We start from the raw sequence: 56,438 nt of genomic DNA on the forward strand, positions 1-56,438 counted from the left end.
TTCTCCACATAACTTATGGTAGTAGGCAAGTGAACACGACTTGGCAGGACAGGCTAGTCTAGCTAGTAACTTTTCTCTGAGATCCACCTCCATCTTCTGAGTTCTGGTATTACAGATGTAGTCCTATGGTCACAGTGCTGGTATTATAATGGGCCCCTATGTTGTCATTTATGTGACATTATATCATTATGTGGTCCATCACTTTTTCTGTTATGATCCAGAAGTCATGATTCATTCTTGCTCTGATAGCCACATCAGTGAGATGCAAACTTGTAAGCTTTGTTATCTGCCCTGCCCTCCTTGTTATTTTGGTATCACACATTTAGGAAAATTTAAGAGAATATGTGGTATTTATGAGAATTCCAACTTAGGTCTTCATGCTTGTATAACAAGTGCTTTATCCTCTTATCTGTATTCTAGGTCACACTGCTAGTATTCAATAAGATAAGTTAATATAGCTCATCAGAGTATTGGAGTATCAATTATGATTGTTTTTGTTTAGTTGCATAACTATTCTAAGTCCTTTAATGGATGCAGGTTCAAACACACATGTCCATATTCTTGGTGTATTTATTGAGGGATAGAAATCAAAGTATTTTATACAAAATTAGCTTTTAAAAAGGTATATTAAGTGAATTAATATTTCTTTCTTGATGAAACTAATGTATAGAAATTTATTTGTTATATTGTACATTTCTAAAGCAAAAATTATGCAGAGCATAGTGAAAGTGGAGTAAAAACAAAGAGATTTATTGCAGATGAACACCCTCATATGCACTGCTTTGAACATGCCCTGGGACATTCATGTTTTCCATGTTCACTCATCACTAATAAAGTTGTGTCATCTCTTGTCACTCACAGTCTGTCCCCTCACCCCATTCATACTGATCCCCTTGATGGTCTTCCCAGCTGCACCCACATCCCTACTTCAGAAAACTTGAGCTTGCAGCTCCCCTGCATGGACATTTCCTTCACTACATTCACTTCTCTGCTTAAACAAGGGCTAGCCATCTTGGGAGTCTTCCATGACTCCCATATAAGACAGTCACTTTCCTTCCTATTTACACTGTCCCTCCATTCTTCTTTGTGTTCACAATGCTCATGAGCACCTCAGCTGGAATCTAAATCTAAGTAAGAGCATTAGAGTAATCTATTTTAACTACATGTGCCTGCTTGTTACCCATTCCTGGCATTGCTAATGTAGCCAAGAACCTGAGACTAGATAGGTCATGGGTATAGGAGGAAAGGATTATTATTCTGCTAAAGGAACATAACTATAAAATGATTCCTGATGACATACATCAGGACCTTGATCAGCCCTCATCAAAACTGTTTCTTCTTGTAGTAAATGGCAATTTACAGAAACCTGCAATTGAACAATGCAGAGAGTGTGAAAGACTTTGAAGCACTTAGACCTAAATGGGATGTCATCATTACCTGCCTCTCCCCAGTGCTCAGAGATCTAAATAGAAGAGGAGGCAGAAAGATAACAAGAGCCAAAGGTGATGGATGACTTTCAGACACAACAGGACTGATGTACATATAAAGCAACAGTGACTATGGTAGCATGCGAAAGGACTGCATATGTTCAAGCCACATGACATCCCAGCATTCTGAAGGGAAGAGGACACTAGTTCCCACCCCTAACCCATAATCAGTCTGCAACTGATACCCACTGGAAAAGAAAATACCCATTTTCTTCAATGAAATCTGACTGGATATATTAACAATATATCAGAGCATTCCTGATACTCAGTACTAGCTACCCAACACAAAACAAATTATTTCTTTTCTTCATCTTGTCTCTTGTTAAAATTCTCAGTTGTTTCACAGGAAGACCAACAGAATCAACTAACCTGAACCCTTGGGGCTTTCAGAGTCTGAACCAAAAGAACAACATAGTCAACCAAAGAACACACATAGCTTGACCTAGGCCTTCCTGCACATAAGTAGTAGATGCGCAGCTTGGTCTTTATGTGGGTCTTGAACAACTGAAGTGGAGGGCAGGGGGTAGCTATCCCAAAAGCTGTTGCCTGCCTGTGGGATGTGTTCTTCTATCTGGGCTGGCCTTGTCTGACCTCAGTGGGAAAGGATGCACCTAACCTCACAGAGGCAGAACTGCCAGGGTGGGGGGGATATCCATTGCTCAGAGGAGAAATGGAGAAGGAGTGGGGAAAGATTGTGGGAGGTGTGACGAGGAGAGGGGCAGTGAGCAAGATGTAAAGTGGATAAGTAAAACAAATAAATATAATATAATATTTTTTAAAAAAAATTCTCAGTTGTGTTTTTAAAGTTTAATTTGCTGAGCTATTCATTTCTAAGATTTTTCTGTTTGGTTCTTTCTCACAATGACTATCCTTGCTGAGTTTTCCATTCCCATTATGGTTTTCTTGGAATTTCTTGTCTATGTTCTTTTTAAATATCATTGAGAATTCTTAAAATATTCATTTGAATTCTTCACCAAGCATTTCATTAATATCCTTTCCTTTGGAGCTTGTGCCAAGAGAGTTAGTGCATTCCTTTAAAGGTACCATCCTACCTTGCTTCTTCATATTTTTTGTGCTAATATTTTCACATATGGTTGATCAGTATCCTCTAACAACTTTGTAAAATAGGTTTAACAAACTTTTTTCTCAAAATATGATATAGGATATCAGTTTGGAAGACAAAATGAGTTTCAGTTCCAGTCTCCAAATACCTTTAAAGCTATATCCAATGGCTTTAGGATCAGTGTAATTGGTGGTAGACTCAGAGATCACAATGCTCAAGCAGAAAAACACTCTAGCAAGCCAGGTGGGATGATACACATAGCAATGTGGCTGGATATGGATCCAAGAGCAGTGGTCAATGAAGAAAGGCCACAGTGAGCATATGCATACCTATCTTCAGTCCCATGAATACTGTTTGTCAACAAGTGGCCAGCCATGGGAGATGCTAAGAACAAAGAGTTCACATCTTTCCTCAAACCTAGCAAGTGGCATAAGTTTAAATTTGGAGATGGGGCAGTCTAAAGACATAGAAAGAGATTTTACTAAGGCAACATCTCAGAATATAATATTTGCAAACACTTGAAAAGTTGTAAGGAGAAATATTAAATATATTTGTGTTTCCTGTAGAAATTGGTAATTTTATAATTGCCATTCTTGACTCTGGCTGAGGGAGGATCAAAGTTCATTTGACCATAAGTTTGGTTAAGTTACTAAACAGAAACTTGGTTTTTATGGCTCAGTGAAGTTGAACAGTACAGTTAATCATTTATAAGGAGCAGGATAGCAGGATGTCATTTTTATCAGAGGACTTTTTACTGTAAATTTAACCTGTTCTTGGCACCAAAGAGATGTTGTATGCTGAGAGGAAAAAGGGATGACAAGATTTGGTTAATAAGTATTTTTCTTCTCATTTGCAATTGGGGATTAGCATGTCACCTCATTCTTTATGAGACAGAGAGGGTTCATGTCCACTCTTATTCTTGATAAACATAGAAGCATCTGGGAGATCAGTCTATATTAAGTCAGGAGGGCTGGATATGTTCTCATAGTAAGTTATTTCCAGAGGACAGAGTGAAATGAAAGATTTTTTAACCACTATTATTTTGCTAAGTCACAGAGCCCAGGTAAAGGAGAGCACCATCGGCTTCTAACATTGACAGATCCTAGAATATATTTTGTTCCTCTTTAGGAATTAACTCAATTGATTTTCATACATATTTATTTAAAGGGTATTGCTAAATATCCCTGAAAATGAATGAGTAGAAAAAAATCATCTTACTTGTTTTGGGGGTAATTTGGTACTGACAGAACTCTGGTGCACTACTCTGAGAATGTAAAAACTAGACAGTGGCTTTGATAAAACATTAGCTTCTTACCAAGTTAAATTATAATCATATTGCTACATTTGCATATGGACTCCAAACAGACAGGGAAACATCCCCATTGAAAGATTTATACATCAGTACTGCTAATAGAAATTTGTTCAAATTAATCTAAAACTAGAAACAATTCAAGTGTCCTGAAACAGTAATAGATATAGGCACTCATATATATCCATTTTCATGACTGAAATACTTTTCAGTCATGAAAAGAGTTATTACTGAATTGCATAATAGTTTGTATTTGCTAAATATAATAAATGCTCTCAGTTAAACATGTTAGTACATGCTTAGAATCCTAGCATCTGCAGATTTAGGCAGATAGAGCACTATGAGTTGGAGGTCCATATAAGCTAAGTAATGAAACCTTAACAAAGAAAAAGGATGGGGTTTGAGAAGAGGAAAGGCGAGGGGGGGAGGAGTGGAGAGGAGAGGAGAGATGATATCCATTTCAAAAAGTCGTGTACTGATATTAGCCTAAAAGTTCTGAATACCCAAGATACAATTCACAGACCACATGAAACTCAAGAAGAAGGAATACCAAAGTCTGGGTGCCTCTGTCCTTCTTAGAAAGGGGAACAAAATACTCATGGGAGCAAATACAGAGACAAAGTATGGAGCAGAGACTGAAGGAAGTAATTGTTTTCTATAGGCTCCCTGACAAACCTGACCCTGATATTCCTGGGCCTACAATAGAGGACAATGACAGTATTTCTATTATAAAGAAAATATCAAAAGACCCAGAAATGAATATAAATAACACTGAGTCTATCTCTACAAAAACTTCAACGAGTTTTTTTAAATCAGAACATGTTGGTCAGAAGAAGTGTAGGGGACAGAGTTCGAAAACTTTTAGGAAGAAGTGAAGCTAATGTTTGTTCTCAGGAAGTGCCAGTACCTATTACCTCTGAAGGACAAACACCCATAAAGGTATATCCAGAGTTTGCTTTGGTGGGAGAACTGGACTCTCGTGCTGAATCTATCTCCAGACTTGGCAATAGAGATGTTTTATAGAGAACCTGTACCTTTGGGACTTCCTTCTGAGGACAATAGTGATGATATGTTGCTGGTGCAAAAGAATATTCAGAGTGACAGCCTCATCAAAAAAGAGACAACAAAGATGCCTCCATCTGAGGACTCAAATGAAGAAAAATGGGCCCAACTAGTTGCAACACAGTATTTATTTCTTAACGAGTACCTCAAGGAAAGATTAAAGGAGAGGATGAAAGAAGGTACTGACAACTCTGAATCTGAAGCTTCTGATGAAGAGCCAGTACCTAGTTCTACCTCTGCAGGAAGAACACACTCAACGAAAATGGCAGAGAAAAAGAAGAAACGTGAAAGAAAAGATGCATACATGCATTCAAGACGTTCTTCAGTTAAGAGGAATGATGACATAAAGAAGCAAGTTGACTGGCACCATGAGCAACTGAAGGAACTCCTCAAAAATGACATAAAGGAAATACTGAAGGAGCAATTGGCTACAGAGCATGCAAGGATGAGGAAACTCCTTAGAAAGGATGTGAAGAAAATGAGTGAACTAATCAGGAATGAATTAACGCATATATGCACTGAACAGGTGGCTCTTTTTTAAGCACAGGTGAAGGAGACACAGCAGGAGCAGGTGAATCTGCTGAAGGACCTCTTAAGAAGGGAGCTCTTGACTCTAGCTGCATATGTATCAAAAGATGGCCCAGTCGGCCATCACTGGAAAGAGAGGCCCATTGGACTTGCAAACTTTATATGCCCCAGTACAGAGGAATGCCAGGGCCAAAAAATGGGAATGGGTGGGTAGGGAAGTGGAGGGGAGGGTATGGGGGACTTTTGGGAAAGCATTCTAAATGTAATCGAGGAAAATACGTAATAATAAAAAAAATATTTAAAAAAAAAGAAAAAAAAGAGAGAGAGACAGCTCTCAAAATTATCCTAAGAGTTAAGTAATTATGGTGCCTGAGATGTAATAGATCCCATTAAACGTTAGTTCCAATTCTCAATAAATAAATAAATAAATAAATAAATAAATAAATAAATAAAATAAAAAAGAAGGGACTTAAAGGAGGTGGTTCATGAAAAGGTTAAAAAGCCTAGAATTACAATTTGTCCTAAAGAAGAGCTACTGCCTGGTACCTCTAAAGGAACTGCAGACTTACAGAGAACATCTCTACGACAAAAAGTAAAGAGAAAATACAAAAGTGACCATGACAGTTCCCCTTCACATTCAGAAGAGCCCTTGATGCAAACTGATGAGGGCAGGCAGAGTGAATCCCATTGTATGCCTCTAAAAGAATCCATCAAAGGAGAATTAAAAGAAGCATTTTGTGAAATATTTGAAAGAAATAAATATGATACCTGTTTGAAGAAAGAACTACCTCATATCTCTAAAGAAAGAAAACAGCTAAGGAAAATCCTTAAGGAACGAACACTAAAGAATCAATATGACAGCAAATCCCTACAGCCCCGGAAGCAGTCTGCTGCCAGGACAGCAAAGGAAGTAGAGCGTGTGCACCGTGAATCGCAGTATGTACATCTTAGAGAAGACATTTAAAAAGATTTCAAAGTGAAAATTTGTGAAGTGCTTGAACAACAGGAAAGTAATGTTTGTCCTAAGGAAGAAGGACTATATCATATTTTTAAAGGAAAAACAAGAATAATGAAAGTATCCCAAGAACAAGACATGGAGAAGGAATAAAGTGTTGAATATGCATCTTTCCGGTCACAGCCTTGTATGAGAACAAATGAGGCAACAGTAGGCGAGCAGAATGCACAGCAGTACAAACATCGGAAGGAATAGTTCCGAAAAGATTTAAAGGAGATGGCTCATGAACAATTTGAAAATTCTGAAGTTATTCTTTATTCTAAGGAAGAGTTGCCACCTGATGACTCTAGAAGAGTAAAGCACATAAAGGTTGAAGAAAAGAAGACAGGGTATTTGTATGCACCCAATTTTAGCTCTTTCGAGCATAGAATTGCTGCCTTGAGGGCTACTGCACACGTTGAGCCAGCTCCTGCTGCCTGCACTGGTGGTGCAGGTGACATGGGTGCCATGGACAAAGCTCAGAAGACTGACCTGGCTCTCCCACCTGCTTTAGCTCTTCAAACTGAGCACCCCAGGGGCCAACAACACTTTAACCCTGAGCCTGCTCCTGTGCACTGCTCTCATGAGACCACTGACCCTGATCACAATGCTGACTTTGCTCTTGACTCTTGTCTTCTTGCTCAAGGCAAGGGTGACAGGCTCAGTATTGATCCTGAATCTGCTCCTCTTTGTGGCCCCTGTGACATAGAGGACCCTTCAACTGACCACTCCAGCCAAGGCATAAACACCAACACCAGGCCTGCTCCTGTTCGTGGCAGAGGTGATACCACTGATCATGATAATGGCACAGATCTGGCTTCTACCCTTCCTGTTGTTGTTGATTAAGGAGATGGTTGATACACCAAATTCTACAAGGGTGGTCTGAGGAATCTAACCAAGAAGATTTTTACCAGTAAGAAAACTGATGATCAGGTTAAGTTACCAGACAAAGAATGGTTTAAAATAGAAGATAATTTCTGTCCTAGAAAACTAAATTTTCTTTTGGTGGTAATACTTATGGTTAATAAATTCCATGCTTCATATAGGGCTATTTAAACTTTGTCTGGTACCAGAAAAAAGTCTCTGTTCCCCAATAATATTGAAAATACACCATATAAAAATAAAAAGTCAATTATCCCCCAAAACATAATCAAGTAATGTTGGTTGGCTCATGATTGTCTCCTATTCTGGAATGAGGATATTGTTGTCTTTCCCCATGATTTCTGAGTTTTCAGAGTAGCTAAGCATATGCAGTGATTTATTACTGTTAAATATCAATCGATGTCTACTTTTTCTATGCTGATATACTAACTTGAGGGAATACCACTGTCTTGAAAACAAACATTCCAAAACAAACAGCATCTGAGAAAACAAAAACAAAAACAACAACAGCAACAAAAAGTCATGTACTAAAATTTTATTCACTTGATATTTATCACAGAAAAAGTACAGGGTGAGTAATCAGAACTGTCATTCCTTGGGACTTGGGGTCAGAGAAGACCGTGGGTGGGAAAGGAACACAGGCAACCTCTTTTTTTTTTTTTTTTTTTTTTTTTAGCATGACTCCAGCAAGTGCTGAAGCAAGTTTATTTTTTTCTCAAGCTGCTTTTATACCTAATTCCAAGTACATGAAAAGAATAGGAACAGTTTTAGATCAAGGAACAAAAAAAGGCATAAACAAAATAGTCAAGGAATGAAGAAGGCAATAAACAAAGTCCCTTGGTCACTTTTCTAGGCATGATCAAGATGATCAAGACACAAGGAACACATTACTCAGTTGTGTTTATCTTGAGCCTACTTCCTTGATCTAGTCCAACATAAATATTCTTGCCAATATCCTTGAAGTGTGAATGTGTGTGTGGGTGTGTGTGTATGTGTGAACATTACACTTAAAGACTAGAAATCCTTTAATGCGTTTTTTTTTGCATTTTAGTCATATGTACAAAACATATATTTCTAAAATTTGATTAATTTGAACATATGAAAAATTAATCTCAGTGAAAGTAGGGATGCAAAAGTCACTTTTTCTGTATTAGTTCCTAATAACGTGAGATTAAAAGGCATAAGAGCATATGTCAAATAGAGACTCTGACTTCTTTTTACATATAGTGGTTAATAACATTTTAATACATTGCTTACATTTAAGTCTCTAGAATGTAGAAACTGAATCCAAATTATTCCCTCTTGGAACAATCAGATTATTTTACAACACTTCATATTATATAAGAACCCAATGCATTGAAAAATGGGGTGAAATTAAACTATTTAGAAAACAACCTAATATATGGGGAATCATGAAAGCAAGGCAGAAGGCAATATCCAGAACCTGGATACACTGTCGAGATTAGTTTCTATAGATAAGTTCTGACACTCAACAAGAATAAAGGTTTTATACAAATGAGTGTAAATGCTTGTTACAAGAATCACAAAATTACATCCAAGTGCAATCCAGGGAACCGAATGCACTTGAGGTAAAAGGTCTTGTGCCTTTTTTCCTGGAACTTTTCTCACAGTTCCCCAAGGCATTTTTCACCATGGGTCATTTATTTGACCACCTTCTGACTAATAGGCAGAGCAGAAATTTAACAGAGTGGGGGTTAAATTAGAGATGTGAATTATTGGTCCAACAGGTTGTTAGATTGTTTTCTAAATAGTCTAATTTCACAGGCAACCTCTTGATGAGTGTTGGAAATGGTATAAACTATTATTATGATGTTGCTTATACAAATATTATATGTCCTCGAGTATCTTAAATTTGTCAATTTTCTGAATATGCACTGCTATGTGATGACTGAAAAATATCCTCTCTACCCTTCCATGCACTGTGTTGTATAAAATTGTATATTTCTTTTTGTTAATTACCATTCATCTTTTTTTATAGTCTAGCTGTTTTCACCCTCCCAGTCTGCACTCCAACAGTTCCTCATCTCATTCCTCCTCCCCTGTCTCCAAGAGGAAGTACCCACCCCTCAAACCAATCCATTCTCTGAGGCCTCAAGTTTCTCAAGGGTTAGGTGCATCTTCTCTCACTGAGGCCAGACCAGGCAGTCCTCTGCTGTATATGTGTCCAGGGCCTCGTACCAGCTAATGTATGCTGCCTGGTTTAGTGGCTCAGTGTCTGAGAAATCTTGGGGGCCAGGTTAGTTGAGACTGCTGATCTTTCTATAGGGCCAACTTCCTCGGCTTCTTATAGGGAAAAAGCTTTCCCTAATTCAACCACAGGGGTTCCCAACTTCAGTTCATTGGTTGTGTGTAAATATCTGTATCTGTCTCAGTCAACTGCTTGTTGGGTCTCTCAGAAGACAGCCATGCTAGGCTCCTGTCTGTAAGCACACCATAGTATCAGTAATAGTGTCAGGCCTTGGAGCCTTCCATTGAGATGGATCCCAAGTTGGGCTGGACACTAGACCTCCTTTCCCTCAGCCTCCTCTCTATTTTTGTTCTTACAGTTCTTTTAGACAGGAAGAATTCTGGGTCAGAGTTTTTGACTGTGGGATGGCAACTCCATCCCTCCACTTGATGCTCTGCCTGTCTATTGGAGGAAGACTCTACACGTTTCCTCTCCCCACTGATGGGCATTTTACCTAAGGTCCCTCCCTTTGAGTACTGAGAGTCTCTCACCTCCCAGGTCTCTGGTAAATTCTAAAGAGTCCCTCTACCTCCCACCTCCTGAGGTTGCATCTTTCCATTCATTCTGCTGGCCCTCAAAGCTTTACTCCTGTTTCCCCCTCCCAATAAGTGATCATGTTCCCCTTTCCCCCTCCCACTCCCCTTTCCCACCCAGGTCTCTCCCTCCCTCTGCCCACTCTAATTGCTTTCTTCTACATCCTAAGTGGTATTGAAGCATCCTCACTTGGGCCCATCAGCTTGTTAACCTTCTTGAGTTGTGTGGATTGTATCCTGGGTATTCTGAACTTTTTTTTTTTTTTTTTGCTAATATCCACTTATTACTGAGTATATATCATGCACATCCTTTTGGGTCTGAGTTACCTCAATCAGGGTGGTATTTTCTAGTTCCATCCATTTGCCTGCAAAACTCATGATGTTCCCCCCAAGAAACTCCCTATCCCATCCTCCCTCCTCCTGTTTCTATGAGGGTGTGCCCCCACCCACCCACTCACTCCTGACTCCCTGCCCTTGCATTCTCCTACACTGGGGCATCAAGCCTTCATGGGATCAAGGGCCTCTTCTCCCATTGATGCACAACAAGGCCATACTCTGCTACATATGTGGCTGGAAACATGGATCCCTCCATGTATACTCCTTGGTTGGTGGATTAGACCTGAGGAGCTCTGGTTGATTGATATTATTGTTCTTCCTTTGGGGTTGCAAACCCCTTCAGCTCCTTCAGTCCTTTCTCTAACTCCTCCATTGGGGACTCCATGATCAGTTCAATGGTTGGCTGAGAAACATCTGCCTCTGTATATGTCAGGTTCATAGCACCCTATTATTATTTAAAATAGCCAGAAGCTAGAAAAAACCCAGATATCCCTAAATAGAGGAATGGATAACATAAAATGTGGTACATTTACACAATGGAGTACTACTCATCTATTAAAAACAATGAATTCATGAAATTCTTAGACAAATGGATGGAACTAGAAAATATCATCCTGAGTGAGGTAACTCAATCACAAAAGAACACACATGGTATGCATTCACTGATAAGTGGATATTAGCCCAAAAGCTTGGAATACCCAAGATACAATTCACAAACCACAAGAAGATCAAGAAGAAAGAAGACCAAAGTGTGGGTGCTTTGGTCTTTCTTAGAAGTGGGAACAAAATAGTCATGGGAGGAAATATGGAGACAAAGTGTGGAGCAGAGACTGAAGAAAAGACTATCCAGAGACTGCCCTACCTGGGGATCCATCCTATATACAGTCACCAAACCCAGAAACTATTGTGGGTGCCAAGAAGTGCATGCTGACAGGAGCCTGATCTAGCTGTCCTCATTATTAATAGCTGAATAGTATTCAGTTGTGTAAATGAACCACATTTTCTGTATCCATTCTTACATTATAGGACATCTGGGTTATTTCCAGCTTCTGGCTATCACAAAATGCCAATAAGACAAATCAACAACCTACAGATTAGAAAAACATTTTTACTAACCCCACATCTGATAGAAAGCTAATATCCAAAATATATAAAGATCTCAAGAAGCTAAACTCCAAAAAACAAACAAACAAACAAACAAACAGCCCAATCAAAAAATGGGTTATAGAACTAAACAGAATTCACAACAGAGGAATCTCGAATGGCTAAGAAGCAATTAAAGAAATGTTCAAAGTCCTTAGTGATCAGGGAAATACAAATCAAAACGACCCTCAGGTGACAACACATGTTGGAGAGGATGTGGAGAAAGAGGAACATTCCTCCATTGCTGGTGGGATTGCAAACTGGTACAACCACTCTGGAAATCAATCTGGAGAGTCCTCAGAATCTTTGAAATAGATCTACCTGAAAACACAGCTATACTACTCTGGGGCACATACCCAAAAAGATGCCCCATCTTGCCACAGGAGCATGTGCTCCACGATGTCTATTTCTTCCCAGGAGCCCTTTACAACGTCTGAGAGAGGAGAATCAGTCTTCTCCAGGGATGAGTCCTTTAATTTGTTATTCAATACCAAGTTGCAAGCTCTAAAAGCGTAGAGTATGAGCAACAGTAAATAGACTCAGCAGTTTGCATTTATATATTTATGTATGTAACGAGAGAGAGTGAGGTGAGGCAGGGAGAACCTGGAGGATTTGGAGTAAGGAAGGACTAAGTGATGTAAATACAGAATTCATATATAATCAAAATGTTTTTTTAAAAAAAATGTCTTTATTTTGTGCATGTGAGTTCACTGGTTCTCTCTTCAGACACACCAGAAGAGGGATCCCATTACAGATGGTTGTGAGTCACCATGTGGTTGCTGGGAATTAAATTCTGGACATCTGGAAGAGAAGTCAGTACTCTTAATCACTGAAGCATCTCTCCAGCCCCGCAAAATGATTTTTAGTATATATAATTAAAAATAGTTTTTCATACAGTATATTCTGATTATGATTTTCCCTCCCCCAGTTCCTCCCAGATCACTACCTCCTCAACTCCTGATCTATCCATTTCTCTACCTCTATACCTCTCTACATACCCACCCACTCAAATCTCCCTCTCTCTCTCTCTCTCTCCCTCCCTCCTTCCCTCCCTCTCTCCTTCTCTTCTCTCTCTCTCTAACAAAATAAATAAATATTCCAGAATAATAACAAAAGAAAAACACACGCACACAAACACACACATGTACTCACCACATGAACTCACGCACACACATGCAAACACATGCATGCAGATACACACACGCACAAAATAAAACCTATAAGAACACCAAAATTGAAACCATAATATACAAGTAAATGAAAAGACAAACTAACGTAACACAAACAAACAAACGAACGAACTATACGTTTTCTACAGTTACAAAGTTGACTGAAGCTAACATATTAATATTTATCTGGTTTCTGTGGTGGCTTAGTAAAAATGGCCCTCATTGGCCCATAGGAAGTGGCACTAGTAGGAGGTGTAGCCATTTGGAGGAAATGTGTCTCTCGGGGTGGGCTTTGAGGTTTCAAAAGCTGGGTAACACAATTGTGGGGCACAGCAACTAGCATCCTAGTTTAGAAGCTATTCTAAGCTATTCCCAGCAGATCTGCCACCTAAACCGGGGCTTCTGCTACCTACGTTGTGTCCTCCATCATCTCTCCTGTCCAAAAGGAAGTCTTCTTTTTCCTGCCTCCCTCTTCCTCTCCCCAACCCGTAAGTCCTGCCTACTCCTCACTCAGTGATTGACGGTCCCCTGAAATCTTTATTCATTAGGGGGAGGTTTTGTCACAGGGGTCCCCAGATAGTGGGCCCTGCAATGAAATTATGTCTTCCTATCTCATAGTTTATACAACCAACAGGGGGATCTTCAGTCTGTCTGTGCTAAAATCCCCTTTGCTATCAAGAGTGTTACTGGGGCTACAAGGATGTGTCAGTGGTTAGGAGTACTGTCTGCTCTTCCAGAAGACCCAAATTCAGTTCGCAGCATTCACACAGCATTTCATAACCATCCGTAACTTCAATTAGAGAGATCCAACACCTCTTGTGGCTTCCTCAGGTGCCAGCCCCTCACGTGGCTCACCAAAATACACAAGGTGCTCATGTGTTTTTATATAACATGCATACACATAAAATAAAATGTCTGTCAAAAGAGTGTTACTGCTGACTGCTTGTTCAGCATCACTATGAGATGATTGAAGCACACACAGGCATGGGACACAAGTTCGGAGGAAACTTTTAGCTGCTGTATATATGAGGTTGCCTGCTCTGTATGTGTATAGATAAGGAACTCTAATTTTTACAGAGCTAATTTCATCCAAGTCTTCCATCTTGCTAGTGCAGCAGGCAGTTAGAAAGTGGGGGGAGCGGTGAGAAAATTTATATTTTGTAGACAATTACATATCCTTTCTAGACATAGTCTGTTGATTTCCTATGAGCCGAAAAAAAAAATAATGCAAGCAAAACTGAGAGGGCACACACAATCTGTGTCTCAAATTTGCATTGTCATTTTTCTGTGAAACACATTTGTGGGGATACTACTGACTCTCAAAGTAGCCAGCATTCTGTTTTCCCATTTTCTAGGAAAAAAAAAAAAGCAAGGTCCACAGTACATCCTAAGTCTAAAGATTTCTGTAAAACATTTACCAAAATCACTACAAATACTGGCATTTTAAGGAAGAGGCACTGCTTGTTCTTTGTTCTGAGGAAGCTCTCTGTGTGGATACGGAGTTATAGGTAAGGGCTTACCACAGAAGAACGCTGATTCCCTGTTCTTTCCCTCATACTAGGTGGGAAAAGTCAAACATTGTTGGTCTTAGATAAGAAGCAATGAGCTTTTTGCGGGTGACTATACAATGCACAGGGGGAGTTTAATCAACTCAAGAAGTATATATACCTACTAATGTGCACCATGGAAAAATCTTTTTTTTTTCATTTTGAGATTATAGTTTGTTTACAAGATTTCTCACTTTCTTCCCTCTAAAGCTGCCCTATACTCCTCTATGCTTTTTCAAATTCATAGCCTCTTCTTAAACTAATTGATATTGTCTGTATCTATTTATATACAGACATATTTCTAAATATAACCTGTTCCATCTGTAAAATGCTACCTATATTTATGTTTTTAGGCCTGACTCTTTTGACACTGAACAACCTCAGTGTTTCCTCTCAGAGAAAGCCAAACTCTCTCCTTCCTAGCTGTCCTCCATTGCCTGTAATTCTCTGTGCAATTTTGAGGCCTTGTGGGCTTTTCTCCCTCCAGTCTTGTGTGTTTGTTGATGTCAAAATTTTTGAAAGAACTATGGCAAGTTTCCATTTCAAACAGATAAGTGCTATGGAGAGAATGTGAAAGCTGGCTAGTACATTTGGTTAGCAATATTTGCAAAGAAACTTGCTATTCTAGCTAACATTTATTTATTCAGCACCTGTGGTACAGGGATGCTGGGCAGATGATAAATTCTTTAGCTTGCTAGCAGATAGTTCTTTCATTAGATAAATACTTAACAGGGGAGTAAAGTGCTTCATACATGTCTGAGATAGAATATGCTGAGAAATATGAAGACGGATATAAAGTGGTTTCACTGTTAACTGAAATGATCTTTAAGAAAGGTAACTTAGAGATTTGATCTGTACTGCTCACATGATGGAGTATTCTAAAATATTGATTCCATTTTAACTCATCTTTCTATATTCTTCCATATTCTTATGCATATTTCATATTAGATGTGCATAAAATCATAGTTATCAATTTCAGTCAAAGTCTGTGTACTACTTCATTTTATATGTTTTATCCTTTTAATTTAGTACTTTTCTACTTGTACATATGCATCATGGTACGTATGCATTTTGTGTTAATAGTTCCTTAGATCACTAACAGATTGTGAGCTTATACTTAGATAATGTCATCATAGTTTAGACACAATCATAATGTTTCCATAACAACTGTTTTTTAGATTCACTTTCTCTGAATTGTTTTCCCTGGATATATTTTCAATAATGTGAAAACTCAATGTGACGATCCTAAAAACCACAATGGACTTTGTCTATGACAATGCTAAGACTTCCCATTCATTCAGTCTCTTTGGGTTTCAATTTGCACCATTAACTGGACATTGTGCTTTTGTAGTTGTTGCCATTGCCATTGCTCATTTAGTGTGTGTGTGTGTGTGTGTGTGTGTGTGTGTGTGTGTGTGTGTGTGTGTTTACATTTGTCAAGCACTCTTATGTTATTCAATTTGCAGGCATTATAGCAGTGTATATGATTTTGTATCAAAATTTACTTCAAGTTTTGTGACAGAATCTCAAAAAGTGCTTCTAAAGAAAAAGTCGGACTGCCTATAGGAATATAAGATTCCCACTATTTTGATATTCTCCTAGCCGGGCATGGTGGCGCACACCTTTAATCCCAGCACTCGGGAGGCAGAGGCAGGCAGATTTCTGAGTTCGAAGCCAGCCTGGTCTACAAAGTGAGTTCCAGGACAGCCAGGGCTATACAGAGAAACCTTGTCTCGAAAAACGAAAAAAGAAAAAAAAAAAGATATTCTTGAGGACATTAGAGTAAATATCAGGAAACATTTTGTTTCTCATACTGAGAGAAAAAAATGTTGCTATTGTCATCTATTAGAGACACAGAATCTTCTATATGGTCAGTGGTATGCAAGATTGACTCTAAAAACCAAATAATTGTCTTAGACAAAATGTAAGGGAATTCAACTGTGTATCTCTGCTCTAGACTTACCAAGAAATAGAAAGAAAAGGCACATATTAACAATACCAGGAAGGAGGTAGGGAATACTACACAGAGAATACAGACAACAGGGGAATGATAAGAAAATAGCTTTAAAAAATTTATGCCATAACTTCAAGAACTTGGATAGCATTATGCATTCTCCTTGAGACTCAGTAACTACAATTTATCAAATAAAAGAACTATCTGTGAACTTAAAAATTTAAGATTTAGGGCTGGTGAGATGGCTCAGCAGGTAAGAGCACCCGACTGCTCTTCTGAAATCCGTAATGAGATCTGACTCCCTCTTCTGGAGTGTCTGAAGACAGCTACAGTGTACTTACATATAATAAATAATAAATTTTAAAAATTTAAGATTTAAAATTAGACTCTTAAGGGAACACAAAGAAAATGGAACAGAGAGATTTCACAATGATTGCAAGGCAAAGTGTGGTAGTACACCCCTTACCTCAGAGTCACAAGTACACAAGAACAGTTTAAGAAGGGAGTTTTGAATCTCATAATAAACTCCCCAGCACAGCAGAGAAAACATCACTTAAGTGATGACACCATCTACTTAATGAGAAAAAACTTTCCCACCTACACATCAGGCAGGGATTGATATCTAGTATAAAGAACTGCAAAAATTAAACACCCAAAACTCAAATCATCCAAGTCAGTAGGGAGCTAATGAGCCACATAGGCAGATCTGAGAAGTACAAATGGCCTATATATATTTTTAAAAGTAGTCAGTACCTAAGGAAAGGCAAAGTAAAACTGCTTTGACAGTCTATTTTACCCAGTCAGAATGGGCCATCATCAAGAAAATAAATGGTAGCAAATGTTGGAGAGGCTGTGGGGAAAGCAGGAACCTATGCACTGCTGTTGGAGATGTAAACTGGTGAAATTACTGTAGCAGTCAGGGTGAAGGTGCCTCAAAAAATAAATAATAAATAAATAAATAAATAAATAAATAAATAAATAAATAAATAAAACTATTGTATTGAGTAGTTACATCATTCTTGCTTAGGTAAGAAAAAGAATTCACATCAACAGACCACAGAGATACTTGCATATCCATGTTATTTTTTTATTGGTTATTTTACTTATTTACATTTCAAATGTTATCCACCTTCCTGGTTTCCCCTCCACAAACCTTCTATGCAATCCTCCTCCCCCCTGATTCTATGAGGGTGCTCCCCCATCCATCTACCTGCTCCTGCCTGACTGCCCTAGCGTTCCCCTACACTAGGGCATTGAGCCTTTACAAGACCAAGGGCCTCCCCTCCCACTGATACCAGATAAGGCTATCCTCTGCTAATGACACAGCTGGAGCCATGGGCACCCCCATGTGTACTCTTTGGTTGGTGGTTTATTCCCTGTGAGCTCTGGGGAGGGTGGAAGGAGGTTGGTTGATATTGTTGTTCTTCCTGTGGGGTTGCAAACTCCTTCAGCTACTTCAGTCTCCTGTCAGCAAGTACTTCTTAGCATCAGCAATAGTGTCTGTGTTTGGTGTCTGCAGATGTGATGAATCTCTAGATAGGGTAGTCTCTGGGTGGCCTTTCCTTCAGTCTCTGCTCCACTCTTTGTCCCTGCATTTCCTTTAGACAGGAGCAATTCTGGGTTAATATTTTTGAGATGAGTAAGTAGCCCCATCCCTCAACCAGGGGCCATGCCTAACCTCTGTTTATGCTCTCTGCAAGTTCTATCTCCCCTTTGTTGAATATTGCAGCTAATGTCATCTCCATTGGGTCCTGGGAGCCTCTTGCTTTCCTGGCATCTGGGACTTTCTAGAGGCTATCCACAGTTTGCCATCTCCAACTGCTCTATACCTCCTTTCAATTTCCTGACCCTCTGTACTTCTCCTCCCTCCATTTCCCCCCACAGCTAATTCTGCCCCCCTTTTTCACTCCCTCTCCTCTCTCCCTCCCAGGCACCTCTCTCCCTCTACCTTCCATAATTGTTTTGTTCTTTTTCCTAAGTAGGCCTGAAGCATACACACTTTGGTCTTTCTTCTTCTTGAGCTTCATATGGTCTGTGAGTTGTATCATAGGTATTCTGAGCTTTTAGCCTAATATCCACTTATCAGTGAGTACATACCATGTGTGTTCTTCTGTGACTGGGCTACCTCGCTCAGAATGATATTTTCAAGTTCCTTCCATTTGTCTATAAATTTCATGAAGTCATTGTTTTTAATAGCCCAGTAGTACTCCATTGTGTAAATGTACCACATTTTCTCTATCCATTCCTCTGTTGAGGGACATCTGGGTTGTTTTCAGCTTCTGGCTATTGTAAATAAGACTGCTTTTCACAACATACCCAAACTTATGGGACATAATGAAAGCAGTGCTAAAAGGGAAACTCATAGTTCTGAGTGCCTCCATAAATAAACTGGAGAGAGCATAAACTAGAAGCTTAACAACACAACTGAAAGTTCTATAACAAAAAGAAGAAAATACACCCAAGAGTAGATGGCAGGAAATAATCAAACTCAAGGCTGAAATCAACCAAGTAGAAACAAAGAGAACTATACAAAAAATCAACAAAATAAGGAGCTGGTACTTTGAGAAAATCAACAAGATAGATAAATCCTTAGCCAGACTAACTAGAGGCCACAGAGACAGTATCCAAGTTAACAAAATCAGAAATGAAAACAGAGACATAACAAGAGAAACTGAAGAAATTAAAAAAAAAATCATACAAAGCCTATACTCAACAAAACTGGAAAATCTAGATAAAATGGATGATTTTTCTAGACAGATACCAGATACTAAAGTTAAATTAGGATCAGATAAACCATCTAAACATTCCCATAACCCATAAAGAAATAGAAGCAGTCACAAAATCTCCCAACCAAAAGAAGCCGAGAACCAGATGGTTTTAGTGCGGAATTCTATCAGACCTTCAAAAAAGACCTAATACCAATACTCTTTAAACTATTTCACAAAATAGAAACAGAAGGAACACTACATAATTCCTTCTATGAAGCTATAGTTATGCTGATACAAAACCACACAAAGACCCAACAAAGAAAGAGAACTTCAGAACAATTTCCCTTATGAATATCGATGCAAAAATGCTCAATAAAATTCTTACAAACTGAATCCAAGAACACATCAAAACAATCACTTATCATGATTAAGTAGGCACATCCTTGTTTATTCCTACATTATTTACAATAGATAAGGATTAGAGTCAGTATAGATGTCCTTTTTACTTTCTTCCCCTCCCTTAAGACCTCTTCCTCACTTATTGTAGTTCTCCTTCTGTGGTCATGTTCACAACACACACACACACACACACACACACACACACACACACACACACACACACACTGTGTGTGTAGCCCATTAACATAGAAGAGGACTATGAAAGAGAGACAAATGCTATAAAGGAAATGATGATGCATAGATAATGGCATCTCTGTGCTGTAAAACAGAGATGGGAACATTAATAGAGGTCGGAGATAAATAAGACCAAAGTCTAATTACACACACATACACACACACAAAATATGGAGAGATATATATGAAAGAATGCCATTGTAAAACCCATTGCTTGTGTAGTAACAGTAATGAATGTTATATTGATAAATTGCCATGTGTTCTTTTTTCCTTTCCATAATATTTTATTCATTTTACATCTCAATCGAACCTCTTCCTCCCTCTCCTCCCAGTCCCACCCTTATAAATTCCTTCCCCCATTATGCACCCCCTTCTCAGAAAAGTGGAAGCCTGCCTTGGTTACCGACCCACCCTGGAACCTCTAGTCCCAGTAGGACTAAGCACAGCCTCTCTCACTGAGGCCCAGCAGGTAGTCCAGGTAGGGGAAGGAAATCCAACAGAAGGCAACAGAGTCAGAAATAGTCCCCACTCCACTTGTTAGGGGAACCATCTGACGACCAAGTTGCACATTTACTACAAGTGTACAGGAATCTAGGTCCAGCCCCTGTATATTCTTTGGTTGGCTCTGTGAGCCCCAGTGAGCCCAGGTTAGTCTACCATGTAGATCTTCTTGTGATGTCATTGACCCCTTCAGCTTGCTCAATTATATTCTCTACTCTTACCCAAGACTCCCCCAGCCTAATGTTTGGTTATGGGTCTCTGCAGCTGTTTCCATCTGCTGCAGGATGAAGCCTCTCAGGAGACAGTTATGCTAGGTTCCTGTCTGCAAGCATAGCAGAGTATCAGTAGTAGTGTCAGGGTTGTCTTTCTCCCATGCATGGGTCTCAAGTAGGGACAGTCATTTGTTAGCCATTCTGTTGGTCTCTGCTCCATCTTAAGCCCTACATATCTTGTAGGTAGGACAAATTTTGGGTTGAAGAGTTTTGGGTGGGTTGAAGTCCCCTTCCTTTCACTGGAAGCCCTGCCTGACTGCAGCCTGTGGCCACTTCAGTCTATATAACCCCTGCTGGTAGGCTTCTGAGTTAAGGTCACTCCCATAGGCTCACTATAATCTCCCATATCCCAAGTCTTCAGCTAGTCCCAAGGATGTCCCCCACTGATTTCCATTCTCTCTCACAGACCTCCCCCCAACACACACTTGATTGTCATCCTCATTCAAATCCTTTACCCCACCTTTCCCATTCAATCCCCTTATTCCATCCACCTCCAATGATACTTGCTCAACTATGTTCATAACAACTTTATTCATAATAGCCAGAAACTAGAAACAACATAGGTGTCTCTCAACTGAAGAATGTATAAAGAAAATGTGGTACATCTACACAATGGAATACTATTCAGCTATTAAACGAAAAAAAGACATTATTAAATCTGCCTGTAAATGGATAGAAATTGAGGATATCATCTTGAGTGAGGTAACCCAGACCCAAAAGGAAATGCATGGTGCATAATCACTTATAAGTAGACATTAGTAATGAAGTACAGGCTAACCATACTATAATCCACAGGCCCAGAGGAACTGGGTAATAAGGAGGGTCAAGGGATGACATGTGAATTAAGCTCAAAGTAGCCATGTGCTTTTGAACTTACTGAAAAGATGGCTATGAAATCAGGCTTAGTATCCTCTCTTCACACTCAGGCATGTCTGTCTTTAATTGTCTCCTAAGACTCATTATTCAGGGGTAGGATGGCCTCACTAATTTTGTGATGAGGAAGGAGGCAAACAATAAAAGAGCCCTGGAGTAAGAACACTGTGTTCTTGAGGATAGATGAACATATAGAAGGTAAAAGTTATTTCCAACAGAGGTTACTATTTGTTTTCCCATAACACAAAAATGTCTACAATGGTATTGGAAAACCAGGAACTCATCCATAGGGAGAGAGAAATGGATCTTCTCCCTAGGGTGCTAGTAACTGGGAACTCCAGCTGACTATGCCAGCTTCCCCAGTTACTTTCTGCTGGACGATGCTAGCAGATGATTGGGTGGGATTTTGCCATTTCTCTGATGCTTCTCTCTATCTGCAATCTGGTATTTAGTCTTTAATTTTCCTTGTTTATACTTAATAAAATCACTGTTTTCATTAAATCTATATATCCCCCACTGGTAGGATATACCATGGGTATCACAGGTAATTTAGGTTGTAAAAAACAATAGCTTAAAAAATTAATTGAAAAAAAAATTAAGAGAGAAACACACACAAAGACAGAGAGACAGGACAGACAGGGAGAGACAGAGAAGAGGGGGGAGAGATACAACCACACACAGAGAGATGGGGCACGGGGAGAGTATCAGGTCCCAAGCTAGCAAAAGGAAAAATAGAACAGAAATTAATAATATAAACAGCAAAAAAGAAGTTGAAACTGCTCTGAATACCTTAATAAATCTCTAAATTGAAAAAAATACACTAAAATATATTAATCTGTACAATCATATATCCTCAGCATTAAAAAATTTATTTTTATTTTATGCATGTGAATGTTTTGCTTACATACACATAAGTGAACCACATGTGTATAGTGATCACAGGAGTCATTGTGTACCTTAAAGCTCTAGGGAAACCCTAAAAAGTATATACAAGAAGAAATAAACTCAGCAGTAAAATCAATAAAATATAAAGAGCAACAAAATACAAAGAATCAATGAAATAAAGACTTGCTTCTTAGCAAACACCAACAATATTGACAAAGCCTTAACAAAATTAACTAAAATGTTGAGATATAAGATCAAAATTAATAAAGTTAGAAATGAAAGGGAGGACTTTACAAGACTCTGAAGAAATTCTGAGAATCAAAAGATTTTAAATATCCATATTCTATTAAACTGAAAAATCTAAAAGAAATGGAAGGATGTCTTGATATATATGCTCTAACAAAGTTAAATCAAGATTAAATAAGCAATTTAAACAGACCTTTAACTCCTAATGAAATAGATCCACTAATTTAAAATACGCTCTGCAATAGAAAGCCTAGGGCCAGATGGATTCAGTGCAGAACTCTACCAGAATACAAAACATAACTAAGGCCAATATTCCTTTAATTCATTTGAAAATTAGAAACAGAATGAACATTTGCTAATTATTCTTATGAGGCAACTATGCTCTGATACTAAAATCCATAAAGACTCAACACAAAATGAAATTATGGACCAATATCACTTATGAACTTAGATATAAAGTTCTCAGTAAAATACTTGCAAACTGAATCCAAGAACACAACAAAAAGATTATCAACAATGATGAGGTAGGCTTCATCCCAGAAATGCAGAGATGGTTCAACCTACATAAACTGATGAATCAATCCACCATGTAAACAAACTGAAAAAAGAAAACCACATGATCATCTAATTACATGTAGAAATGTGATTTGACAAAATCCAACACACTTTCATGATAAAAGTCCTGGAGATGTCAGGATTATAAGGGACATGCTGCAGCATAATAAAGGAAATTTACAGCATGCCCAGAGTCAACATCAACCTAAACAGAGAGACACTCAAAGCATTCCCACTAAAATCGGAAACAAACAAGGTTGTCTACTCTCTCCATATCTATTATAGCACTTGAAATTTAAGCTAGAGCAACAAGACAACTGAAGGAGATGAAGGGGATACAAGTTAGAAAGGAAGACGTGAAAGCACATTTGCAGATGATATGATTGTATATCATAGACGGTCCATATAAAGATACGTAAGAGATCCTTAAAATTCCACCTTAAAATTCCATTTACAGCTGATAAACACTTTTAGGAAAATAGCAGGATTCAAAGTTAACACACAAAACCCACTAACCCTCCTATATATAAAAAAAGTACTGAGAAAGAAATCATGGAAACAACACCTTTACAATAACCTCAAAATTATCTTTGGTTAACTCTAACCAAGCAAATTAAACATCTATATAATAAAATCTTTAACACATTGAAGAAAGAAATTGAAGAAATTTTTTTCACTAGTATGTGAAAAAAAAATCTCCCATGCTCATAGATCAATAGGATTAACACTGTAAAAACTGCTACCCTAACCAAAGCAATTTACAGACTCAATGCAATCCCCATCAAATTTTCAACACAATCCTTTGCAGAAATAGAAGGGACAATTTTCAGCTTCATATGGAAATAGACAAGAAACAGCATAGCTAAAACAATACTGAAAAGTAAAAGTACTTCTGGAGGTATCACCACCCCGATCTCAAATTGTACTATAAAAGCATAGTAAACAAAAACAAAACCCAAGGGCTGGTGAGATGGCTCAGCGGTTAAGAGCACTGACTGTTCTTCCAGAGGTCCTGAGTTCAAATCCCAGCAACCACATGGTGGCTCACAACCATCCATAATGAGATCTGACATCCTCTCCTGGTGTGTCTGAAGACAGCTACAGTGTACTTACATATAACAATAAATAAATCTTTAAAACAAAACAAAACAAAACAAAACCCAAAAATATGGTAGTGGCATAAAAAGAGACACAATCAGTGGAATTGGATTGAAGACCCAGAAATAAGTTTACATACCTACAGATACCTGATTTTTTAAAAATTTTATTTAATCATTTTTTACACTCCAGATTTTATCCTCTTCCTGGTCCACCTTCTGACTATTCCCCATCCCATACCTCCTCCCTGCCCCCTGTCTCCACGAGGATGTCCCCACCCCACCCCCTTACTCCACCAGACCTCCCCAATCCCTGGGCCTCCAGTCTCTTGAGGGTTAGGTGAACCTTCTCTGACTAAACCCAGACCTGGCAGTCCTCTGCTGTATATGTTGTTGGGGCATCATATCAGCTGGTATATACTGCTTGGTTGGTGGCCCAGTGTCTGAGAGATCTTGGGAATCCAGGTTAGTTGAGACTGCTGGTCCTCTTACAGGGTTGCCCTCCTCCTCAGCTTCTTCCAGTTTTCCCCTAATTCAACACAGGGATCAGCAGCTTTTGTCCTTTGGTTGGGTTCAAGACTGAGGGATATATGTGGACGAGAAGATACGAAGATCATAAGAGCCAGAAGGAATGGATGACTCCCAGGAAATAATGTTGTTTAGACACAACAGGAGTCAGGTATATGTGGACTCACAGAGATTAAGGCAGTGCACCACGACTTACGCAGGTTCAAGTCAAATGGAGTCCCAACACCAAGAAGTGCAGTGAACATGGATGGGGTCCCATCACTAACCAAGGAGCTAGCTGTCTAAAAAATGACACCCTCTGTCAAAGATAAGGTCAGTTTTCTCTAAGGGAGTAATATATTAACGACACACCAAGCAAGCCCCTAGCCCAAGAGTAGCTGGCCAGCACAACAAACTCCATGGCATTTTTGTGTATCTTTTGTTTCCTTTTGCTTTACTTTGGCATTTTTTTTCTTATTTGTCTTTTACTCACTTTTTATTTGTTTTTATTTTTGCTTATTGTATTTTTCCATTTTTGTTTCTTGGCTTTTTTTTTGAAAGAGACATGTAATACAAAGATGCACGAGGAGGGAATTGGGGAGGATCTGAGAGGATTTGTGGAGGAGAAAACACAATAAAATAAAATTAACAAAAATAATTCTCAATTAAAAAAGAAGAAAGTGGGCATTACTGGAACTGGAGTTACAGAAGATTGAGAGCTACCCTGTGGGTGCATTGAACTAATCCCATATTACATGCAGGAGCAACAAATACTCATAACTGTTAAGAGTCATCTCTCCAACCCCACTCCCTTAGCTTTTATTTTTTCCTAGACAGGTTTCTCTGGGTAGCCCTAGCTGTCCTGGAACTCACTGTGCACACAAGGGTAGCCTTGAATGCAGAGGTCTGCCTGCCTTTGCCTCTCAAATGCTGAGATTAAACTATGTGTCATCTGCATGCCCTTAGTATTTGAAAGGATACCTCTTCCTGACCTATTACTATAATTAGCAGCTATTAGGTGCATTTCCACAGTGATAAATATATCTTTTTTCTCTAGAAGCACTTACCTATTTTTTAAAGTAATATTTAATTTATTCTTGAAATTTTACATAGATACTATGATACATAAATGCAATGTATTTATTCCCTCCTACCTTCCTCAAATTCTCTGGGGACTAATACACCTGCCACCCTTCTGACTTCATGTCCTCCTTTAAAATTATTATTGCTAGACTCTTGAGGCCAATTAGTGCTGACCATGTGGGGCCATCCACTGCAGCATAGGCAGTGTCCACATAGCTCAACAAAAATTACCTTTTTTCCTCAACAGTCATCAGCTACCAACAGCTCCCCAACCAGAAATGAGCCCCAGGAGACTCTCTCCTATCTGTGCTGAAATTTTAAAAGATTTAAAACTTCTCAAATTCATAGCTGTGCTTCTAAAAAGACTAAAAAATAGTGTGTTCTGAGTAAATAAAGCCAAAATCAAAATATAAGCATAACACCTACTAGAATCTCTAAGCAGTAATTAGCAGAAAAGGGTAAAAAGAAATAACTTTTCTTCACAAAAAAAATCCATGGTTGATCAGATAGAAGGCAAATTTAAAATAACCTTAAAATTAATAGCAGTAGCAAGAACTACTGGAGCTAATATGTTAAAGTACTAATTCATCACATTATATTTATGAGTGCTGATTATTTAAGAGTTAATTTATTTAAGAGTGAATTTCAAAAAAAGAGTGAATTTTATTTCAAAATATATAATAGAAAAATTTTAAGTCATGTAATTTATTTACAATATCATCCACAGAATGAAGTAAGTTTATACTTATAAGTTTATGAAACAAAATATAAATTTTAAAGCCCCAAATTAAAATATGTTGGAAATTTTTAATGAAGATCTGAGAAACATGGAAAGATATATTATAATATATCATGTGTTGGAATATCCAATATTTTTCTGATATTACTTCTGACCTAAATGGGCTCACTGTTAGCTTAATATAAACTTCAGAAACATTTTAGCAAAGATTCATAAACTTATTTCAAAATAAGTTTGTATAAATATTCTAAATAACCATAGCATCTAAAATTTTGCTAGACTTGTAGTATCTGTGAAGGTTACTGTTAATTGTCAACTTGACAGACTCTAGAGACATTTGAGAGCTGGACCTCTGATCACGCCTTTAGGAGATTATCTTGACTATATTCATTGATATACAACCCATCTTAATGTGTTCAGGTGTAAGCACCAGCTCCTACCTACTGAACCAGGGTCTCTTGATATGGTTAGTGGGAATGAGTCAGGCCAGAATGAGGAGATCGCAGCAAGACTGAGTCTGAGAAAAGTTTATTTCAAGCAATCAAATGTTTATGCCTCCTCCTTTTTATATATAATAGGCTATATGGGGATTTTCAAGCCAGACAGAGTATACAAGATTAATGTCTACTATTAAATGTTCAGCCAAGTTCTACATGCTCTGCTGCCTTCTAAGGAACTCAGAGACAAACATGTGGTCTGTATGCTTCACTGCCTGAGGGAGTGCGTAGGGAACTGATAGCACACAATGTACCCTAGAAGCTATAGGCTCAAACATCAAAAACAACACAATCATTCATGCCTCTCAAGGCAGCTAGAACAGGCCAACTCCAAGGTTCACTGCAGGCAGGACATTCCCTGGCCAAGCTTCTGGATTATATAAAATGAAAAACTGATATGAGCCCAAGCATGCACGTCCCCATTGATTGCTTCTCACTGCAGAGGTGATCTGGCCAGCTGCTTCATATTCCTGATACATTGACTTTTCCAACATGATGGGCTGTAGCCTGGAACTCTTAGCCAAAATAAACCCTTTCTACCTTAAGTTGCTTTTTTTTACTGACAGGGAAAGGAGCTATGATACTGCCAGATTTGAGAATTCACTGTAGAGACATCAATCAGAAAGCATTAACATAAGAACAACAAATATGAATGAAACCAAAGAGGAAAATGAGAACTATATTCACACATATGTTCAACTGTTTTTCAGTGACTATGGAGAATGTTAATAAAACATTAGAGGCATTTTAAATAACTGCTGACTAAGCTTAATATTGCTAGGGTCTGAATGTTTATGTCTCTGTTAGAGTCATATCTTGGGAAGCACTGCCAATATGATAGAAAATAATAGGATCTGGGGCCCCTTGCAAGGTTATTGGGTTAGTCACCTTTTTGGATGCTGTGAATGCCTTTGTAGATTAAGCTCCAGAAAGCAAGCTTACTCCTTTCACCCTGAGAAGGCAGAGCTAGAGGGTGTATCCATCAGATAGAAAGGAAAGTTTCACAAAACAAGACACATATCGATCCCTTTATCCTGGACTTCCCAGACCTGAGAGAAATAAATTCATGATGTTTATAAGCCTATGGATTGTGATCTCTACAGGTGGTCTATGTAAGTATCTCCCCACCCCTAACTTGTTATCATTGTTGCTCTTTTTCATCTAAGGTATCAGAAGAGATGTTCTGCTTACAGAGTTCCCAAGCACTGCAGGTTCTGGAGAATTCCCTAAGGAAGCACCTCCCTGAGTCCTTAAAGGTGAAATTAGTACATTCTCAGAGTAACTAAGGACTGCACCTTGCTATGGCAGAGGAAGGAAGAGGTCAAGACTCATTGGAAACTGATTGACATCATGGCATCTCTCTCACCTGTGCTATTTCCCCCCCCCCCCCCCCCGCCGAGCAGAAAGAAGACTCAATAATGTCATTTGCTTAGTATTTTAAAGGAGCAGAGTGCTGCTCTCCACTGTCTAAAACACATCACTGTTCATTTCCCATGGATGTTTTACAATTTTGTGAGACTCTATCACAAAATAAAAACTCAAAAGAAAGTTGGAAATTTTATAGTTCAGTGATAGAGTGTTTGCCTCGCATGTGGAAGGTCTTAGATTTAATTGCCAGTAGGGACAAGAACTTTTCTGATTCTTAACAGACAGATCACTATCTAGTTGGAGCCATATTAGATATCAGTAATAATGATTCTGATCTTACTTAAATTTTGCTCTCATTGTGTTCCTGACATGGCTCTAGCAGGGAAAGATTTTAAATTAAAATGTATATCATCAGATGCTTTTTCATAGCACATATTAATTCAATGAAATAAGATTTAATGTACAAGAATTTCCAGATCTCGTTATATGTAACACACAACTTGTTTTGGATGTTACTGTGAACTAGGATTTGACATATCACATCTTCCCAGAAGAGATGATAAAATATACATATGGCATTGAAGCCACATTTTATAAGTTGGCCTGTGGCTCACTTCATACCCCAGGTGTCCCTTACATATTCAACTTCTTCATCCCTATTAGCTGAGGTAACAGACCTGCATCACTAAGCCTGGCTAAATCTTAGCTGAGATGAAAAAATTTTGTTAGATGATAAACAGATATCAACAGCCAGATAATGCAGATATAAGAATTATATGATATGGATATTAAAGCAGCAATCATAGAAATGCTTCAAGGAGTAATGGCAAAAACACTTGTAATGAAAAGAATTTATTTCTCAAGTGGCCCAGCTTTGTAAAATTCATTGGATGCATCAAAAGAAAGAAATCTGAAATCCATGAAAAAAATCTATTAGATTCTGCAATAGGAGAGTCCATTGGTTTATTTATAAATTGTATAATTCTTTATATTTTATCTTAATAATATTTAAAAGATATTTTGTTAGAATAAGCAACTAGTCACTAGGAACCATTTGAAAGATTACATCTTTTCAACAAAATTTTCATAATTTCGTGGGAGTGATCCTTGTTCTAGTCAGAAATATTGCATTTTATAATCTTTTTGTAATGTGCTGACATTCCTATGATGTTAAAATACTTAGGTTTATGGGACTGTCTTCCACATCAATCAGGGAAACCCATTCAAGCTCAAGACTTTGGTGGACAAATGGCCTGATTTTAATACTGTTGTTATTCGACCCCAGGAAGAGGTAAGTTGCAATATATAATAAATATGCCTGTACCTACATTTGTTGAATTCCTAGAATGTGTCTGGCAATGTGGTAGTATGGTACTATGGTAGATGCCTACTACCATCCTGAGGAACAGAAATGAATTGTAATAATGTCAACCAATAATCTGTCTGAAGGAGAATACAGGAAAGTCTAAAGAAAAATTACAGAATGGTATGACATATAGGGAAATACACAATGATATAGTAATGACACACAGAGAAAGTTAACTACAGGTACAGATAGTACAATTTTATCTTCAACCATGATTTGTTTTGCTTGCTAACATGGTTCCTCTATTAGCACTGTCTTATTTGAACTGCAAGCAAACTTTATTCCCTTATCATTTCTTGCATCTCATTTGTAGGAGTTAGAGGAAATTGATAGAAGGTCATACCAATTAAGATCATGTTGAGATGCAAAGAATAGCTTGATCTTTTGTTATAAACATTAAGACATTTCCTGAGAGTTGGAGAGATGGCTCAGTGGTTAAGAGCACTTGTGCCCTTGTGGAGGATGAGGGTTTTGTTCCGAGCCCCCATGTGGTGCCTCACAGCTGTTGGTAACTCCAGTTATATGGAACCTGATGCCCTCTTGACCTGTGCAGTCATTGAACACATGTCATATGTACACATACATGTAGGTAAAGCTTTCATATCCACAAAATAAAAATATCTTTAGAGATAAGGACATTTCTTTTTTTTTTAAGATTTATTTGTTTGTTTGTTTTTATTTTTTTTAAGATTTATTTATTATATGTAAGTACACTGTAGCTGTCTTCAGACACACCAGAAGAGGACATCAGATCTCATTACAGATGTTTGTGAGCCACCATGTGGTTGCTGGGATTTGAACTCAGGACCTCTGGAAGAGCAGTCGGTGCTCTCAACCGCTGAGCCATCTCTCCAGCCCAGGACATTTCTTAAGTTAGGTTTGTTTATTGTAACAAGTGAGCTCTTAGTTCCATTGTCAACTATTATCCCAGAGTGAAACATGCTTCCTGTCTTTAAAAGTCACAGACTTGAAATAATCCAACTGATTCTCCCTATATGTCAACTTTTCATTGTAATATTGGCTTCCTACTGAGGCATTACACTGCCTTTACATCAGTCACCTACAACAAAGTCAGTAAAACAAACTAAAAGAAAGAAAGAGCTACAGGTGGTTGATGTTACAGGGAGTGAATCAGAGTTTATTCTTGATTCCAAGTGGAAAATTTTGCCAACATGAATGTCGAAGATGACTTAAATATTTTATAAGGCAGAGGAGGAAAATCAATAGTTTCATCTACAGTATCATTATACAGTATACAATATTTTAGTTAACATTTCATTGAAATTAGAGTAATAAAAGCATTCAGATTATATATTAATGGAGGTAATATTTCTGTGATATGCTTCTTCATATTTAAGTAGTGCCATATGGGTTTATAAACTTTTTCCACATATATATACTACATGTTTATATATACATACTCATTTATTTGCTTTACGTGGTTGTTATTTTCTTAATAATAATTAAGTTATTATTATTATTGAAGAAGTATCTAGCCTATTAGCTTTATCTTTGGCTCCCTGGTTGGTTTTTTCCATTAATTTATTTGTTCCCTTTATATACTGATCACAGCCTCCACCTCTCCTCCCTCATCTGAGAAGGCAGAGTTCCCCCACCCCCCAGGTAACAACACACCCTGGTACCTCAAGTCACTGCAAGACTGGGCACATCTTTTCCCACTAAGGCCAGACAAGGCAGGCCAGTTAGGGGAACAGGATCCACAGGCAGGCAACATAGTCAAGATAAGTTCCCCCTCCATTTTTTAGGGAACCTGCATGAAGACCAACAACTGCTACATATGTGGGGGGAGACAGGGCCAGGGCCAGCTCTGGTATGCTCCTTGGTTGGTGGTTCAGTCTCTGGGAGCCCCCAAGGGTCCAGGTTAGTTGACTCTATTGGTCTTCTTGTGGAGTTCCTATGTCTCCGAGTTCCTCCATTCTTCTGACAAATCTTCCAGAAGACTTTGTGAACTCAATCTAATGTTTGACTGTGAGTCTCTACATCTGTGTTGGTCTTCTGCTAGGTAGAGCCTCTCAGAGGACAGTTCTGGTAGGTTCCTGTCTGTGAACCCAGGCTGACAGATACAAATACATCCTGGGGCTTCAAGTTGAAGGAGGAAGGCAGGCTTGCAATGTGTCCCTATTCATCCTTTGAGGACAGTTCAGCACATTCCCCATTAAACTGGCAGGAGTTGCTATTGCACTCATTTATGTCCCTCTCACAGAGGGCACTTGTGTATCCAGGGCAGCAGTTATAAATATAGCTGTCAACAGTGTCTTCACATGTTGTGTCAGTGTGAGAAGGCTTTGATGAACAATGAGGCATCAAAGTCTCACCAGTGTGTCCCTGTGAATCCAGTATCTGTTTAGTCACAGTAGGAGTTGTTTCCTCCATCCACAGAAAAACCTCCATGGAGACATAACTGACTGACACATTCATCAGAGTTGAGGTCACCGTGGTCTCCAATGAATCCAGGTGCATAGTCAGAGAAGTAATCCCAAGAGTATCATGGCACAATGTAGACATGGCTGGGATCCACATTCATCAACTTCCAACTCACAGTTCACACCAGAATACTCTTGGGGACAGACATATGTATATCTTCCTATCTCACTGAAGCATAAAGACTCATTCATGAAGGGATCAGAAACACATTTATCCACTTCCAAGTCACACTGCCTGCCTTGGTGTCTAGACACATTGAAGCAGGAATCAGCCATTGACTCTACCCTGGCACAGATTGTAGTAGGGGCTAGAAACATACTCATTGTGATCTGTCTCACAGATTGGTTCTCTGTTTGTAGACAAATATTCTGATTCTGTGTTTGGTATAGATTTGAACCCCAGAGCATTTAGCCCAGAGCAAGTTATACTTTCTCCTAAATATTTTGCTTTTAATTTGTTATTTTGAGTCTTCTACATGAATTTGATAACATTCTGGTTTCTCTTGATTTGAGGTAATGCTCTTTAGGGTGCTTGTTTTGTTTTGTTTTGTTTTGTTTTGTTTTGTTTTGTTGGCTTTTTGGTTTTTCGAGATAAGGTTTCTCTGTATAGCCCTAGCTGTCCTGGACTCACTTTGTAGACCAGGCTGGCCTCGAACTCAGAAATCTGCCTGCCTCTGCCTCCCGAGTGCTGGAATTAAAGGTGTGCACCACCATTCCCAGCTTAGGGTGCTTTTTTTTTTAAACTTTGAATTGACTTTGCATTGTAAATCATTACAATATAAACCCATAGGAACTACTACTTTTATTATTTTTAAATATCATAATGTAACTAAATGCTAATATAATAAATACCACATCACCCATAAACATTCTGGTTGATTCTTCTTTTCTAAAACAGGACATGACAGATGACCTTGACCACTACAACAACACTTATCTAGTGTATTCAAAGGATCCCAAGCACTGTCAGGAATTCCTTGGCTCATCAGAAGTTATTAACTGGAAACAACATTTGCAGATTCAAAGTAAGAAAATGGGCGTATGTGGGCTACTGTGACCTCCTGTGTACACATGATGGAAATAACTTCCTTTTGAACAAGCATCTTAACACCCCACACACATTTTTTGCAAGCCACAGACACTGAGCAGGCTGCTGTCTTTTCCTTGGCTCAGCATCTACCCCCTCCAAAAGGAACCCTTGAGTTACAGTGTGTAACATTTACAAAGAAAAAATAATATAATTCCTTACTACCTTAGGACTTATTCTTTAGCATGCCAATATTTTATTAGAGAACATAAATGTGGGAGAAATGTATCCCACCATTTAATATTTGGTTTATTACATTGTCACATTGTCAAACAATTTTTTTAGTAAACAAGACTATAGCTTCTGGAGTTGTATAAAATAAAATTGAAACCTGGCTGAAGCAGTTTTTAGCTGTGTGGTAAAGGGTAAGTCACCTCTGCTATGGAGATTTAAAAAGTTGAGAAAAATGATTATGATATTATTCCCAAAACAAACCCCTTGTGTAGTAAGTGAGGCATTTAAAGAAAAAACCTTATGAATATCCTACCTAATTTTATAGAATTTCAAGTCTTCTCAATCAATTCAAAATGAAAATCATTTTACCTTACAATTGTATGGGTAGGAAATTTGGATCAGGTTCAGCTATGCTGCTCTGCTGGTCTCATCTGGGTTCACATATATGGGTTATCTGTGGGAATAGGTTTATCATGATCCCAAGACCAGCATTTGGTAATAGCACTGTGTCAACTCTTAACTACAGAGACAGAGGCCGAGACTGGGTGACATGTAAATGTCACAGGATCAGGAACAGAATGTGACAATTAAACCGAGTGCACTCCTTGAAACATGTTTACTAAATCACATTTTTCTATGAGCCTAAGCAAATTTTACAAGTGAACAAAAGCCAATTCAGGGTGAAGGGAGTCATATTGGTGCAAGAAAATAGAACTGAGAAACTTATAATAACAATGTAATGGGCTGAGAACATAGAAATTGTCTATTCAGTTTCAGTTACTATGTCTCTAGCTTATCTTCTTTGGTAGCTATAACTGTATGCATATGTAGACAGGCTTTGTGAACCATCCAAAACTTAAATTTAAAAAGTCATAGCAGGGATATAATCTTTAGAATATAAAACCTGTCATGATGTAACACAAGACTTGATTCTAAGCTCATATTCCCTTTAACACCATTGAATAGTTTTTCGCAAATGTTAATATGAATAATTGTATATCACTTGCTTCCTTATTTTCCCCATCAAGGTTCACAGTCAGACCTGGGCAAAGTGATAGAAAGTCTTGGAGCCACTAACTTGGGCAAGGTCAAGCATAAGCAGTGCTTTCTCTATATGGTATGCCAAACAGCAAAGAAACTGGCTCCTTCCTTGATGGATGCAAAGAACTTAGTAGTCAGCCGTAACAAGCTCACGCCTCTGTAAGTGTGAACAAAGCTGATCTGAAGGATTCATTCTCTTATTAATGACATGCTTCCTCTGTTAGATTTCCAACAGAATCATGAAAGAGTCACCCTAAAACACAGGTTAAAACCAGTACACATGTGATCTATTATTATTTTGTAGTCTAAAAGGTAAAAATCAAGATGTGAGCAGAGCTGTGCCACATCAGAATCCACAGCATAGAGTCCCTTCTGAACTGGTCCAATCTCTAATGACATCCCAAGAGCACTTTGGCTTTGGGATGCATTGCTTCACTCTCTAAAAACACTTACATGACCTTCTTTCTCATTCATGTCTTTTCCTCTTTTGTTTATTGTAAGGGCAGTTATCAATGGATTTGTGACCCCACAAAATAATTGGGATGACCTTATATTGAAATCCTAAACATATCTTTAAATGTTCTTTTCTAGACAAGATTATCAACACAAAGAGCTAGTGACATGATGCAGCAGCTAAAGGTGCTTGCTGCCAAGTCTGATTCCCCGAATTCAGTCTCTGGAATCTACCTGATGAAGAAGGGAACCAATTCCCAAAAGTTATCCTCTGATCTTCCCATGGGAGAAAGTCACACCCATACAAATGAATAAATAACTACAATTTAAATGTTTTAATTGCCTATATAAGTTGAATGCGGGTTGCTGTGTAAGCTGCCATGTCTTCATGACCTCTGCTAGCTCTAGTCCTGGTAACTATCCAACCAATATCCTGCAGAGTTGCTCTGTAATCACAGTGAGATTTAAATAAGGACCACGACTCTCTCCTCCTTACAGGAATCCACTGCTTCCTGCCACACTTCCAGATATTTCTGGACTCCTCGGCCCTCTAAGGGGAGATTCCCACCTACCTCTCAGACCCAACTTTTTCTCTTGTTTCTTCCCTCCAAAATGTCTAGCCTTTGTCAAAAATATGACAAGGTCATTTAAAAATATTGTCTGTCTCTTACGCATGAGTCTAAAATCAGAAGTAGAGTCATTCTGCCAAAACAAGTGTTCTAAGGGAGGTAGTCTGAAGAGGAATAGGCTAATATCATAGACTGAGAAAGGCTAAAATAACAGCATCAAAAAGTGTTGCCATTTCAATATTATTTCCTATGTAAAATAGGAAAAAGAAGATATTAAGAACTTGACAGATGGGTTGATGTCAAGTTACTTCAAGTTAATTATTTTGGTAAGGATTAAAGCAGAGGGAATTTCATTCATATTTTCTACCTCTTGCTTTCATCACTCACTTGCTCACTCCATCTCTTTCTCAGAAAAAACAATTAACAATCTAATATTGGTTCGGTGACCTGAGGCATTCATGTGAATGATTTCATGTTATTTCTAGTTTTGAAGATAAACACAAAAGCTAATGTACAACAATGCTATGCCATAGCCTTATAAATATTTCTACTTGACCTTCACAAGCACAGGCCTCTAAGTTTAGCTTCTCTCTATCTAAAATATCCTTCTTGTTAGCAGATCAATCTTTACACTAATGATTTACTTTGTTACCCAAATCTTCTCACAAGTTACCTCCTCAGAGTCCTGCGTAAAGCATCTCAATAAAAGTCACCTCCACAACGGCCCAGCTTTGTTTTACTCATCGCACTCCTGAGTATTGGAAATTAGTTCATTTATTCTCCAGGTTCAATATTTGATTCATTCTCTAAGAAGAATACAAACCCTGCAGGGGCTGGGATCCGCAGTAGCTGGCACACAGTAGGTTTTAAACAAATATGTGTTCAGTCAATTCTCTGCATAAGACACCTGGATTCTAGTAAAACAATTTTGAATGCATTTCATATCGTCCCCATTTATCTTCAACAAATACTGCTTAGTAGAACTGAAAGCTGGCAATGGATGTGTGATTTGAGAATGCTCAGGCACATGACCTTCTATGTACCTGTAAGAACTCTGTCCTCTTAAACTACATGGTTACCTGATCAGCACCCTCATATAGAACCTACTTGAAAGTTTTGTCCTACTGTGAGATAGGAGGTCAGTATATTCTCTTGACAGAAAGAATCTGATGATGGAATAGCTTGCTCACCATATGGATGATGGAACATATAATTAGAGTTGAGATAGTGTCTTGTTCCACTTCCAGAGCTCCAGGATGACTCTCTAAGCCCCTTTGAATCATTGCAGGTGTCTTCAGACATCACGACTCAGTGACAAGGGCCATCTTCATTCCACACTGCTCTTAACTTTCTTTTGCTGATCACATTGTCTAAGGAGCAAAAGATACCAAACTCTATGATTCTGTACTTTGGCTTTTCTTATCTGTATCTTTTCCTTTTACATAAAACAAGACTGATCATATTTGAACTCTCTAACTAGAAAAGCAATGGTCACAGGCAAAGAAGAACTGGAAATATTACCTGGAAAAGTTTTCCTACCTGGTAGGCACTGGATTGGAATCCCGACCACACTGGCTCATTAGTCTACAATGAAAATTGTTTATTACTTTTGATCACTAGATGAGGAAATTCAAAAATTGAAGAGTGATTAATCAGCAAACTCTCTCTCTCTCTTTCACACACACACACACACACACACACACACACACACAATTGATATGTTTGATGGCAGAGCACAATATCTTAGATATTCTACTTTTCACCTCTTGGGACATTTAGGGGGAAATAAATAAAATTATTCACATCCTATGTAATTAAAGATTGTTCTTTCTTCGTGTTCTCAATAGTGACCAGCAGTTATTCAAATTTGCCTCACTGGATGTTACACATGCTGCACTGGTGAATAGCCTCTGGCATTTTGGTGGCAATGAGAAGAGCCAGAAGTTCATTGAACGCTGTATCTTTACCTTCCCCAGCTTCTGTATTATGGGGCCTGAGGGGACCCCTGTGTCCTGGACCCTGATGGACCACACTGGAGAACTGAGAATGGGAGGCACCTTGCCTAAGTACCGGCGCCAGAGTCTCATTTACCATGTTGCTTCCCAGCAGATTCAGACACTAGAAAAGCTTGGCTTTCCCATGTATGCACATGTGGATAAGGCTAACTTCACTGTTCAGAGAATGGTTGGCTTGCTGGGGCAAATCCTCTTGCCTTGTACCTGGAACCAGTGGAACTGTGTACCGCTATAAAGCTAGAAAAGGGTGAGAAGGGGCCTGCGCTTGTAGACGGAGAAATGGCTGAGAGAACAGAGAGAAGTGAACTGTCATTAGGATGGTGTGAGTTTCTAGAGAGCAGAGGTGCACCTCGCTGAGCTTCACACCCTGTTTCCGCGCGCTCACCTTGTTCATGCTCTTAACTCCATTCTTTGGCATGCAGAAGGCCACCTTCTCCTCCTCCACCCCTGTTACAGCTCCCACATTCTCAGGATTCCTCTAACACATTTGGCTAAATTGTACTCTTTTCTATTTGTTTTGCTGGCTCATTGATCCATGCCCATTAGTCAGTAGTTTGTGACCTATCCTGCACTCCCCTTGCACACAAGGCATACCTCCTCTGACTTTCTGTAGTTTTGCTTTTATGGGCTGGAGAAGTAGCCCGTCATCTAAAAAGATGTTTTCAAAAATGATTCTTTCTCACGCCACTCACTAGGCAGTATATTGTTAATATGTAAAAACTACCATATATGCAAACACAGATGCACAATATGTGTGGTGCAACTGTAAGAATTATTAGGAAAGAGACAAGTAAATGTGCTTGCAGCCAAGCCTGGAAACCTGAATGTGATTCCTGGGACCCATTTGTAAAAGGAGAGCATCAACTCCATTACCTTGCCCTCTGACTGCCACAGGTATGGAGCAGTATTTGCACACACAAATAAATAAATGTATTATTTCAAAAGTTAAAAAAAATAGCTGGTGATATCTTTGTGACTAGATTTGTGTATTTTTTTTCAATGAATGTTCACTTTCATTTCCCATGCCAGGAAGGAAAAAATAGCATTGTTCTAAAGGCTGAACTTCATTACTTCATTCAAATGTTTATGTTTAATAAATCCATGTTTTTATTTATAGAAGCTTAAGCTCTAGAAGGCAAAGAACTGTAGAGAGAGGAGAAAATAAAAGCACTAAAAAGAGGAAAAATGGATGTCTGTTATGCAGGAGAGAGGAAAAGGGTTGAGGAAGGGAGGTTAGAAGCAGAACTCAGGTGTTGAAAGGAAGGGAAGGGAGGAGAGAGGAGAGCGGAGGAAAGGAGAGGAGAAGGGAGGAAAAAGAGGGAGGAGAGGGGAGAAAGGGGAAGAGAGGAGGGGGAGGAGAGGGGAGAGTGGTATTTAGGTTGTAGAGAGATCATCTCTTCTGTAGAGAGAATAAATACTGTGGTTACATTCATAGATAGCTGAGGTCAGCAGAAAGTGAGAATTTTTCAGATGATCAGATAAAAAAGGATGAAGGACAGTCCAAAGAGATGGTCTGGAACCCCATAGGAAGAAAAATATCAACTAGCTGAACCACCCAGCTCCCAGGGACTAAACCACAAACCAAAAACTGTAACTTGAGGAAGCCATGACTCCAGATACATATGTAGCACAGGATGGCCTTATCTGTCATCAATGGGAGGAGAGGGAGGCTTGATGCCCCATCATAAGGGAACGTTAGAGGGATGAGGTGGAAGTGGGTGGAGGAAAACCCTCACAAAGGCAACGGGGTGGGAGAGCATGGGATGGGGGGAGGGTTGTGGAGGGGTAAACAGAAAGGGAGATATCATTTGAAATGTAAATGAATAAAATGATTAATAAAATAAATAAATAAAAGTTCAAAGGAAAGAAATCAAAGCAACAAAACCAACATTAACAACAACAAAATGCACCACCATGGCTTGATACAGGCTTCACCAATTCTTTTATTATTATTATTAAATTAATTTATGTTTTACACTCCATATTCCATTCCCTGCCCGCCCCCACCCCCATCCACCTTCTGACTGCTCCACATCCCACACCTCTTCTCCACTCCACCCCATCTCCATGTGGATGTCCCCACCCACTACCCCACCCGACCCTCTAAATTCCCTGGGGCCTCCAGTCTCTTGAGGGTTAGGTGCATTACCTCTGAATGAATACAGACCCGGCAATCCTCTACTGTATGTGTGCTGGCGGCCTCATATCAGCTGGTGTATGCTGCCTGTTTGGTGGTCCAGTGTTTGAGAGATCTCGGGGGTCCAGATTAATTGAGACTGTTGGTCCTTCTTCAGGATTGCCCTTCTCCTCAGCTTCTTTCAGCCTTCCCTAATTAAACAACAGTGATCAGCTGCTGTTCATTGGTTGGGTGCAAATATCTGCATCTGACTCTTTCAGCTGCTTGTTGGGTCTTTTGGAGGGCAGTCATGATAGGTTCCTTTTTGTGAGCTCTCCATAGCCTCAGTAATAGTACCAGGCCTTGGGACCTCCCCTTGAGCTGGATTTCACTTTGAGCCTGTCGCTGGACTTTCTTTTCCTCAGGATCCTCTCCATTTCCATCCCTGTAATTCTTTCAGATAGGATCAAAGGATCAATTATGAGTCAGTTTTGACCATGGAATGGCAACCCCATCGCTCACTTGATACCCTGTCTTCCTGTTGGAGGTGGGCTCTATAAGTCCCTTTCCTTGCTGTCAGGCACTTTATCTAAAGAACCTCCCTCTGATTCCTGAGAGTCTCTTACCTCCCAGGTCTCTGTTGCATTCTGGAGGATCCTCCCCACCTGTAAGGAGAGGGTGTGGCAGCAGTCCCAAGATGGCGCCCAGGACTGCAGCCAAGTCTTATGACTTGCACCTGACTTCCTCATACACCTGAAAATAAGCCGCATCCATCGTGAGAACTGCACAGGTGCACCATGATGCAAGATCAGACCATATGACGACTGATGATTCTGGCCAATGGACTGCTGTTACATGGACTGGGCTGATGGGGCGTGGTTGAGAGGATATATAAGGGATTGCGATTGGGGGCGGGTTGTTGTTGTTTTTTCCTGTAGATATTGATTTCTGGAGAGAGATTCATGCATGATATTGAAAGTTTCCTGAATAAACTGCTTTGAGAAGAACATAGTGTTGTCTCTCTTTTCTGCTGGTCGGAATAGGAGGTGACACCCACCAACCTCCTATTTCCTGAGGTTGCCTGTTTCCACTGTTTCTGCTGTCCCTCAGGACTTCAGTCATTTTCCCTCACCCAATACCAGATCAGGTTCCCCTCTCCCCGCACCCTACTCCACACCCCACTTGGCTTGATACAGGCTTCACTAACTCTTTTTTTTTTTTTTTTTTTTTTTTTTTTTTTGGTTTTTCGAGATAGGGTTTCTCTGTATAGCCCTGGCTGTCCTGGAACTCACTTTGTAGACCAGGCTGGCCTCGAACTCAGAAATCTGCCTGCCTCTGCCTCCGGAGTGCTGGGATTAAAGGTGTTGCACCACCATGCCAGGCAGGCACCAACTCTTTAAAAAAAAAAAAAAAGATGGTCTGAACTTTGCAGGCTCTGGCAAGCCAGCAGAGGGCAGCAGCAGGAACCAAGTCCTTTAGGGTTGGACACTTTGGATAATCCCAGTTGATGTTAGTCTACTGTATAGTATCTAATAGGTGTTTCCTATCTTCTATCATAACTCAGTGTTTAGTAAACAATGATATCAAGACATAGGCAGCTCCAACATGTGAAAATGAAAATAAAAATGTCATGGGAGAGGAGACGACCTGCCCGAAGAAGGATTCAGTGGATTTCTTCAAGAGGTCTTCTTGTGTTACAGGGATCACTAGTGAAGACTGAAAACATACAAGACATGTTAATGACATTTTATATCATGAATCACTTGGTTTTCAGAGTGAAAATAACAAGCAGAAATTCGAACTAGAAATAAATTATAATAGAGAGTCACTGTTCCCCATTTGTACCCACCAAATTTTCTAGCTCATAGAAGAACTGGATAGAAATAATTGCTGAATACACTAAGAAATGAATGAGGAAAAAATGGAGTCAAAATACAGTAGTAGAGGGACTCTTTCAGCCCCATTAACTTTTTACTCTTCACATATATAATTTTTCACAGCTAATAGTCACTCATTATCTATTAAATGTGAAAATTTCTATACTATACATAGTATAAAAAAGGTTTGATGTGATTAAAAAGTTTAAAAACAGAAAAAATGTCAGAACTAGAGGATGGGAAAAAGAACTATAAAATGCTATCTTCTGGACATGATGTTGGCTGCACACATGACCTAATATTAACTGTGATTACCTGCAAGAGACCTGCCCAAGATCAAGCTAATTGAAATCCCAGTATAGACAGGGAAGGGGTACATGAGGCCCCACCCTACCTGAGGAGTTATTAGCAATGATGGCTACTGAGGGGGAGAAAGTCAATTTTCCTTGGAGGGTGGCCATTGGCTCCATATCCACATGCATCTAGGGGTAGCACTAATTAGGCTCAATGGGATGGGACACACACACATGCACACACACACACAAAGGGCAGGAAGTGTGGAAGAGATATTTTGAGGTGTGTTTAGAGAAAGTGGGTGGTGGATATGATCAAAAAATATTGCATACATATGTGGAATTATCAAAGAATATGTCACATATAATATGTAACTATGTAATATAATATATAAATAAAAGAATCAGAATGAAAATTGAAGCCAGGCATGGTGGCACACACCTTTAATCCCAGCACTCGGGAGGCAGAGGCAGGCAGATTTCTGAGTTTGAGGCCAGCCTGGTCTACAGAGTGAGTTCTAGGACAGCCAGGGCTACACAGAGAAACCCTGTCTCAGAAAAAAAAAAAAAAGAAGAAAGAAGAAAAAAAGAAAATTGAGGTGAGGTGGGGCTTTGGTGGAGAGGGGAGGGAGCCCAAGCCTGCTCAGTCAGTCAACAGGTTCTCCAGTGCAGGAGTGAGGATTAAAAAGAAAAAAGACAATTAGACAACATTGTAGCATGACCCCAGTCAATTCTGAGACTGAAGGCAGGTTTAATTTTTACCAATCTGCTTTTATACCATTTTAATTATATGCAAGTATTAAGGGCGAGCTGTACAATGAGGAATCAAGCAAGACAATAGTCAAGGAACAAGCAAGACAATAAACACAAAGTCCCATGATCACTTGTGATCACCGTTTCTTAGGATGATCTAGATATCTGAGCCTGCTTCTTTGTTCTACCCTAAAGTCAGATTCTTACTTCCTTGCCCTTGGCCAATTTCAGGTCCCCTGCCTGAGCTTACTTCTTTGTCATGCCCTAATGTCAGATTCCTGCCAAGTGACCCAAATCCTTGTAGTAGGCCAATATCAAATGCCTGCCAAGCAGCACCCTAAAAGGCTCTCCACAGAGTAGAAACTGGAGTTGGGATGTAATATATAAGAGAAAAATAAAAAAGTTTTAAAAGGAAAAAGAAAAAGAAAGCTATAATGACAATGCCTTTTCCCACTGTTTTAGTTATTTTTCTGTTGCCATGGCAAAACACCATGGCTAAGCAAATCAAAGAAGAGTTTATCCAAGGCTTATAATTCTAGAGGGCTAGTCCATGAGCATCATGGTGGGGAGCATGGAAGCAGGCACACAAGGCATGGTGCTAGGAGCAGTAGCTGAGCGCTTACATCCTGACTGACAAGTAAAAGACATAAAGAGAACTAACCCGGAATGACTTGGGAGTTGGAAAGCTTTTAAACCTGCTCAAGTGACACACTTTTCCAAAAACACCAACCTCCTAATCATTTCCCAACTGAGGATGAAGCATTCACATATATGAGCCTGGGGGGCTATTCTCATTCAAATCATCAGACCCATCAATTTTTTTCCTACATTTGCATGGATCTATTCAATTATGTTTGCTGTTTGGGAAGAGAGGAGACCCAGAGATGATCTCCTCTGATCGTGGTAATCATGCATTGTCGATCTTGTTGATACTTGGAAGGAAGAAAAGGGTGATGCATTAAGGTGCTCTCTTCATTATTTTAGAAGGAATGTACATTTCTGTGACTTCTAGGTGGTGTTAGAAGACATGTTTTGACAGGGAGGATCTCTGCTGTGGCTTTTGGAAGGCTTTTCAGAATGAGGAGTTTTGGCCTTGGTCAGTTGATTTCCCAGAGGTTCATTTAAACTCAGGAGGAAGAGAGAGAGAGAGAGAGAGAGAGAGAGAGAGAGAGAGAGAGAGAGAGAGAGAGAGAGAGAGAGAGAGAGGAGAAATTCACCAATTCCCAGGCACACATTAGCATTTCCTTCTATTATGAATGTATAAGTAAAATTGCAGTAAATCTGCATTCCCACTGGCTGTGCCCTGAATAGTGGTAAGATAATTTCATATCTGATTTCTTTTCGTGTTTCAAAAGAAACATCATCATTCCCAGTTGGACCAGAGCCCTGTAGACCTTATTTGTCCTCTCTCTCTGCCTCTGTGTCTCTCTTTCTCTCTCTGTCTCTCTCTGTCTTTGCCTCTCTCTCTCTCTCTCTCTCTCTCTCTCTCTCTCTCTCTCTCTCTCTGTGTGTGTGTGTGTGTGTGTGTGTGTGTGTGCAACCCCTACACCTCTTGCTTATGGATATGAGCTCTCAGACATGGCTCCAACACCATGACTGCCTGTCTGTTATCACACTTCCTACATGATGCTCATGATCTCATGGACTTTCTGAAATTGTAAGCAAATCCCCAATTAAATACTGTCTTTTATAAACTGCCTTGGTCATGGTGTCTCTTCACCTCAGCACACTTGCTTCGTTTTCTTTCTTTCTTTCTTTCTTTCTTTCTTTCTTTCTTTCTTTCTTTCTTTCTTTCTTGTTAATCTTTTTTCAAAGCATCTATTCTAGTTTCTGTTCTATTGTTGTAGAGACACTGTGACCAAGGCAACTCTAATCAAAGAACATATTTAATTGTGGTTTTCTCACAGTTTTAGTGGCTAAGAGCTGTCCTGATCTACAGTCAGTAGGCAGTGAGAAACTGGACCTGTCATAAGCTTTTAAACTCCAAAGCTTAGCCCCAGTGACACATCTTCTACAAGGTCACACCTACTCCAACAAGGCCACTCCTACTAATCTGTCTGAGTTATGCAAGATGATTGATCAATCAAAGAAAGAGAGGCACTGCAGGGTGAATTTAGTCTTCTTGGCAGCAGATGGATCAACCTCTGAAGAACTGAACTCCAAACCACTTTACAGATTCTCTTTACTATTACACAAAAGGCACCTTTAGCGAGCCAATTTCCACCTACCAAAACCTCTTATCTGATCTAGGAGCCTTCTAAAAGAACCATTACTTAAGCAGTCTCTCAGCCATAAGAGACTTCCTGGTTTGCCAGGTATGTCTTGGGACTAAGTTATGCAAAGACTCTGTGAATCCTTCAGAAAGGCAATTCTATAAACCTCAAATAATAACCATTGACAAAGGACTGCTTCAAAGCCTAGATGTTATTATTCCGCGATTCATACCACATACTTTGCTAAAATTCTGCTACATTTCCCCAGTTTGTTTAAGCTATATTTAATTATGTTGAGGATATATATATTAAAGATTATGCAGCCACACATAGAAGACAGCCTTCTCTCTATCCTGTTGTTTCGCAATCTTATGCAAATAAACCAAAATATATTTTAAACCCAATAAAGTTATTACAGCAAAAACAAATATAAGAATCTCTAGAACAAGAAATCTATTAAAATTATACACAGGATTACATGAAGTTCCTATATCTGCAAGGCTTTCCATAGTATCCATTCCTGTTACATCAGGTAACCTTTTTGAGAAAGTTTCATTAATTCCTTGTTGTAAATCATAAATCATTTGAGAAGAATTAAGATGACCCAACAAATACATTTTAACCTTTTCCCAGTTATACTTGCTATCATTAAAATTTAAAGGTGTAATACAATAAGATGTAACATTCTAATGACATTTTAATTGTATTTGCTCCCTCAATATTTCTAAGGGATGTCCCATTAGAATTACAGCTTGTCTCAAATCAGCTATTTCATTAATTAATCTCACTATATGTTCTATTTTGTTGAGTCCAGAGTTCTGTAGAATGCCTATGCCAGTCTCTAATTAAACCAGTAGTTTTAATTTCTTCATGGAGTGCTAGGCCAGCTGCAGCAGCAGTTGCAATGTATGCAATGATTCCCAGAACTACAGCAACAATCAGTCCAACCATCCAACAAGTTCTTCTTAATATTCTTTCGAGGAGCTTCTGTACTAGAATCATCACAGGTGAGTCTTGACATGGCCTTGACACGTTCACCACTGTACAGACTGCTGGCTTTGCTCTGAGTATGTACAAACTTTCAGAAGTAATATTTAAAGACATATTAGAATTAACACAGATATGAAGGATACAGCGTTCACAAATGATACTATCATTATTAGGGTGCCATTATGCAGACCGTTTCAGTAACAACTAAGGTAATAGTACACATACTGCAAAGGGTAGACTTTAATTCAATCTAAAAGACAAAGTATACTTACCGTCATTAATATTTACCCTCCCTTTCCATGGTTTAAGGGGGCAAAAGGCACTTGCTAATTTCCACAAATTACTTTGAATTGAATTATAAAATTTCAAGCTGGGCATGGTGGCGCATGCCTTTAATCCCAGCACTTGGGAGGCAGAGGCAGGCAGATTTCTGAGTTCAAGGCCAGCCTGGTCTACAAAGTGAGTTCCAGGACAGCCAGGGCTACACAGAGAAACCCTGTCTCAAAACCTCCCCCCCAAAAAAAATTTCAAGAGAGGCTTTGACGTTCCAACTCCATGTCATTCAATAGGTTCATAAACAATACAACTAATTTCCACAGTTTCATTTGAATTATAACATTGCCATTTCAATTCTGAGTGTGAATATTTTCCAGGAGCCCATAACGGCTCCAATCAATGACTTCTCTATGGGAGATATTCACAATCATGGAGGGTTCTTGCTTTTACATTGTTGACAGTGTATTCAGTTAGATTCCTTGTTGGTGACCCACATCTCACAAAATTAATCTCCTTTCTCTTAAAATCAGATGTATGAAGCATACAAAATTTATTATAAAATCCTGGGTAGTATTAACTACAGATATGCACACTTGAAAAGCTATATTTAGACATTGAGTTCCATTACCTATACAAATAGGAATTCCCTTGCACTCCCACAGTATAATTTTTTATTTCCTTACCTTCTTCCATAAGCTTAGCGGGTCCTCAGTGATGATAAGGACCAGATAGCCAAAGAAATCCAACAACCATCACAGGAGTATTCATATCTCCTCAACTTACTCCTATGTTAATTGGAGGATTAGGAATATAGGTCCAATATGTATGATTGGTCCCTGTTACCTGTTACCTGTACAGTTACCACAAACAGCATAGCAAGGAACAAAGCTGAGCATTCAAAGGTTCTCCCAGCCAGTCAATTTATCCTTTCCCCTTTATCAGACAATTTGTTAAACTGTCCACAGGTAGGAGGATCAACATCTGCTTCAAGAGTTTTCTCTCTCTTCTTTCCCAGAGTCATGTCATTCGTATCAGCAGCCAAAACGTCCAAGAAACGTCTCGTGCTCATGTCAAATTTTATCAATTTCAATGGTGTCCACAACTTTTCATCTCCTGCAGCAACATAAATATAACCTCTCACTCATCATACACACCTTCCCCGGTTTCCATTCAGATGGTAAAACATCCTTGCAGTACACTGGCTGACTCAATTCAGCAGTCTTCCCACAATCCAAGGCCTTTCAAAAGCTGCTGTCCCTGTTTCATCAGAATTTAAGAAATTTAAAATTAGTAAAGCATTCTGCAATCTATATCCCTGGAAGCTCTCATATTCCCCTTTTGTTTAAAAGACATCTCTTTTAGGGTGCTATTAGATCTTTCAACAATTGCTTATCCTGCAGTATTATCTGGTATCCCTGTGATGTACTTTATGTTATAACATGCAAAAAACAGTTTCCTTTTATTGAAAACATAAACAGGAGCATTACCAGTTTTTATTTGTATCAGTATGCCCATTATAGACATTGCTTCCAATAAATATGTAATTACAAAATTACCATTTTCAGAACCCAAAGCTGATGCAGATGTGTATTGAAACTCATGTATCAATAAATATCAGTAGTTCGATGCATATACTTTAATTTTCCAAATTCTGCAAAATGAAATAAATCTATTTGTCAAATTTTATTTCTTTGTGTACCTTTAGGATTATGCACAGGTAAAGGAATTTTATTATGCAAAGGAACAAATAGAATAGTTTTTAGTAATGTTTTAGCTTGTTGTCAGATAGTGGAAACATTTTTTAAGCCTTTATTTTCAGTGTTTTCAATGAAATTTCAAACTTTCAACACATTTTTTTATCAATAATTAACCAACTTCATTTCCTTTTGGTAGGACCCAGGCAATCCAATGTGAGACAGAATATGAGTGATATAACTTGATAATTAATTCCTGGCCTGGATTGCTTGTTGTAGTTGCATGAATAGCAAAGTTAACCTTGAATTATAAGGAATAAGTTCAGCAATTTATATATGTACTACAACCACTTCTTCATACTGAGAATTGATAATTATATTAAGGGATTTATTAGGGTCTAATAAAACCATTAGAATGGCATATAACTTTGACTTTTGCCCTAAAGTGTGTGGACTTTGAATTACTTTACGTGGGGCTTTATAACCAGCCATTCCTCCAAAGAAGCTCACTGAGCTTTCAAGAGCCATATGCTTGTTGACATTCTCTATTGGCATAGTCAAAAACAAAAGATTCAATAACATTTGCTTGGGCTTTTTTATTAGTAAAATATTATTTTCTAAGAGCCGCTACCTTAACATCCACATTATTTAATAAGCTAATAACCTGTTTTGTTTCGGGTGTTACATTTTATATAATTTAAGCATTTTCCAGAAAGCAACCCGAAGAACAGAGTCAAATCTCAGTACCCAATGATATAATTCAAAATTGTGAATTTTATTTTTTCAGTTTATTTACTATGAAAATTAAACATTTATTTAAGCATTAATTAGAAAATCAAGAGAACATCTGCCATCTAATGAACAACTAATACTTTTGGAAATTAAAACAGTATTCGTTTAGTGTTTAATGCCCTGGTTATAATTATTTTTGTATTAGAAGTTTGGCTTGTTTTCATCCTTTTTTCTCTCTCATTGATATTGAGTTATCAATATTGATATTGAGTTATTCTTGCTATGAGGGAAAAAAACCAACAAAAACAAAAATATGTAAATGAAAGTCAGGTAAACAAGCAGTTAGAATCTGTTAGAATGTTCTGGAGCAGCCACGCTGGCTCGAGCTGCAGCACTGGAGCCCAGCCCACCATTCTTTGGAATTCAAGTGTTGCTGCTCTGTTCTGGGGAAGCCTTTGGCCAAAAGAGCTGATATACAACTCTCAGGCCTAGAGCTCTGTGTTCTAGCTGCTATTAGTTCCTCCCAGTTGTTTGGAATAATTCTATTTGAGTAGCTCAGTTATTTAAATTCTCTCTTACATAGGATGAATCATTTTATATGATACCACAGCTTTTTAAACTGGCTTCAGATTTGTCACATCTGTTGGTTCCCAACTAATAACTACTGTCCCTTTTCTTTCAGGAAGAGCCTTTTTCCTTCCTCTATTTCTACCAAGAAGAAGCTTTTTCTCTGCTTTTATGTTTTTTTTTTTGTTTTTGGAGCTTCTCTATTTGCAGGCCTTGAGTAAACATTTCCCCTTTTGATTTATTCTTGTCTCAGGAGCCTTCCTATTTGTATCTGCAATATTTGCCATAAATGTGCAGTTAATGCTTTTCTTTTTAACTAGCATTTTAACAACTCTACGGATCTCATAACTCATGCTGCTTGTGAAATGGGGATTCCCCATGACCCTGCCCAATCCTGGACTACCACTTACTCTTTGAGAGTACTTTTTTGTTGTTGTTGGTGGTGGTGGTGGTTTTTTTCTTTTTTCTTTTTTTCCAAGACAGGGTTACTCTCTGTATAGCCCTGGCTGTCCTGGAACTCACTTTGTAGACCAGGCTGGCCTCGAACTCAGAAATCTACCTGCCTCTGCCTACAAGTGCTGGGATTAAAGGCATGCACCACTATGCCCAGCTTTATCTCCAGTCCTGAATTGTCAGGACCCCCTTTTTCACCCACAACATTGGGTGTCAAATATCATTGTTCTAGGTTGTGCCAGACAGTCGACCAGTCAAAAAAAGAGACAATGTAGCTCTTTGCAGTAGGTAGATCAGCCTCTGAGGAACTCAAATTGATGAGCCTTTTCACTGTTACACAAAGGGTACTTTTAGCAAGTCAATTTACACATTCTGAAACCTGATCTGGTTGCTGCCTAAAGGAACCTTTCCCTAAGCAATTCTCAGCTATAGGAGACTTCTTGGTTTGCCAGGTATGTCTTGGGATTGAGATTTGCAAAGGCTCTGTGAATCCTTCAGAAGAGCAACTCCATAAACCTCAGATAACAATCACTGACTATTTACAAAAGACTACTGCAAAGTGTAGGGCCTTTACTTCAGGATTCATGCTAGATTCAATCTTTCCCCAAATCGTTCCACTGGCAGGATTCCAAGCATTCAAGTATATGAGCCTATGCAGAACATTCTCATTCAAACAACCAAAACAGATAGTCTATGGTAAAAGTGTGTGCTTTCATTGTGTTCTGACTTTCATTTGTACCTACTGAATTGACTGCACTACTGTGAAGCAGTTATGCCCAATTGATAGTGTAGGTTTCAACTGTTTCTTTAATCTGCTTCCCTCTAATTGCGGAAGCACTCTCTTCATGCTTGTCCTTTCAGTCGACCCAGCTCTTCCAGAGTGACTACAGGTTCTCATCCCATATTGAGACTCTGGCAGTCTCAATTCATGGAGTGTGAGACTTGACCTGTAGATGCTACCAGGACAGTCTGTAGCCCTCTGGGGCGCTAATATTTGGTACTCCCTGAAGAAGAAAACACAACCCGAGTGAAGAGTAAATAAAGCAAGAGAATTCTCATCTCTCAGCCAAGTCCTGCTGAATTCTTGGAATATCCTGACTGAGAACGATGTCTTTATTTACCTGAGAAGTTGATCCACACCTGTGGGGAACTCTTGATTCCGCCTTCTAGGAATTTGGAAGGAATTTGACATTGGGCTAGGACAAGGAAGTAGGCTCAAGGTGAATAAGGTTGAGGAATGTGTTCTTTCTATCTTGATGGGTCTTGTTAAGACCCTAAATACAGTAATCAAGGGATCTTTGTTTATGCTTTCTGTGTTCTTTAACTACTTGGTTTATGCCTTAGGACTGATTATCTTCTTTGTATGTACCTAGAATGATATAAAAGCAGACAAAAAACAAAAGCCTCTTCAGCTTCAGAACTGGCTGGGGTCCTGTTATAGTGTTGTCTAATTGTCTTTTTCTTTTGAATCCTCCCTCCCTCCCTCCCTGTCGAATCTATTGACTTACTGAGTTATCTTGGTCACACATCAGATAATTTATGCTAACAATGTGATTTACAATGGTTGAACCCTGTTTTCTATCGCAGAAGACCCTGAGCTATCCTAGATTACTTTGACCTGTAGGGTGGAGCTGAAATTGGTGACTGGAGATTAGTCACCTAAATCTCTATGAATGACTCCAGTAAAAAGTCTAGATGCCTAGTTTCAGGTAAGATTCTCTGCCCAACTACATTGCCCGTGTGTTGTCACACAGTCACAGTAGGAGAATGAAGCACGGACTGTGTGTTCTCCCAGGGAGAACAGAGCTGGCTTCTTACCTGCATTTTGCTGATTTTAATAGTCTGTGTCCTTACACTGTAGTCACGATGATTAAGCCAGCAGCGCTGAGCTCTGTGGATCCTCAAAGGTAACTGTCAAACTTAAAATTGTTGCTGGGAATTCCTGACATAATATTCCTTTTAATTCTGTTCAGCTCTACACCTATTTTTGAATGTGGGCTTTGGAGTTGTGCCCATTCACTAGATGAGCGTGCAAAATACAGCTTTGGGTGGTGGTTCTTCAGTTGAATGGTCTATTCACTAGGTATTCTTGTTCTTATTCTCATAGTTTAATGTGCTTGCTAGCTCACATACAACCACTTAAACTTACTTATTTGTTTGTTTATTTATTTACTTATTTTGCCCTAACTACAATTACTGTCACAAATAAATATTTCTTTTACATTTTGTTTTTGGTTTTGCATATTTTTCAAACAATCTTATAATTGATTGTTGGTTACTTTACTCTGGTGAAATTTTTTTTCTCCTGTTGTGTGTGTGTGTGTATATTTAAATATAATTTGTTTATTCTTCAGTATTTTGCATCGTATTCTAGTTTCAATACCAATGCCCTACATTATGTAACTATTCTCTTGATTTTTGATCACTTTTATTCCTCTGTGTTACTGATCTCTACAATAGTTGGCAGAACTCTCCACGAAGGAAGGCTAGACTGCTGGCTCCAGAACCAAGAGTCAGCCTCCATGTCACCATCATGCCACCATCATGTGGGTTCTGGGGATGGAACTCAAACCTCATGCTTACGAGTCAAGTCCTTAATCAGCAGAGGTATCTCTATAGCCCTCACAAAATCTTTTTTTTTTTTAACTTCTCATACTCTCCACAACTTAAAATCTTAGTGTGTGTTAGTTTCTCTTGTCAGTATTTCTCCAACATGCTTCACTTTTTTCCAGTTTAGCTACCCTAGATCCATGATGCATGCTATGGTCAAAAATTGCACAAATCTGTGTGGAACCCTAATTCTAATGTTTTCTAGAAAGCTTATTATCTCCTCTATCTCAGTGCCATCAACCCTAAAAGGAGCAAACTACTATAAAGGTTAACTTGTGTTCTACTATAAATATGTGGCAGCATTTCTCATGTAATAAGGACTGCTTAAAGAGTAATTGTTATTAGAGTGTTAATTATACTTACATGGTGAATAATCTTCAACTACCTGGAGCCCTGTCAGCTGAAAATAAAAAGGCAGATGTTTCTAAGGCTCTGTTTTACTTCTTTCCTGTGGTGTGGAAAAAAAAAAAAAAAACCAATAAAACAAAAACAAAAATCACCTTGGCCAAATCACCTAAGGAAGAAAGGGACTATTTTGACTTATTATTCCAGAGGGTTAGAGGTTACCATGGCAGGAAAGCAAACGGGTGGAGCAGAAAGCTGGCTGGTCACGTTTCATCAGCAAACGTGAAGCAAAGTGAGAATAGGAAGTAGAGCCAGGTTATCCTTCCAAAGCTCACCCCTAGTGACAGGCTTCCTCCAGCAAAGCTCCACCTCCTAAAAGTTCCTTAACCTTCCCCAGAAGCACATAAAGGGTGATGTGGGGGCAACCACGTGTTCAAATACATCAGCTGATAGAGAGATTTCTCATTCACACCAATACAAACTCCAAAAATTTTCCCAGGACAGTAAGTCATCATAGAGACTGATTTCTACTTACTATGAAGATAGAGTTTTCTGTACCTCCAGATGTTCAAGCAGATTCCACCTGGTGATGGGCATGCTGTTCCTATTCTCTGATCCTAGTATCCTAAGAATCTGAGTTTATTTCAGAAATGCTCTGTTACCCTGTTCCTCTGTTCTTGTGCTTCTTATTCATTGAGCTGCTACAGTTCTCAGCCTCCCAAGTGCTGGGGATACAGTCATGAGGTACCACAGACCGTTTATTCTTTGAGTATTCACAAAAAGTTCTCCAAGAGAGGTTTCCTGCAGTCCTGCAGAAGCTAGCTGGGGAGTGTGTCACATCTGTGCGCTGACTGCATTCCTCTCTTATGGGAAGGGATATCAGGGTACCACACTCAACTTGGGAGTTTCTTCCTTTGAATCAGTCTTGCTGAATGATTCCCACACAATTGAAGGAAGAGTATAAATAGTTAAAGTTCTTTCACAGGCAGCCAAACTGCCCTTCCTGGGGACTTGGCCCAGTGAATGAAGTTTCCCCGCTCCTTCTCCACTTTACTTAGTCCAAGGTATAAAACAACAGGCTGTAAGTTAAAAAAAAAAAATACACATGCAACGGGTGCCAAAAGGAACTGGCGGGACACAGGGATGCCATCACGTACAAACACACAGGTCTGGGCAAGAGTCTCTTAGAATAATAAAGTTATGCTTGATAAAATACTAAGTGTGAGATGTCCTCACTTGAATTACAAAGACCAGAAAGTGGTGAGGAGGAAGTATCTGACCATCACTCTTTATGCAAAACCAATGACGTGGATCATAAAACTGCTGATGAAGTGATGTCTCTCTGCTTTTTTAAACTCTCTGGAGACAGAGATGGAAAGATGGTACAGCACTTAAGGGCACTTGCTTTTCTTCCAAAGAACCCAAGTTTGGTTCCCAACACCCGTGTCAGGGGGTTCATAACTGTAACTCTAGCTCCAAGGACCTCAGTGAGTCTCTCTCCCTCTCTCTCCCCCCCCCCTCTCTCTCTCCTCTACGCACTTACATACATCTAACCCTCCAAACAAATGAACAAACAAAAAACAAAGAAAAAGCCGGGCGTGGTGGCGCATGACTTTAATCCCAGCACTTGGGAGGCAGAGGCAGGCGGATTTCTGAGTTCGTGGCCAGCCTGATCTACAGAGTGAGTTCCAGGACAGCCAGGGCTATACAGAGAAACCCTGTCTCGAAAAAAAAAAAAAAAGAAAGAAAGAAAGAAAGAAGGAAAGAAAGAGAGAAAGAAAGTCTTGCGTGTGCCTGACTCGACCAGCAAGAATGACGCTGCAACAGGATCCTTCTGCACACGTTTATTGGGAGAGCTTGATTGCAGAGGCAAAGAGACCCCGAGCCCAGAACTGGTGCTGCTTATGTAGGCCTAGGAGAGGCGTGTCTCACACCCGGATTGGTTATGCACTATGCCTCATTTGCATGTTCCTCATCTGATTGGCTACTCTCTCTCAGTACCTCACAGAACCTCATTAACATACCTAATTTGCATGTCTCACATCTGATTGGTTATATTCTAAGTACCTCATTAACATGCCCAGGCCAGGCAGTGACTTGGCAAAAAGCTTTACTGCATATGTACACATTGGTTGTTTGTCCAAACTTATGCGTGGTGGCTTCCCACAAGAAAGGAAGAAAGAAAGAAAGAAAGAAAGAAAGAAAGAAAGGAAGGAAGGAAGGAAGGAAGGAAGGAAGGAAGAAAGAAAGAAAGAAAGAAAGAAAGAAAGAAAGAAAGAAAGAAAGAAAGAAAGAAAGAAAGAAAGAAAGGAAGAAAGAAAGAAAGAAAGAAAGAAAAGCTCTTTCCAGAAAACAAAATAAAACACAGTGTCTTAGGCTGGTAACTCTGGTATTGGCACTGACCTCTGCTGGTAGATGAAGCCAATCATGGGAAGGTACAAGCCTCTAAAATAAAGGGAACTGCTCACCAATAGAGGATTCTTTTCTCCTAGGAGCCCCATTGTTTTTAAAAACTGGCAGTAAGTATGATCATGGGTAATAACTTAGTAAAAAAAAAAAAAAAGTGCCAAAGCCAAGAAGATTGAGTGGTTTCCCCTCATGTTTTACTCATGTTGATATTCCTGTAGAGAGCTCATGTTAAACCTGGAGCTAAAGTTAGAGGCAATTGTGAGCTGCTTGATATAAGTTAACTGAAGTCAGTTCATCTGGAAGAAAAGGAAACACTGTTGACCACTGAGCCATCTACAGTCTGTGTATTCTTTTGTTATTATCACTTCTATCTCTACTAAACTGCAACCAAGTTGCCATACACAGCTAGATAGTAGCCATAGCTCTCTATGCAACACATTTGACTGACAGAAATTTTACATCAGTAATTCTGATCCTTAACAGAGACAAATTTCTAAGAGCTCCTCTCCCCCCTGTTAGTTACTTTTCTATTGCTGGAATAAACCACCACGACCAGGGCAGTTTATAGATGGAAGAGCTTATTTGGGGCTCATAGTTCCAGGGACAAAGGAATCAGAGTCTATCACCATCATGGCAGGGAAGTGTGGCAGCAGGCAGAAATGGTTGCTGGAACTGGAAGCTGAGAACCTAGGCCTCACATCTCAAACCATAAAGAGGAAGCAAAGAAAGCAAACTCAAAATAACACAAGTCTTTATACTCACAAAGCCCACCCACTGTCACATATTCTCCAGTGAGGCTGTACCTACTAAGCCTCCCCAAACAGACACCAGTTGGGGTCCAAGTATTCAAATGCTCAGACTACGGAGGTCATCTCATTCAGACTAGCATAAGTCTATTGGCCATTTATTGAGTTCCACTTCAGGACGTTAAATGGCTTCTGTCTGACATTCAAGCAGGGCTTGAACTAAACTATTCCTTCTTCCAGCTGTAGTGTGGGTTGGTAGTAGGGCAGGGTTACAAGCTAAGTATCTGCTGCTGCTTAGCAGACCATGACAAAATTTAGTAGACTTGGGTCTAGGAGCAAAATCAAAAGTAAATCATATATCTAGTATGTACAAAGCCCTGTATACAATCCTCATAACACAAAAACAGACAAGCAAGCAAAAGTTGATGGTTCTATGATCTAACTTGATTTACCTAGACAGCAATTCTGAGTCACGGAGTGTTAGCCAGGAGCTCAGCTGGGTCCCAGTGTCCAAATGGCTCTTCTGTGTTGAATCCCTATGTGAAGGAAGCATGAGGGCTGACATGAGCTGGGTATGGGCCTAGCTGAATTCCTTCTGTAAATGGTCTGTGATCTCTTCCTCTTCACAGAGTTGTTAGGTGGCTCGGGTCCCCAGAAGTGGATGCTTCCAGACCTTTTTAGGTGTATAGATGGCTTCAGTTCTACCATATGAATTAAAGTGAATCACAGGACCAGAGCAGGTTTGCTGTGAGACAAAGATTCTCAGGGATATTCATACTGAAAGCATGACTAAGAGAATATTATTTTGGAGACCAGTAAAAGTCTGGAAAGATACTGCTTTTCCAGAAGAGCAGAGTTAGTTTCCCAGGACACACATCAGGCAGCTCACAATCACCAGTAACTCCAGTTCAAAAGAGACTCAATGCCTCTGGCCTCTGTGGGCTGTGACACATATATGCATATACATATAATTAAAAATAGTTTTAAAATAAAAAA

General features: G+C 39.1%; 2 protein-coding genes and 1 pseudogene across 2 annotated transcripts in view; 2 read left to right on the top strand and 1 right to left on the bottom strand.

Annotated features, from left to right (window-relative positions):
* Olfr1443 (olfactory receptor 1443) overlaps positions 1–2,272 on the top strand; it is a 5,686-nt gene extending 3,414 nt beyond the window's left edge. The window contains exon 3 of the mRNA NM_146698.2: positions 1–2,272. This exon is cut by the window's left edge and continues 1,499 nt beyond it. The gene's annotated coding sequence lies outside the window, so the exon portion shown is untranslated.
* An 11,938-nt stretch (positions 2,273–14,210) lies between these two features.
* On the top strand, positions 14,211–38,323 carry Keg1 (kidney expressed gene 1). The gene is made up of 6 exons (NM_029550.4): positions 14,211–14,262; positions 28,018–28,107; positions 29,403–29,510; positions 32,928–33,054; positions 34,319–34,490; positions 37,201–38,323. Exons 2-6 carry the CDS (start codon positions 28,030–28,032, stop codon positions 37,601–37,603), a joined length of 888 nt encoding a protein of 295 aa, NP_083826.1. The 5' UTR covers positions 14,211–14,262; positions 28,018–28,029; the 3' UTR covers positions 37,604–38,323.
* Gm18543 (predicted gene, 18543) lies at positions 31,648–32,369 on the bottom strand (annotated as a pseudogene).
* Positions 38,324–56,438: the final 18,115 nt, after the last annotated feature.

The sequence above is a fragment of the Mus musculus genome, chromosome 19 (genome assembly GCF_000001635.26).
Source record: "Mus musculus strain C57BL/6J chromosome 19, GRCm38.p6 C57BL/6J".
NCBI classification, from domain to species: Eukaryota; Metazoa; Chordata; class Mammalia; order Rodentia; family Muridae; genus Mus; species Mus musculus.

Coding starts and splice junctions, on each gene's coding strand:
- Keg1 (NM_029550.4), top strand. CDS start 28,030: ATGTTCTGCTTACAGAGTTCCCAAGCACTGCAGGTTCTGGAGAATTCC. Junction 28,108..29,402: donor ACCTCCCTGAGTCCTTAAAG/GTGAAATTAGTA, acceptor TAAAATACTTAG/GTTTATGGGACTGTCTTCCA. Junction 29,511..32,927: donor TTATTCGACCCCAGGAAGAG/GTAAGTTGCAAT, acceptor TTTCTAAAACAG/GACATGACAGATGACCTTGA.